Source organism: Pristiophorus japonicus, chromosome 11, assembly GCF_044704955.1.
Source record: "Pristiophorus japonicus isolate sPriJap1 chromosome 11, sPriJap1.hap1, whole genome shotgun sequence".
Classification (NCBI taxonomy): Eukaryota; Metazoa; Chordata; class Chondrichthyes; family Pristiophoridae; genus Pristiophorus; species Pristiophorus japonicus.
Window position 1 is genome coordinate 33,619,048 of NC_091987.1, and position 70,868 is coordinate 33,689,915.

The 70,868-nt window shown below is 44.5% G+C and overlaps 1 protein-coding gene across 1 annotated transcript; it reads right to left on the reverse strand.

The window, feature by feature from the left end:
- Positions 1-16,971: 16,971 nt before the first annotated feature.
- prrg1 (proline rich Gla (G-carboxyglutamic acid) 1) lies at positions 16,972-52,088 on the reverse strand. Its single transcript, XM_070892893.1, has 4 exons — positions 52,018-52,088; positions 43,479-43,527; positions 27,156-27,316; positions 16,972-20,335 (listed from the first exon to the last, which is right to left on the reverse strand). The coding sequence occupies exons 2-4, from the start codon at positions 43,486-43,488 to the stop codon at positions 19,850-19,852; spliced, it is 657 nt and encodes a 218-aa protein (XP_070748994.1). The 5' UTR covers positions 43,489-43,527; positions 52,018-52,088; the 3' UTR covers positions 16,972-19,849.
- Between the last annotated feature and the right edge of the window lie 18,780 nt (positions 52,089-70,868).

Sequence of the window (70,868 nt, forward strand, 5' to 3'; positions counted from 1 at the left end):
CCGCACACGGGAAGCGTCCCTGACTTCCCACATAGTACAGGAGGAGCATAACACGTGTCCGAGCTCTCCTGCCATGACTTAACCCTTAGATACACTTAAATTGGCAACAACAATGCTGAAGGTTACTTACTGATGTAGGAAAGAAAAAAGAAAAACTACCCACCAATCACCAGCCAATCACTTACCCCCTTGGCTGTGACGTCACTTTTCGATTTCTTTCTACTTCTTTTTTGCCTTCACTCCCAGCTGCAGCTGCACCAGCTGGTCTCTCGCCGACTCACCTATGCCCCGAACTCCTGCCTCTCCGACGACCCCGGACTCGCGCTGCTCCGAGCTCCCGCCTCCTCGACTTCAATCCTTCACACTTGCTCATTCCAACTCTTAAAAGGGAGGTTATATCAGGCTCCAGCTGCTCATTTTCACCAGTGCTGCATTTGAGGGCGAGCTGAGACCAAGTGGAAGATGTTTCTGGTATGGCTGCTGCAAATCCAGCTGGAAGGGAGAGAGCACGGCATTTTAATGATGTGGCATTGGAGGCATTGGTGGGGGCAGTTGAGAGAAGAAGGGATGCGCTCTTACCGTCACCTGGAAGGAGGCCATAGCCACAGGTCTTCAGGGCCATTTGGAGAGAAGTGGCAGTGGAGGTGTCGGCCAGTACTGAAGTGGAACGAACACTCACACAGTGCCGGAAGAAGTTCAACGACCTCAGTTGGGTGGTGAAGCTGAGTGCATGCTTTCGCACCTTCTACATACCAACCTCTGAACCTCTGACTGTGTGCACTGCACAAACCACCACTCACCCACCAAACATGTGCAGCTACTCAAACACTCATCCTGAAAACACGCCTTACCTATATTCACTGCTATTCAATGATGGCAAGCATATTTCCCACACACATAGCTGGATTCTTACTTCCACAAATGCCTTTCTTTTGCAGGTCAAGGTGACACATAATCATAGGGAGTAAGAGGACTGGTGGGGGTGAGCCTCAGCTGCAGGAGCTGTCCAACCTGGAGGAGCGAGTGCTGCAGCTCATTGGCCCGCAGGTGGTAGGCGCTGAGGCTGTCGGCAACATCGACCCTGCTGGGGGCAACAACGGTATCTTTATCCCTTCTCCTTTTCTCCCACTTCCCCCTCACACCAGAAGGCTTTATCACTTTCCAGCTCCTGATACTGACTGCCTTCCTGCTCCATTCCTGCCACCCTGCCCTCACCTTAACGTGAGTCTTATGCCATTTATTCTTTCAGATAATCAGTAAGTAGATATGGTAGTGTAGTGGTTATGTTACTGTACTAGTAATACAGACCCCTGGACTAATAATCTGTAGACATGAGTTCAAATCTGACCATGGTAGCTGGGGAATTTAAATTCACTTAATTAAATAAAAAATCTGAAATAAAAAACTAGTATCATTTATTTGGTCTGGGATGTCCTTAATACCCTTGAGAAGGTGGTGATGAGCTGCCTTCTTGAATTGCTGCAGTCCTTGGGGTAAAGGTACTCCCACAGTGCTGATAGGGAGGGAGTTCCAGGATTTTGAACCAGTGACGATGAAGGAACAGCGATATATTTCCAAGTCAGGATGGTGTGCAACTTGGAGGGGAACTTGCAGGTGATGGTGTTCCCATACGCTTGCTGCACTTGTCCTTCTAGGTGGTAGAGGTCGTGGGTTTTGGAGGTGTTGCTGAAAAAGCCGTGATGAGTTGCTGCAGTGCATCTTGTAGATGGTACACACTGCAGCCACGGCACGTCGATGATGGAGGGAGTGAATGTTGAAGGTGGTGGATGGGGTGCCAATCAAGTGGGCTGCTTTGTCCTGGATAGTATTGAGCTTTTTGAGTATTGTTGGAGCTGCACTTGCCCAGACAAGTATTCCATCACCCTCCTGACTTGTGCCTTGATGATGGTGGAAAGGCTTTGGGGAGTCAGGAGGTGAGACATTCGCCACGGAAAACCCAACCTCTGACCCGCTTTTGTTGCCACAGTAGTTTTGTGGCTGGTCCAGTTAAGTTTCTGGTCAACGGTAACCCCCAGGATGTTGATGGTGGGGGATTCAGTGATGTTAATGCTGTTGAATATCAAGGGGAGGTAGTTAGACTCTCGCTTTTTAGAGATGGTCACCAGTAATAAGAACATAAGAATTAGGAGCAGGAGTAGGCCATTCGGCCCCTCAAGACTGCTCTGCCATTCAATGAGATTTTGACTACCTCAACTCCACTTTCCTGCACGCTCCCCATATCCCTTGATTCCCTTAATATCCAAAAACCTATCGATCTCTTTCTTCAGTATACTCAAAAACTGAGCCTCCACAGCTCTCTGGGGTAGAAAATTCACCACCGTCTGAGTGAAGAAGTTTCTCCTCATCTCAGTCCTAAATGGCCAACCCCTTATTTTGAGAATGTGACCCCTGTGACTCCTCCTGCAAACATCCAGAGCAAACATCCACCCTGCATCTACCACATCAAGCCCTGTAAGAATTTTGTATGTTTCAATGAGATCACCTCTCATTCTTCTAAACTCTAGAGAATATAGGCCTAGTATATTCAATCTCTACTCATAGGTCAATCTCCCCCACCCCAGGAATCAGTCTGGTGAACCTTCATTGCACTCCCTCCAAGGCAAGCATATTCTTCCTTAGGTAAGGGGAGTGAATCTGTACACAATACTCCAGGTGTGGTCTCACCAGGGCCCTATATAATTGCAGTAAGATTTCTTTAATCTTATACTCAAATCCTCTTAAAATAAAGGCCAACATACTATTTGCATTCTTAATTGCTTGCTGTACCTGCATGTTAACTTTTAGTGATTCGTATACAAGGACACCAGATCCCTCTGAACACCAATATTTCCCAATTTCTCACCATTTAAAAAATATTCTGCTTTTCTATTTTTCCTATCAAAATGGATAACTTACATTTCTCCACATTATATTCCATTTGCAATGTTCGTGTCCACTCACTTAGCCTGTCTATATCCCCTTGAAGTCTCATTGCATCCTCCTCACAACTTAGATTCCCACCTAGCTTTGTATCACCAGCAAACTTGGATATATTACATTTGGTCCCTTCATCCAAATCATTGATATAGATTGTGAATAGCTGGGGCCCAAACACCGATCCTTGCGGCATCCCACTCATTACAACCTGCCAACCCGAAAATGACCCGTTTATTCCTACTCTTTATTTTCTGTCCATTAACCAATCCTCAATCCATGCTAGTATATTACTCCCAATCCCATGAGCCCTAATTTTGTTCTATAATCTCTCGTGTCGCACCTTATTGAATGCCTTCTGAAACTCTAAATACATCCCATCCATTGGTTCTCCCTTATCTATTTTGCTAGTTACAACCTCAAAAAACTCTTAACAGATTTGTCAAACATGATTCTTCTTTCTTGGTCCTCCTTTGCTGAATTCTAACATGCTCCCAATCCTCAAGCTTACTGCTCTTTTTGGCAACATTATAAGCCTCTTCCTTTGATCTAATACTATCTATAACTTCTCTTGTTAGCCATGGTTGGACCACTTTTCCTGTGGGGTTTTGTGCCTTAAAGGAATGTATGTTTGTTGTAAATTATGTATTAATTTTTTAAATGCTAGCCATTGTTTGTCTACCGTCATACCTTTTAATGTAGTTTCCCAATCTAGCTTCCCCTCATACCTACATAGTTTCCTTTGTTCAGATTTATTAATTAACCCTTACTCATTGCACAATACTAGATCTAAAATAGCCTGTTCTCTAGTTGGTTCCTCAACATAATGTTGTGGAATACTATCTTGTATACAGTCCATGAATTTGTCCTCCACACTATTACTGCAAATCTGGTTTGCCCAGTCAATATGTAGATTAAAGTCCCCCATGATTATTGTACAGGTGCAGCGTCCCGAATCCGGAACCCTCGGGATCGAAGCCGTTCTGGATTCAGCGGGTATTTCCGGATTTCGGAATGTCAGCAGGTGGAGGGGGGGGGGTGGGGGGGGGGCTGTTCGCCGAGGAACTGTTCGGGTCACTGGCCCTGTCGATGAAGTCGTCAGGTAGGGTCCCGCCACCGAAGAAGTGTTCGGGCGGGGCCACACCAAGAAGGAAGTGTTCATGTGGACCTGCCGAGGCAGGGTGGGCGGGTCCGGATTGCGGAACATTTTACGGATTCCAGACAACCCTGCCACCAATCGGTCCAGAGTTCGGATTCCGGAACATTCTGGATTCCGGAACTTCGGATTTTGGATGCTGCAGCTGTATTACCTTTGTTATATGCACCTCTAAATTCCTCATTTGTACTCTGCCCTACATTACCACTACTCTTTGGGGGCCCATAAATAACTTCCACCAATATTTTCTGCCCCTTGCTGTTTCTTAGCTCCACCCAAATTGATTCTATTTCTTGATTTTCCGAACTAAGATCCTTTCTCTCTACTGCCTTGATCCCATCTTTTATCAAGGCTACCTCTCCTCTTTTTCTATTTTGCCTATCTCTTCTAAAAGTAAAGTATCCTGGAATATTTCGTTCCCAACCGTGGTCACTTTGCAACCCACCTCTGTAATGGCTATTAATTTTTATCTGTGCTATTAATTATTTTGTTGCGAATGCTTTGCGCATTCAAATATAGTGCCTTTAGCTCTGACCTTTATCTATTTTTCCCTGATGTCTCTAATGGTGACCATGAAACTACCAGATTGTTGTAAAATCTCATCTGGTTCACTAATGTCCTTCAGGGGAAAGAAGTCTGCCGTCCTTGCCTGGTCTTGCCTATATGTGACGCCAGACCCACAGCAATTTTGTTGACACTTAACTGCCCTCTGAAATGACGGCTCACCACCACCTTCTCAAGGGCAATTAGGGATGGGCAATAAATGCTGGCCTTGCAGGTGACACCTACATCCCATGAATGAATAATTAAAATATTATCAGCTCGTATCTGAGCCCCCTCATAATAGTGATGTTGGAGAAGAGGAGGAGGACCCAAGCACCACATCATTGCACCTCCCACCTGCAGGCATCAGCTCAGAGACTGGCACTACGCGGTCGGTAGAGGTTAACTTAGTAGAGGGATCTGCACCAGGGACTAGCGGGCTGCAGCAAGGCCAAGGGGAAAGGGCAGCTCAGGAGCCAGGTCCCTGGAGGCAGAGTTCACGCACGAGTTTTACTACACAGGACTCAGATAAGGACTTCGCTGGGGAGGCGTTCACAAGAGCAATGGCCGACATGATAGGTGCAATGGCAAGGGTGCCCTAGAACCTCTCCGTAATGGTAAGGAGCCTGGAGGAGTCCGCCTCCAACATTGCACAGATCTGTGCACACACCATGGAGCTCATCTTTTCCAGTCTGCACATGATGGTGGACTCCCAGAGAGACCGCGCGGATCCCGATCTCATGACACATGTCATGGGCGATGTGGCAGCTTCCATTGCAGCACAGGTGGAAGCAACGCAACATCTTAGTGCTGTAATGCAGACAATGGTTGATGGCATGGAAGCTCAGACTGCTCTCATGCAGTCTCAGCTGTATGCTACACAACGTCTTAGTGCTGTCATCGCTGCTGGGTCCACCACAGTCAGCCGAAGATCTCACGGTGTCTCAGCAGGTCACCATATTTGCTCCAGCAATGGGTCAGTGGAACAAGAACCCACTGTCCTCTCTCAGGATGACAGCATTCTTGAGCCCACCACTGCCACTTCGCCTTTGCATCGTCGCTGCCTGTCATTCAGCCATCCCAGACTGCCACTGACCAGCTGGAGGTGGTGCAATCTACAGCCAAGCTTTCCAGACCCACTCCAAGGCCATCTGTAGTCCCTGGCCCTGACACTCAGCAGCCTTCCAACAGCCATGCTGCAGCCACAGGGTACACACTGTGAAGTAGCTCTCGACTAGGTAAAGGGGGTGTTAAGAGGGATATAAGGTATTGCACAAGGTGATTCTTAAATATAATTATTGTTTATTATAGTGTTGAATGTTATGAGATAATTTTTTATGAGAATGTTACATATTTGGTCATGTCTCTCATTTCAGTTTTGGGGCTGTGGTATAGAAGGGGAAATTGATGTGCTGATGGGGACATGCAGAGCAACCGGGAAGTAGGCTGGAATTCACAAACTGAAGTCTGCTGAGATGGCTATGGACCACTAGAGCAGAATGGTGATTGAGTGGCTGCCTCCTCCTCCTCATCCTCGTCCTCCTCATGAGGTGGTGAAGCCATGCCTAGTGGCAATAGCTGCATCCTCATGATGGCCAAGTTGTGCAGCATGCAGCAGACGATGAAAAGGGACACCTGTTCAGCCGAGTACTGGAGGACTCCTCCCGAGCGGTCAAGGCAGCGGAACTGTTGCTTGAGCACTCCGCTGGTCTGCGCTCAATGATGTTCCTGGTGGCAGCATGGCTCTCATTATATGAGTGCTGGGCAGGCGTGTTAAGGTTGCAGAGGGGAGTCATGAGCCAGGTGGAAAGCATATATGGCAAAGCCATATGCAGGCTCCAGCTGATTCTCTCTTGTCATGGGGAAGGAAATGTATTCTCTTTGCCTTCTGTACAAAGCATCTGTGACCTCGTGGATGCAACAATGGACGGCAAGCAGGGAGATGTTGGAATTGTTTCCTGTTGCAACTGGAATGATCCACTGGCGTAGAAATTGAGTGTGATGGTGACCTTGATTGCCACAGAGAGCCGTCCTCACCCTGGTCTGAGGCTCGAGGTCTGGTAGCAGGAGGTGGCAGAGCTCTGTGACCACATCCTTGATGAAGTGCAGCCTTTGAACACACTGTTCCCCAGTGAAATTGATGTAGGGGAGCTGCTGGCTCCCGGGGAATAGCCAGGGAGGGCAAGGTCTCCTATTGACAGCCCTGTTGACCCTCCTCCCTCTGGCCACATTTTGCTGTCTTTCTCTGTGCCTAAGTTGCCTACGATGGTGATGTCGGAGCACGAGGTCGAATGCCAACACAGCCCCCATAAAACAATATAAATGTTACAGTTTCAAATCTACCCACAATGAAAGTCACGAATCTTTAACAGCCACAACAGTCTTTCAACTGGATCTCGCTGAAATCTGTCAAAATGTATGTCTGTCTATGTGGAAGTAAGCAGCAACCATTATTGGCCAACTAAAAAATAACCCTAAGCTGGCGACTTTATATACCTCTCCTTCAGCCTGTCATGTATCCAAACGTGTTTACTGCTTGTACTATTATATATGATGTGCAACCAGAGGGCACTACTATGGGAAACTTGTACACCAGCTGTATGGTCACTAAGGTATGCCACCAGAGGGCACTGCAGTGGGAGACTTGTAGGTTACCTGTACAGATGTGCCAGGCCTAGTATAAAAGGCAGGCCACCATGTGTGATCCTCACTCTGGAGTTACATTAAATGGACTAAGGTCACTACAGTTCAAGTACAATACATTACCTCGTGGAGTCATTATCAGAGCATCTGAAGACATATCAATTGGCGACGAGATTACGGACTTTCACGCGAAAATGGCTAACCTTGGTATGTTGCAGCAGTTTGCTGATGGCGATGTTTGGGATGCCTTTGTGGAGAGGCTCGATCATTTCTTCACAGCAAACAACCTGGCAGGTGATAATCTGGCCACACTGGCTGATAAGCACAGAGCTATCCTGCTAACCCGTTGTGGGCCCACCGTCTATGGCCTCGTCAGGAACTTGCTGGCACCAGCGAAGACAACGACCAAGACGTACAAGGAGCTTGTAACTCTGATCCAAGAACAACTCAAGCCCAAAGAGAGCATTCTCACAACCCGAGATCGGTTTTATACCCACCAATGGCCCGAACGTCAGGAAATCGTGAAATATGCTCTAGACCTCAGGAGGCTGGCGGTACCATATGATTTTTGGCGACTACCTCAGCGAAGCGCTGCGGGATATCTGTCATCGGAATCGGCCATGAGGGCCTTCTTTACAGACTACTATCTGCAGCTATCACAGTCACACTGCAGAAGGCCATCACCGTAAGCCAGGCATTCATGACCGACCTGCGGCTCGAGGCGAATGATTCATCCTCAGGACTCAAACCCGGCAAGTACTGTACACAGAAGGGCGCCTTTTAGAGGCTGGACTGTAGAACGTGAATCTCCTCAGGGGAGAGAGAACAGGCCCCCGAGTACCTTAACAGAGTCCACCAAGGGGGGCTAATCGAGTAGCATCATGCTGGCGTTGTGGAGGGAATCACAGGGCTCACCAGTGCCGTTTTAAGGACTATGTGTGTAAAGGCTGCAGCACAAAGGGCCACCTCCAGCAAATGTGTAAAAGAAATATGACTCACTGTGTTGATGAAGAGTCTGCAGATGGCCATGAATCCAGCGCGGATTATGAAGCGATAGTCAGAGAGGCAGCTCAGCCCCATGATGAGGTATATGGCATGTTTACCTGCACCACAGAATTTTCCCTGTTGAGGATGGAAGTCGAGATAAACGGCGTTCCATTCTTCATGCACAAGTTACCACTGTGAATTGTTGCAGGTGATGGACCAATGCTACTCGGAAGAAGGTGGATGGAGAAGATCCATTGGAGCTGGGAAGATTTCATCCCTCCAGCGATCGACTTCCCCCGCGCTCAGAGGCAAAGCAAGCCCTCACCTGAGGTTGGATCCGGCACCAGAGAACAGACCAGCACAGCACCCGAGGCACAGACCGCTCAGCACGACTGCGTGGAGATGATCCAGCTGAGACGACCCGAACGCACCTTCCAGGCTCCAGTGGCAGGACTCCAGAGGAAGAAAATCGGATCCAAAGGCGACTTCCCAGCCTCGGTGGCAGAACCCGGGGAGAAGAGGATCACAGCAGTCGACATTGTGGATGGAAGGAAGATGGCGCCCAAACCATGAGGTGAAGCGCTGAAGAAAAAGATGGCGGCGGCCGGACCACGAGGTGCAGCGCTGATGGAGCAACACGTGGCACCAAACGGAGAAGAGGATTGGGGTAAAGATAGCAAGGCTCTCTTAAAGGAGGCCAGCAACCCACCATACTTAAAGGGACAGGCCAACATTCTCAATCAATGTAATAGCAATTGTGAGTTAAATCTAAAGCTTGTAATTGATGATCAGAATTTTATACATATAATAAGCAAAGAAAAGTCATGCGATTGCGATCGGAGCTACAGTTTATCTACAATGAGTAATGAAATGTTGTGTGGTGTAGGATTTCAACGGCATTCAGTTAATGCAGCAGACAAACACCCATCAGGGGCACACAGACCCAGCGAGTTACCCACTGCTGTAGCCCGAGTCCCTGGGACCGGAGTGATGCACCATGGAGTGTGGCTACAAGCAGCTAATATAGACAAGCTGCAGAGCAAGCGATCTCAGGAGGGCAACGGCACCGGTATCAATACCCTGCCCCTGATCAGCTCCACCACTCAGGCACCTGATGGCACCAACCGCCACGAGCCTGAAAGAGCAAACTGTGCTAAGGCGCAGTCCCCAGACCCTATTTTCACCAAGGCTACACCCGGGAACGAAGGGTCACCCACAACGGTTCTCCCAAAGGGGACTGGGACCAGCCAGGGTCCCAAACCAAATAATGCCCAGGCAAGCGAGTCAGCAGTTCCCTGCGCACTGCCAGACAACTGCTCCTCAGGGAGCAGCAGCGACCCGGGGTGCAAGGAAAGGGCAGGGAGGTCACAGGCATCTGTGAACCTGCCCGACGCTAGGAGCAACGGCAAATGTTCCGAGCGCAGGCAACTTGAGCCAACCAGGTTCCCACTGCCAGCACTGGGCACCACGCCACCACCAGACTACCTGGACACTACCCAGCAGTTCTGGTACTAGTTTGTCCTCATGCACCGGTGCTGACACCAGTATATATCAAGTATGTACCTCACCAGTCAAATGTACTTGTCTCACAACTGTACCACAAATGTAATGATGTAAATGCAATTTTTTTTTTCTGGACTTGAATGTATATGAATGTAATGAGCCACAGGCATAACCTATATGTGTGGGGGTGGGGTGGGGAAAGAGAGAATGGAGTGGTTATGGACGCACAAACAGAAACCACCAGCATCTCTACTGCCAATGAAATGCTACCCACTCACCCAAGATAGAAACGACCCTCCAAGGGTCAACCAGATAGAGCTAAGCCCAGAACACAATCTATGCATGAAGGCGATTTGCACTAAGGACTTGGGGGAGAGTGATGTCATGTATCCAAACGTGTTTACTGCTTGTACTATTACATATGATGTGCCACCAGAGGGCACAACTATGGGAAACTTGTACACCAGCTGCATGGTCACTAAGGTGTGCCACCAGAGGGCACTGCAGTGGGAGACTTGTACAGGTGTGCCAGGCCTAGTATAAAAGGCAGGCCACCATGTGTGATCCTCACTCTGGAGTTACATTAAATGGACTAAGGTCACTACAGTTCAAGTACAATACATTGCCTCATGGAGTCATTATCAGAGCATCTAAAGACATAACACAGCAGACTGAAACATGACTGTCGTTGTCAGTGCCAAGCAGGAACACTGGGCAAGAGTGAATTTACCTTCCGGGGTGGTAACGGGGCGCTGCGCGTTAGCGCTGCCCCAAAACCCCTGTCCAATTTATCAGGAGGTGCTCTTCTTGCCCTGCCAGGGCAAAATCTCATTTAGTGCCCCTAATGGGAATCACAAAGTATCCCAATTTCACCCCCAAGACCTCTTCTGCATGTGATATAATGGTTATCAGGATAACAGCTGCAGTGTTTTATTTAGCTGGTTGGCTACCAACCACTTTATTCCGATGAGAAGGAAAGGAACCCTTTGAATACATTGAAATTTTACCTGAAAAAAAGTAGCCCGAGAGAGGCTGGCATGTGTTTAATCCCCATAAAATTTTAAGTCACTATAAAATCTGAATCAACTAAAATTAACAAATTAATTGGAAGAAACAACAATTCACCCATCTTCTAATGCACTCATTCCAATAGCGAACACAACTTTGGCCCACCTGAGGGTACTTGGGTATAATTTTTTGCTTCTTCCCCAGTGCCAGGACTCCAACTGCTCCTACTCATTTGAAGAGCTCCATTTCACCGTCTTCTTTTCTCGAGGACCATTTTTTTCCCTCCACCCTTAATGCAAGTGATAACAGGAACAGTTCCTTATTACAACCTCCCTTATCTTTCATCAAGGAAATATAATTGCATTCTGACAGACAGATGGGCGGTTTCTTAGCCTGGGCGAGTGTGGTAAGTGAAAAAGCTATAGTGGCAAAAGCAACTATGGAAAGGATTTCAAAATCAAAACCATAATTTGTACTGGAATGGACAAATGATAATTGCAACTTAAATTAAAGCTATTATATAACAATAACAGCTAAATATCATCGTTAGGATAATAATTTAAATAGAGAAAATACAATAACAGGAAGAATATACATAATTGAAATAACAAATAATGGCATGAAACCAGATCAAAATAGGAGGAATCTAGACTATTAAGTAAATATTCCAGAATTTGAATGAAAATGAACTACAATTTAAACTGCAACATTAACAATACAATCAGATCTTGTATAGTTTTTCTTGTGGATACCCACCTCCAACCTGTCACACGTTGGCTATAATCTTGTTGGATCTCAGAAAAGATATTGGACCAGAATTTGCAGTGGGTATGATGGCGTACTGAGAGATGGACCGCATGTTCGGGATTTCTGCATTCGCTTATGCTAAATCCCGAACTTGTGATCTGTGCTGGCGCAGAGTTGGGCTATTTGCCCACCAATTATGTACAAAAATGTTACGATTGATGCAAACAGGCACAGGGCCTGTTTGCATCAGTGTAAGGGGATACCTCAGGCATGTTTTAACCATTTTAATCTTGGAAATCAATAACAACAATAACTTGTATTTATATAGTGTCTTTAATGTAGTGAAATGTCCCAAGGCGCTTCACAGGAGTAGTGTGAGACAAAATATGACACCGAGCCACATAAGGAGAAATTAAAGCAGGTGACCAAAAGCTTGGTCAAAGAGGTAGGTTTTAAGGAGGGTAGAGAGGTGGAGAGGTTTAGGCAGGGAATTCTGGAGCTTAGGGCCTAGGCAACAGAAGGCAGAGTCACCAATGGTGGAGTGATTATAATCAGGGATGCAGAAGAGGGCAGAATTAGAGGAGCGCAGACATCTTGGCGGCTGTGGGCCTGGAGAAGATTAGAGAGATAGTGAGAGGTCAGGCCATGGAGGGATTTGAAAACAAGGATGATAATTTTGAAACAGAGATGTTGCTTAACCGGGAGCCAATGTAGGTCAGTGAGCATAGGGGTGATGGGTGAATGGGATTTGGTACGAATTAGGATACGGGCAGCCAAGTTTTGGATCACCTCTAATTTACATAGGGTAGAATGTGGAAGGCCAGTCAGGAGAGCTTTGGAAAAGACAAGTCTAGAGGTAAAAAAGATATGGATGAGGGCTTCAGCAGCGGATGAGCTAAGGCCAGGGCGGAGACCAGCGATGTTACATATGTGGAAGTAGGCGGTCTTAATTATGCTACGGATATGTGGTCGAAAGCTCATTTCAGGGTCAAATATGGTTGTGATCGGTGTGGTTCAGCCAGAGGTTGGGGAGAGGGATGGAGTCAGTGGCTAGGGAATGGATTTTGTGGCGGGGATCGAAAACAATGGCTTTGGTCTTCAATTGAAGAAAATATCTGCTCATCCAGAACTGAATGTTGGACAAGGAGTCTGATTGTTTAATTGTATCAAGAGAGTTTTTCTTGTTTCTGCAAAGGGATTGGAGTTTTAACGACGTCGATAATTTTCACTAACAGAACTAAGATGTATGAAGTTAGTGAAATGAAGCTAAATGGGAATTAAATTCCAATCCTGTAAAGTAATTGCAATTAAATGTGATTATGGGATTCCCTTCTAAAATTATGTAAAATCTAATTCAGTTTCCTGATTGAAGACCAGGCCCACGTGATTCAGGTACGCTTCCGCACAGGCTGCACCCCTGGGATCTATGGGCCATTATGCTGCCCTCTTGTACGCAGCATCAGAGAGCAAGATCATGAAGAAGGGTCTCTTTCTCCCACCCCCCCCCCCCCCCCCCAGGTAGGTTCCTACTCTCTTTGCAGGTTGAAGGCATACTCTGGAGGTACACCACAGACGGCAATTTTTGGGCAGTTACATCACGTTTACAGCACAAACAGGCCATTCAGCCCAAGTGGACCATGCCAACATTCATGCTCCTCACGAGCCTCCTCCCATCCTATCCTTCTATTCCTTTCTCCCTCATGTGCTTCTCCTTAAATGCATCCATGTTATTCACCTCAACTACTCCATGTGGTAGCAGGTACCACATTCTAACTGCTCTCTGGGTAAAGAAGTTTCTTCTGAATTCCCTATTGGATTTTTTTTAGTGACTATCTTCGATTTACAAGCCCTAGTTTGGAAGTGGGGACATTTCCTCTAAGTCTACCCTACTAAATCCTTTCATAATCTTAGACTTTTGTCAAGTCACCACTCTGCCTTCTCTTTTCTGGAGAAAAGAGCCCCAGTCTGTACAGCTTTTTCAGATAAGTATATCCTCTCAGTTCTGGCATTAGCCTAGTGAATCTATAAAGCTTCTTCCACAACTTCAGATTGTCCCAAAGCTCTTTACAACTAATGAAATACCTTTGAAGTGCAATACTAGTCACTGTTTAGTAAGGAAACGTGGCAAACAAATTCCACACAGCAGGGTGCCATAAACAGCAAACCAGATAAATGTTTTTTTGATGATGTTGAGTGAAGGATAAATATTGGCCGGTACACCAGGATTAACTCCCCTGCTCTTCTTTGAAATCATGGTACAGGATCTTTTTCGTCCACCTGAGGGGGCAACCTGGGCCTCGGTTTAACATCTCATCTGAACACTCATAACATAAGAACATAAGAATTAGGAATAGGAGTAGGCCATCTAGCCCCTCGAGCCTGCTCCGCCATTCAATAAGATCATGGCTGATCTGGTCGTGGACTCAGCTCCACTTACCCGCCCTCTCCCCGTAACCGTTAATTCTCTTATTGGTTAAAAATTTATCTATCTTTGACTTGATAACATTCAATGAGCCAGCCTCAACTGCTTCCTTGGGCAGAGAATTCCACAGATGCACAACCCTCTGGGAGAAGAAATTCTTTCTCAACTCGGTTTTAAATTGGCTCCTCCGTATTTTCAGGCTGTGCACCCTAGTTCTAGTCTCCCCCACCAATGGAAACAACCTCTCTGCCTCTATCTTGTCGATCCCTTTCATGATTTTAAATGTTTCTATAAGATCACCCCTCATCCTTCTGAACTCCAAGGAGTAAAGACCCAGTCTACTCAATCTATCATCATGTTAACCCCCTCATTTCTCGAATCAGCCTAGTGAATCGTCTCTGTACCCCTTCCAAAGCTAGTATATCCTTCCTTAAGTAAGGTGACCAAAACTGCACGCAGTACTCCAGGTGCGGCCTTACCAATACCTTATACAGTTGCAGTAGGACCTCCCTGCTTTTGTACTCCATCCCTTTCACAATGAAGGCCAACATTCCATTTGCCTTCCTGATTACCTGCTGCACCTGCAAACTAATCTTTTGGGATTCATGCACAAGGACCCCCAGGTCCCTCTGCAACGCAGCATGTTGTAATTTCTCCCCATTCAAATAATATTCCCTTTTACTGTTTTTTTTCCCCCCAAGGTGGATGACCTCACACTTTCCGACATTGTATTCCATCTGCCAAACCTTAGCCCATTCACTTAACCTATCCAAATCTCCTTGTAGCCTCTCCGAGTCCTCTACACAACCCGCTTTCCCACTAATCTTAGTGTCATCTGCAAATTTTGTTGCACTACACTCTGTCCCCTCCTCTAGGTCATCTATGTATATTGTAAACAGTTGTGGTCCCAACACTGATCCCTGTGGCACACCACTAACCACTGATTTCCAACTAGAAAAGGACCCATTTATCACTCCCTTCAGACTGCACTAGAGTGTTGGCCTAGATTATGGGATCAAGTCTCTGGAGTGAGACTCTGAACCCACTACCTTCTGAAATGGAGGAGCGTGCTACCACTGACCCATAGTCGACAGCAATGTAGAATGAGAAGGAAAAAACAAAATGAAAGGGGCAAGGATTTTTTTTTTTAAATCCACAATACCATGCAAGATCAACAATATTGTATAATAGCGTGGGTTGTATTAGCATTCTACCACCTTGCAACTGACTTGCCACAAGCAACAACATGGGTGTTCCATTAGTTTCATATTAAAATAGTGATTAAGGTAAGTGGATCATCTTTCAATCATGAAGAAGCAACTTATTGTTTCATGTTTTCCCATTTACTTACTTTTCCTGAAGATGGTGACACTTTCAGGGATATGGCCTACTTGTACCATTATTCTTTATGTGTGCCTAACTAGTAAGTGCAAGGCAATTTACAATTTGACTTGTGTGGTGGGGGTGTGGGGGGGAGGCGGAGAGGAGGGAGAAAATCACAGCCGAGTCAGATCCTGTCTTCACTCAATGTCTGAACAGTGATACTTCAGCAGGGATCATCATCAAGAACTATTTTTCCCCCAAACTCAAAGTAAATCTCAACACCCCTTCTGGCAACCTGGCTGAGATCAGCTAACCCAGTAAGGACTGGGGATTGAACCTGGGATCTCATCAGTAGGTTTCAGCTACTCACTGTTTATTTGCCCAAGCTCTTAGGGAAAAGATCTTTTCCTTTACAGTTGCACATACATAATTGGAATTTTTTACTTCACATTCACCAAACTTAATTAGAACATGCAGCAATGCCTACTTCATAGAATGATGCAGCACAGGATAGTCTCTCGTGCACAACAAAATTGACAACTATATTATTAGGATAGCCCAAAGATGTAACAATTTAAAAGAACTGGTCTAACAATAGAGTGGGTCTTATAAAAAGGATCCATTTCAAGCTAGACTGCAAACAAGATTCTCTGCCTGACAATGACTCATGCTGCATTTTGGAAAAGTTCAACTGACATTTCAGTTTATTCTACAGGCAACTCTCGATTATCCGCACACAGATGCAACGGAAAACCGTTGGAATGGCACTTAAAATTCCATGTGCACGCGCTGCTGCAGCCACTGTCTCTCGCGGCCATCGCTGACGTCGGAGTCCTTTCGGCCTGGGACGGCAGCACTCCTCGAGGCCACCTGCATGCATGCTGGTAATGTCCATACTTAACTGCCTTGTTACTGTTTGCACAGTATTTATTCATTGAAGTTTTAACTTTGTAACGTCAACTCGTTCTAATGGAGAAATCGTTTACCCAGCATAGCCCAATCCCCGAGGGACCCGGATAATTGAGAGTTGCCTGTATAAATGATTCAGGTACTCTGCTTTCCTTCTTGACAACTGAACAGTTTGCTGAGTAAAACCTACTGCAAATAATGGGTGCTAAATACTACATGTGAAAATGCTTTTTGTTCAGTGTTCAGTATAAGTTTAAAAATGACTGCTAAATCTCCAAAATGGAAGCAAACTGCAAAAAAAAGAAACTTTAAAAATGGAAAATGTGAATCAGACATATATGGGAAATGAGCACACCGCTAGATTACCAGTTTCTTTCCAAGCCACAAAAAATGGTATCAGGGTATGTTCCAGTCACAAGAATGGAGAAGTGCTACTTATTTTCTACATAGCATGTAGTTGCAAGCATAAGAATAACAAATGGTCACAATCTCATTTATCTAGGTGGCAGTGGGGAAAAGGAAAGTCTGGATAATTTCTTGAAGTTACCAGTCAAGGCACAAAGCAGTACGTTTGCTCATGGGCATTTTAAATTGTTGTTGTCTAAAGGTGATAATTCAATACAACACTTTTGAGCAACATTGTCCTCTATGCATTCGATGTCTTGAGATCAAACATTCTTTAGAAGCTCATTTATAAGCACACAAGTGAAACTGTCGCCATTGACTTGATATTTGTGTTTTTGTAAAAAAAACATAACTCCAGCTATAATCTTCAATATTTTATTCACATTCCCCATCACAAGTATAAATATCACATGGTATCAAACAATAAGACCTCAGATGAATAGTTTTTAAAAACAAGTTTATTTTTTGTTGCACATTGGGATATAAACAGCAAGATTTTTCTAATCAGAATACTTTGTAAAAAGATTACATAGAATTATTTCTGCTCTATAAAATTAAGGCATTAAATATTTTGATTTAGTGCTTCCTTCATGTATTACAAAGCTTTTTGTTAATTAGTGCATCAACATATCACTGAAAAATGTCCAAGGTTTAGAATTGCCACATTTGAATATAATTGCATTTCTTTCAAACTCACTTTACAGTGAAGAAATTAGCATGTTATATCACTACTTCTGATTACTTGGCATGTTTTGCATGATAAATGTGAAATCACAGCTGTTTGTAATACTCAGCATCAGAATGCTTTAGTGCACGTTAATATTGAATCAGAACCCAATACAAAAATATAGTAATGCATACACCCGTTATTAAAAAAAGTCAGTGCCAACCTCCCAAAATTTTAGCATTTACATGTCTAAATAATCTAAGCTACAGATAGTGGAAATGTCATTATTCTATCACCTACAACACACTTCATAAAATGCAGTTTGAGGCATGTATGGGAGTTGAATGCGATGGCATCAATATTCAGTTAATATAGTAGTAGTGGCATATTTACAGCTATGTTTTCTCCCCCCACCCCCGAGGAAGGCATCTATTAAGTTCTGTGATTAATTGGAACCTCAAACAGAAACTTAAAATTTTTTTTTAAAGTAATGTACAAATGTAACCTTTTTGAGCTAATCAACTGTTTTTCTAAGTTACTAAGTAACGCAATGCAATCCACACAAGACTAAATTGTTTTCCAGTATAAAGGAAAACTCCAGGATAATTGTTCTACATTGATTCTATCCTTAACTATTTGCATGGGAGAAAAGAAACACTGCAGCAAAATCAGGCCTCCCAGCTGGGAGTTATTTGCTATTGCATTTGACGCTAGGCCCAGATAGTATCCTTAGTTTCTAGTGCTACTCAATATCTTAATTTGTGGAGACCTTTAACAAATTACATACAGGGTTTTATTTCATACAAATACTAAAGGAAAAAGCCATTATAGGATCATATCCATGTGCAGTTTTAATTGCTGTTTCCTGAGATATTCAATAATAATGGCACTTTTGGTTGAAGTGTATTAGTGCACACCAAACACCATCCACACTTCATGAAGATTTTCACTTTTTTTTTTATATATTCAACATATCTAAACACATCAGTTTAATATATAACCAAGATATTTAACTCACCTCCAACCTTACATTAATTTTCTGAAATTTGTACCTCTGGAAAAAAATCTCAAATACATTATTGTGTCAACAGTCCACAATGTTATTTTTCATTGTTAGCCACATCCAATCAATACACGAGAAACTATTAACATGCATTTTAGTTGAACCTGAGGAATTTTGAATATGAATAGTTGAATACTTTGTGTTTCTAATCATCTGATGAGAACTTTAACTATTGAGCCAACTAACAAAAAAAAATCAACTTGTATTGTATTTAACATGACCTTTGAAAACCCATCTGTACTTTCTATATTTAAAATGACAATCAGTCTGGTAATTAATTTCCTGTGCGTTTAGGGGCTTTCCTTAGTTTTTGTGTCAGTGTAGCCGAAAGAGAAACAAAGCTAATTCTTGATCATGGATGTCCAATTCTCTAACCATCCATTATTCATTGTATAGCTTACAAAAGTAATTAACAGCATTTTAAAATGTATGCATTTTGGAAGTTTTCTATTATACCCATTTATACTTAACAAAGTTTGAGAAATACCAAATCAGTTTATGGTGCAGTACGGTAGTTTGTATGATGCAACGATATCCACTATTGACTAAAGACAAAAAGCTATAAAAAGTACTGGCAGAAAAAATACAAAAGCAGAAAATACAAAAAAAACCTGATCACATCAGCTATCATTTTCTTGCTAGTTCTCTGTTGAATGTTGTACAAAAGCCAACTGGCAAATCAATCCTTAAAATCTGATCTTGCCCCCAAGAAGACCAATGTCAAGTTTGGGATGCATAATTTCTTAGGGAGGGGTGAAAGAAGGGACAGACATATTCCAAAAAGACACCCAATTTAGCACACTAAATTCTTTCTGGTGTAATCCAAATCTTAATTTCTACTCTGAAATACAGCAGCAGTGGGGGCCAGTTCTTAATTAATTACCAATCTGAAAACCTCCACGTCGCTGACAATGCAGAGACAAGCCATTGTCTAACAATTTTCCTCATGTAATGAACTAAGTTTGATGATAGGGTTCCTTTTTTGGCAGTATATCTAGTACATTTCTAGCTCTGGACAATTGATGAATAAAGTATAAAGTATAAACAAAATAGCAAATGTTGGATTCTATCTTTGTAGTAGAAAACATATGGGGAAAAAAAAAAAAAGTCGACAAGTCAACTAGAGTTTTTAAATTGAGTGTTTTTTTTTGTTTGTCCTAAGAAGTGACTTGAAAACTAAAAATGTTAATTCTCTGGACAAGCACTTGCATCCACCGGAAGTGTATTAAATATTTAAAAAATACAATGTAATATTTACATGTATGCTGACTACTTCATGTTATTCTCATTCCCTGCCAACAAAGTCACTAACTCCAAACCTCTCCAACCATATTTATTTTTCTTCTAAATTATCAAATTGCAATGTGTGTGTGTTTTTAAGGTCAGTAATGAAACACCACTGTAAAAACTGCAGTACACAATAAACACTGCCTACTTGTAATATAATGAAAAAGTGTCAAACATTTAATTATCGATGCAATATTAATTTAAAAAAATTTTTAAATCCCGTTCCTCTTGCAGGCAACCTCAGGTACATTTTTAGCTACGTTTTGGGGTCACAATTTCTTCATACTTTGGAGGATCCTCACTGTGTTGTGCATGATCACTAATTCTTATATTCTCCACCTGCCCAATAGCCTCATCATAGGATGGGGGTAGATCTGAATTTAAGAGTCCAGATGATCCTGCGGGGAGTCCATTCCCATTGGAGTAATCAGCAGTCATAGCCTGCGGCTGCTGTGCATGTAATCTATCAAATGGACTGACCGGATGCTCATTATAACCAAAGACAACCACTGAAACGTTACTGGTGGGCTGCCTTGTCTGGTGCTGCGTGTGGGCATAAGCATTCTGCCTGCGATTTGCCTTTCTCACCCGACACCTCCAGATAGCAAACAGTACAATAATAATCACGAGAAGGCCTGCTATTAGAGGAACCACAAGATAAACGGATTCCATATTGACACCAGAGCCACTTCCTTGATCCTCATTGTATCCTTTCATGTAATTTTTCCAGAATTCATTCTGAAAACAAAACAAATGAACTATCAATTTTAAGTTGATTTACACCTATTTAACATTGCTCAGCAAAAATAATCTTTCTACACTGCATTAGAGGTTGAACCTCCCTTAACCGGCACCACCCCTCGTCTGGCCCCATTCCCGGCCACTCCGACAGGAACAAAGTGAAGTCCTTCCTCACTGCCGACTACTGCAATCGTTGGCCTGACCCCGCCCATCAATCTCTCGGCCACACTCCCAGCCCCAAGCCAGCCAGCCCAGATATCCCCTTGCTCAGTACCTGTACCATCCAATTTAACGTGACCTCGCCACATCCGGCAAAATCCCTTATCCGGCACAGGCCAGGTCCGGAGGGTGCCAGATAAGAGAGGTTCAACTTGTATAACATAAAATCTGCACAAACACCAATAAAAATGCAACTTGAGCAAAACATTACTCTAATCAAATGCCAGTTGTTCAAAGTTATGAGTTCATAATGAGAAGGAAGTTGCAGGTGTTCCTTTTGTAAAAGACAGGAATGTAATTAAACAGCAAGTGCTTCCTGCATTTCAGACACAACTTTTGAACCAAAACTGATTTTCCCCAATAGCCAGCTGCACTGAGCCCTTGAGCAGAGTTTGGAACAGTCTTCACATGTTGAAACATCCATACAAGGACAGAAGGTACAATGAAGTTATTTGACTTTGAGGTCTATGGCCAGGATGAAGCAAGGCACTGGCTTCGAGAAATTAGAGATTGATGGGTAAAGGCCTGGATCCAATAACACTTGTTTAAGACAATGCTGGGCAGCAGTGTATACCTGTACTTAAAAAAAGTTACAATTGTAAAATGTCATTAAGTTAATGAGGACTGTTCTTTTGCGTCTTGAAGGACTGTGGAATTTAATATCTGAAAAACAAAAGTTGTAAATTTTCTCAAGGGAAGAAGAGAAAAGGGACAGAAGGGAATGATTAAAAAAAAAAGCACTGTCATACACACACACACACACACACACAGGCAATATCATTGAGGATTACGCGATCAATTATAAAGCTCAATTTAAAGGTTACCTAAATCAGAGATTAGATCATTTAAGTATTGAAATAGAAACAAAACCAGGTGACCGATGTGTAAAATACAAACAGTCAAGTTTTACTCTTTTGCTCTCAATGTTTCTCTAATCTAGAGATGAGATCACTGGCTTAAAAAGTTACTCCAGGGCATTTTAACTTGCTGCAATGCTGTTGGCAGCAGTTCCATTCAGTTTTGGTTAACATTTCTATGCCACCAGTGGGAGTGACATAACATTAATGGACAAGTAATACCAGTCACACAATAAATAATTGATTGTTGCAAAACATTCTGGCAGTCAACAAAATTTAAAAAAACTAGGATCCAGATAAAAATTGAACAGAATCAAACTCTATTGCACAGAGAGTTTCTCCCCCCTCCTGCAGTTCTTGGCATGAGAAGTGCAAGTTGCAGGTTACCAAAAATATATATGTTTGCAAATGTACAAATCAGTCACTTCATAATAAATATTTTGGGAACCCACTCAATTGATCATCATGGACCAGGCACTTTCCCCCAGTTCTTTCCCAAAGATAGTCTTGCTGTTATTGGAAAGGATTTTAGTTTCGGTGATTGGTGGGGAGGCGGTAGAAAAGAGGGAGTGCCAGCTTGAACTGGGGAGAGCAGAAGTAGCATGCCAGGATAAATTGAGGTGGGGGCAGGGGGAAAAGGAGAAGAGATAAAGAGACTGTCAGTATATATTGGCAGGGTTGTAGGGGGAAGAGAATATCTCTGAATCCAACTCTCCACCTTTTCAATTATAGTGTCTGTGAACTGGGGTACGTGGTTTGAGGTCAAAGTGACTATGGAGATATTTATGGGAGGGTGGGGGGGGGGAAAAGAGAGATGTTATCTTTGGTCTTTGGTCTGTTAAAAATCTAAATGTCACTTTGATTTTCTTTTTTTTTCGATTAAAACGTAATCAGCTGTGAAGAAAAATTGTTCAAAGTTAATCAGCATGCATAATTTTTAGTATAACAACATTTTCAGTAAAGCATGCTCTGGACCAACTAGAGATGCAGGACCATTTTGTAACTTGACCATCTGCATTTACCCCTTTACGGTTTCATCTACTTATGTTTTTTGTTCCCTCCACTAGAAGTGAAGGAATGTTGGAAATTCTTGCAGCTCAAACCCATGTAATTACTGACTGTCACATTACATAGTGCCCAACTCGAGAATGGCACCCATTATAAATCAGTCAGCTTTTTCTAGAGCTGTTGGTCAGCTTTTGCTAATTTTCTCGGCTCGCATACAAGTGAAGGCTTGCCCACAAGCATACCTCCCTCCCTCCCTCCCCGTCCATCCATCCTGTAGGGAAGTACCAGACCCCCCACAGCAGTGATCTGGAGTCAGTTTAAAAAATCATGCCAAGCCCCCCTCCCCCCCCAATTCTGTGGCAACATGGTACCTAGAGGAGGGGGATTTTAAAAGGAGAGGTATTTTAACTCTAAGATACTGGAGGGTGTTTTACACTGAAATCTTGCTCTCATTTCCTATCCCTTCTCAAATGATCATTAAACTTCTAAATATAGCACCTGCAAGTTTGGAACATAAAACAAAAATCCACCTAGCCCATAAAAACTCATTTTTTCTAGTTTCCAGCTATCCTATTTTAGCAGCTAATCAAATTTTACAGGTCTCTATAAAAGTGTTTCTATTAGCTGGCCTTGCTAATTACAAATGTGTCACTCTGGGTGCAAACATCTTTTCTCAATTTGTGCAATGTTCTTGTGGTCCTACTTTCCTAGCTAGCCTCAAAATAATATTCTAGGTTTGTTTTATTAATCAGTAATGAAGTGTCAAACTTATTGGAGGAACGGGTTGGTTGGCGATGAAATAATTTGAGTGATTAATCATTACACCAAACACCTAAATCAATAACAATTCTGGAAAATATTTTACTCCCCCATTTCATCCTCCATTCCTTTGTATTTGACTTCTCCCCTTTCACTTTCCCTTATTCTCATGACTTATTTTTCCTTAGAAGCATAGAATGGTTACAGCTCGGAAGAAGCCATTCGGCCACTCGAGCCCATGCCAGGTCTCTGCAAGAACACCTCAGCTAGACCCACACCCCCACCCTTTCCCAGTGGCCCTGCAATTTTTTTTTCTCATGTACTTATCCAATTCCCTTTTGAAAGCAGCAATTGAGTCTGTCTCCACCACACTTTCAGGCAGCGCATTCCAGATCCTAACCACTCGCTGTGTAAAAAAGTTTTTCTTGCCAATCATCTTAAATCTGTGTTCTCTGGTTCTTGCTCCTTCCGCCAATCAAATCTCCCCTCAACTTTCTCTGCTCCAAGGAGAACAACCCCAGCTTCTCCAGTCTATCTACGTAACTGAAGTCCCTCATTCCTGGAATCATTCTTGTAAATCTTTTCTGCACCCTCTAAGGCTAAAGTGCGGTGCCCAGAATTGGACACAATACTCCAGTTAAGGCCAAACTAGTGTTTTATACAGATTCATCATCATTGTACTCTATACCTCTATTCATGAAGCCCAGGATCCCGTAAACTTTTTTAAACCACTTTCTCAACCTGCCCTGTCACCGTCAATGATTTTGCACATGTACCCCCTTTAGAATTGTACCCTTTAGTTTAGATTTCCTCTCCTCATTCTTTCTACCAAAATGTATCACTTTTCATCTTTCTGCATTAAATTGCATCTGCCACGTGTCCACCCATACCACCTGTCTATGTCCTCTTGATGTCTATCACTATCCTCCTCATTATTCACTATACTTCTAAGTTTTGTGTCCTTCAAATTTTGAAATTGTGTCCTGTACACCAAAGTCCAAGTCATTAATAGACATCAAGAAAAGCAGTGGTCCTTCTTTCTCCTGTTTGCTTTAACAACAGCATGAAGGGAGCAATAGCACTGGGGTTCAGATAAGTTAGAGGCAGCAGCTTGCGTGAACCATTGTAAGGATTGCCTTGGGTAAAGTAGCTACTCTGACCCGTGAAGCTCTGAAGGTGACCCTCTTTCTTAGCAGAACCACAAGTGAGTGAAACAAACACATTAAAATCAATCACCTCCAAAAAATACCACACTGGCAGAAACAATCAATCTTTCAGGGAAGGGAGAAAAAACAAATTGAAGTCTGCTTCTGGCCCTCCGTGGGAGTGCAAAGGACTGATGAGCAGTTTTTACTTACCATGCAGTTTGGACCTGCGGTATAGTGGATTCTTGTGACATGTATTCCCCAAAGGGGGAAAGCAGTGTTACTTCTGACACACCTAACAGCATATAATCATTTTCTCGGCAGAAAATTACCATTTTTCCAGGAAAGTTTTTAAAAATCAGAGCAATTTGCCTTCAGTCAGGAGTTATTCAGTTGCTTTTTGAAATTAGGAAGGTCAGATTTGGCTCAAACTGGGGAGTGGACACTTCAGTCTATATAATTTCTAACATTTTAGATACTTTGTCCTTTTAAACTACCTTCTTTCTAAATCAAAGTCTGCATTTCTCTAAATTCTTCCTCACAGCTGATCACCGTTCCACTTTAACAATCTTGTTGCTTTCTTGTATCCTTTCTAATGCATATTTCTTTTTGCTTAGGTTACCAGAATGGAATGTAATGCTTCAACTGAGATATGATATCTATGTTGTAATGACAGCATAATTTCTGAAGACTTTTCCGTACTGGTTATATATCCTACCATTCAATTAGCTTTAACTGCTTCACCATACTGTATGAACATTGAAAGTGATCAACCTATTTTTACTTGCAGATCCCTTTCTAAGTTCATGATTTATTATTCAAAATATTTTTTGCTTTAATATTCAATTTGCATAACAAATCTAAATCCTTCAGTGGAGGATTAGCCCAGTCATGAGCTGTGATTCCTCTTATTTGGCTGCAAAAAGACTGGAGAAACTGGGGCTCTTTACATTACAACAGAAATAGTTAAAAGAAAATCAACTACAGGCCAAGATTATGAAGGATTGGATAAATTTAAATCACTAAAAGAATGGAAAAAGATTGAGAATTTTTAATGTGAAAGATTGTCAAGATATGGAATGCCCTACCAGAAATTGAAACATTTCAAGAGAATATAGGAAAAGGTATTAAGTGAATTTCTCAAGAACTGACAGGCACAATGGACCAAATGGACAAACAGTTGGAAGTGTAACCAGTGTTCAGTGTGGAAAGCTGGGTGGTTTTAGCCGATTTAAGTTCTAGCACTTCCCCTGTGCACATTTGGGTGGAGGGGAAAGGGGAGAAAAACAGATCTCCAAACCTTAACTCTTGCAAAGCCCAGTGAACTTTAGCACAGGCTGACAAGTTGGATATACCCCTATAGAGAAAGGCGTGCTCTTCATATCAGGCAAGCAGAAACGACTAATGTGAATTGTTCAGTCGTTTGGTTTGGAGGTTCTCAAGCATGGTAATGGATTCCCATGTACGTCAGGCACTCAGCTGACCAAGAAAGAAAAAGTTATGCATTACCCAAAACCTATCGACAATTATTCCCGTGCCACTCAACTACTTATCTTACCGTTTTAACACATCTACTTTAATCTAATCATTACCTCCTAACAGATCCTTTCTTCACCATCACTTCCTTAACATACTGTATGACCCTGCTCCAGCTGGTTCCCATGCTGATCTGTCTATTCCCAAGTCCAATAGGAACTATGCATCATCCCAGAATCTAAGCAGGTGAAATTGTACTCCGTTGCCACTAAACTCTCCTTTAGGTATTGAATTCTCCTCCGAACAATAGCCCTGTCTTAAACCCCAGAGCTCTGGTGACTGTAAAGAAATATCATACCATTACTGGCATTTCACTTTCCATTTCCATGTGTGGTTGGGGGGGGGGGGGGGGGGTGGTGGGGGAGGGGTATTAGTCCAAATGTATTTATTACCTTGAAATATCCTATACAAAACTTGTAAATGGCCCCACCAAATTAAACTGCAGCTAAAAAGTTAAAAAAAATACTCCCTCCCAATCTACCACCATTTGACCTGCTCACTGCAAAAGTGGTGATTTTGCACTTGTGAACAAAGAATTTACTCACTTTGACAATGATCCTTTTTAAAAAGCAACATGATAGGCATGACCTTGGCAACAATCTAAAGTAAAATCCATTTCATATTACGCATACATAAACTAGTCAATAAAGTTTAATACAGCAGTTTTATGATGAATAAATGAGTGATTGTACTTAGCATTTAAAACAAAAGCCCGTGGCACTTTTTAAAATGTATGTTTCTGGGTCAATTCTATCTTCATAAAGTGGATGAATGCCAATGCTGGAAATTGGAATGTTTTCTCGCTTTTTATACCCAAGACCAGGATTAAGCACTCCCAGAACATCCTTTGAGATTGGGATTAAAGTAATACCCTCAGCTGCATTTGCAGCTACTTTTCTTTTCCATATCATTCACCATTATGGCCCCAGACTGCCAGATTATAGAATCATATGGCACAGGCCATTTGGCCCATCGTGCCTGCTCTTTCCAGATAGCCCTGCAAATGTTCACCCTTTCAATTCCCCTTTGAATGTTATTGAATCCACTCCACCACCTTTTCAAGCAGCGCATTCCAGATTATAAAATCGCTGCATAAATGTTTATCCTCACGTTGCCTCTGGTTCTTGTGAATTATGGGTAGCTCTGGGCCTTGGACTCATACCTTATAGGAAGACAAGAAATCATTACACCTTACATGTAGCAGATGATGCGGACTTATCAGCCAACAACAGCTACTTTCAAACCCAGAAGTGAAAGGCAGTGTATCAGCCCACCCGTCACCTTTCAACTTACTGTCTTTCCATCATTTTCAAAAGCTTCTCTTGCTTCTTCATATGTACAAACTTCTTCTCGACATTCACGCTCTATGTTGCCCTGCTGCAACTCTTCAAGGAAGGTATTTTGTCTTCGATATCTTTTAAGAACAGAGTTGGCATCACCTTGCGTCAGGAACACTATAAAAAAAACATTAAGCATTTACAGCTTGGTGATATTTACGACACATGACTAAGTTTTTGGAAAAAGATAATTTATGCATTTAACAATTAAGTTAAAATGAAGCACAAATTCATTGAATTATTCCCAACCAAAAACAGAAATGTTAGAAGTTGTTCAAAATGTTAATACTTTGCTTTCTCTAGCAACATAGGAACATGAGTAGGCCATTTCACCCCTCGAGCCTGTTCCGCCATTCAATGAGATCATGGCTTATCTATGATCGAACTCCATTTACCTGCTTTTGCCCCATATCCCCTAATGCCTTTGCTTAACAAAAATCTATCAATCTCCATTTAAAATTAACAACTGACCTAGCATCAATTGTCGTTTGCAGAAGAGGTTAATAGTTATCCCATCCTTTGCGTGTAGAAGGGTATCCTAACTTCACTCCTGAATGTCCTGGCTCTTTTACGCTATATGTCGCCGAGTCCTAGATTCCCCAACCAGTGAAAATAGTTGCTCCCTATCTCCCCATCAGTTCCCCTTAACATCTTGCAAACCTCAATTAAATCACCCCTGAATTTACTAAATTTCAGTGAATACAACCCCAGTTTGTGTAATCTATTCCTTGGAGTCTAGATATTGGCTCTGAAATTCCGAGGAGGGCTTCCCACGGGTAAATCCTGAAAAAATAGAAATAAACTGCGCACTTACCTGGAGCTGTTGCGCACGCTGGGACTTCCCAGACCTCCTCTCAACGCCGCGCAGCGCGTGCACATCAGGATGTCCTCAGGAATCACGTGTGCCTGGACACCTAATCACAGGTAAGTATTTTCTCATTCATAGGCCCCAAGTTTCCACACGCGGCAAAACAGGCGCCCCTCCGAGCTGGGCGCCCGTTTTTCGCGCCGAAAACGGCGCCTGAAAAAAAACGCACTATTCTTGAGCGCTTTGCAGCTCGATGTCTGCTTGGCGCGGCGCCCAGGGGGCGGAGCCTACCATTCGCGCCGATTTTGTAAGTAGGAGGGGGCGGGTACCATTTAAATGAGTTTTTTCCGTGCCGGCAACCCTGCGCGTGCGCGTTGGAGCGTTCGCGCATAGTGAAGGAAACATTGGCACTCGGCCATTTTAAAAAGTGCTGCAGAAAAAGTGAAAATTTGTTTATTGAATCCTTGCAAAGGCTTGTATTTTAATTTTCTTGATATTTCTGTGTGTGAGGGTGAGGGAGTGCATTCTGTAATTAAAGATAGACTGTGATAAACAGGACACATGCACTTGTTTGAGACTATTCAAATTATTTGTAGCTGTTCAATTTTTAACATTTTTTAATAAAATCACATTGCCCTTCCATGATCAGCACTGAGGCTTCTTGCAGCTTTCTCCCCCTGCCGTCGGTCGGGCCTGTCGGGAACGGCTGCCTCAAGTTCTGAGGCTTTCTGCAGCCTTCTCACAGCCTCCCCCCTCCCTGCCGTCGGGAAACCGCTGCCTGAAAGGCCTGCCTGAAGCAATTTCACACAGGTAGGAACATGGTTTATTTAATCTTTTCTTTGCTTATAAATTTTTATTCAGGTTGGATTTATTTGTATTTTATTTGTACAAGTATAACTTAAGGATTTATTGTAGAATGTAATGACTTCCCTTCCCCCCCCCCCTCGTTCCGGTCGCCTAATTTGTAACCTGCGCCTGATTTTTTAATGAGTAGACAAGGTTTTTTCAAGCCTACAAAAATCTTCACTTGCTCCATTCTAAGTTAGTTTGGAGTACGTTTTCACTGTGGAAACTTTCAAATCAGGCGTCAGTGGCCGGACACGCCCCCTTTTGAAAAGAAAATTCTGTTCCAAAGTGAAACTGTTCTACCTGACTAGAACTGCAGAAAACTTAAATGTGGAGAATTCCGATTTCTAAGATACTCCGTTCTCCACTAATTGCTCCTAAAAATCAGGAGCAAATCATGTGGAAACTTGGGGCCTATATGGTAATAGGAGATTTGTACGTTACGAATCTCCTAGTACTATGAATGAGTAAAAACCCCAAAACGCACAAACACTATACAAAACATTTAAAAAAGACCTCACACAATAAGCTAATAGAAATTAAAAATGTTACATACTTTTTTTTATAAATTAGATTTGAAAAAAGTTCGGGTTAGGGTTTAAAATAAAATTTTGGCCCCAAGTTTCCACACGCTACAAAACGGGCGCCCCTCTGAGCTGGGCGCCCGTTTTTCGCGCCGAAAAAAAAACACGCGATTCTGGAGCGCCCTGCATCTCCATGGCAGCTTGGCGCGGCGCCCAGGGGGGCGGAGCCTACCACTCGCGCCGATTTTGTAAGTGGGAGGGGGTGGGTACCATTTAAATGAGTTTTTTTCCTGCCGGCAACCCTGCGCGTGCGCGTTGGAGCGTCGCGCACGCGCAGTGTGAAGGAAACATTGGCACTCGGCCATTTTTGTAGTTCGTTGTAGCCGTTTAATTTTTGAACATTTTTTAATAAAAGCACATTGCCATCAGCACTGAGGCTTCTTGCAGCAGTGAGAAGGCTGCAGGAAGCCTCAGAAAGTTGAGGCAGCCGTTTCCCGACGGCCTCCCCCACCGCCGTCGGGAAATGGTTGCTCAACTTGTGAGGCTTCCTGCAGCCTTCTCACTGTCTCCTTCCCCCCCCCCGCCCACCTTCGGGAACCGCTGCCTTCCCCCCCCCCGCTGCGGTCGGTCAGTCCCTCCCTCCCCCCCCCCCGCCCGCCGGCGGGAACGGCTGCCTCCTCCCCCCCTGCCGTCGGGAACGAACGGCTGCCTCAACTTGTGAGGCTTGCTGCAGCATTCTCCCTGGCTGAAGCACTTTCACACAGGTAGGAAGATGGTTTATTTAATCTTTTCTTTGCTTATAAATTTTTATTCAGGTTGGATTTATTTGTATAAGTATAAATAAGGATTTATTGTAGAATTTAATGAGTTCCCTTCTCCCCCCCCCCCCGGCCCCCCCCACCTCGTTCTGGACACCTAATTTGTAACCTGTGCCTGATTTTTTAATGTGTAGACAAGGTTTTTTCAGTTCTACAAAAATCTTCACTTGCTCTATTCCAAGTTAGTTTGGAGTACGTTTTCACTGTGGAAACTTTGAAATCAGGCGCCAGTGGCCGGACACGCCCCCGTTTGAAGAAAAAATTCTGTTCTGAAGTGAAACTGTTCTAACTGACTAGAACTGCAGAAAAAAAAAATGTGGAGAATTGCGATTTTTAAGATAGTCTGTTCTCCACCAGTTGCTCCTAAAAATCAGGCGCAAATCATGTGGAAACTTGGGGCCTATGAGTGGGCAGGATTTTAACATAAATGTGTTTTTTTTAATTTTTATTTTAATCATGTTTTTTCCATATTTTTAAACTCTTACGTCTGTAAAAGTAGGCTATACGCCTGCTTTTTCAGGTGCAAGATTTTAAAGGACATTTGCTGGGCAAGATATTCGTAAATATCAGAAATCTTGCACTGCAAATGTCCTCGCTCCAGAGATAGAGGATCTATCGGAAATGCCGATTTCCAGCGCATGCGCATTGAAAATCGGCTTTTCCGATGCCTTCCTGGGTCCGTAGAAACTTCGTACGGAACCGGGACATCGGAATTTCAGGGTCATTATTCTAGTAAATCTACATTGCACTCCCTCCAAAGCCAATATATCCTTCCTAAGGTGTGGTGCCAAGAACTGAACACAGTACTACTCCATGTGTTGTCTAACTAGGGCTTTGTATAGCTGCAGCATAACTTCTACCCACATATTCTAGTCCTAGTTAGCCTTTTAGAAACATAGAAACATAGAAAATAGGTGCAGGAGTAGGCCATTCGGCCCTTCGAGCCTGCACCGCCATTCAATGAGTTCATGGCTCAACATGCAACTTCAGTACCCCATCCCTGCTTTCTCGCCATACCTCTTGATCCCCCTAGTAGTAAGGACTACATCTAACTCCTTTTTGAATATATTTAGTGAATTGAATATATTTAAATTAGTTTTGTACTTGTCCATGACATTTTAATGATCTATGTACCTGGAACCCCCAAGTCTCTTTGGACCACACTGCTTTTTACAATTTAGAAAGTACTTTGATCTAGCATTTAGGTCCAAAGTGGATGACCTCACATTTGTCTTTATTGAAATCCATTTGCCACAGTTTTGCCCACTTAATCTATTAATATCTCTTTGTAGTTTTATGCCTCCAACTACACTGCTTACAATGCCATACATCTTCGTGTCATCGGCAAACTTGGATATGTGACTTTCTATTCAATCATCAAAGTCGTTACTAAATACAGTGAATAGCTGAGGCCCCACCACAGATCCTGTAGAATGCCATTAGTTACATCCTGCCAAATAAGAGTACCTGCCCAGTATCCCTACATTTCTGACGAAAGGTCAACAACCTGAAATGTTAACCCTGTTTCTCTCTCCACTGATGCTGCCTGACCTGCTGAGTATTCCCAACAGGAATATGTTTTTATTTCAGATTTATAGCATTTGCAGTATTTTGCTTTTGTATCCCTACTCTGTCTCCTGCTGCACAGCCAATCTCCTAACCAGGTCAATAATTTGCCCTCAATTCCACGAGCTTCAAGTTTAGCCATACGGCCCCTTGAGCCTGCTCCACCATTTAATATGATCATGGCTGATCCGATCATAGACTCAGGTCCACTTTCCTGCCCGCTCCCAATAACCCCTTATTGGTTAAGAAACTGTCTATCTCCGTCTTAAATTTATTCAATGTCCCGGCTTCCACAGCTCTCTGAGGCAGCGAATTCCAGATTTACAACCCTCGGAGAAGAAAAAATTCCTCCTCATCTCAGTTTTAAATGGGCGGCCACTTATTCTAAGATTATGCCCCCTATTTCGAGTCTCCCCCATCAGTGGAAACATCCTCTCTGCATCCACCTTGTCAAGCCCCCTCATAATCTCATATGTTTTGATAAGATTGTCTCTCATTCTTCTGAATTCCAATGAGTAGAGGCCCAACCTCCTCAACCTTTCCTCATAAGTCAACCCCCTCATCTCCGGAATCAACCTAGTGAACCTTCGCTGAACTGCCTCCAAAAGGAAGTATTTCCTTTCGTAAATATGGAAACCAAAACTACACGCAGTATTCCAGGTGTGGTCTCACCAATACCTTATATAACTGTAGCAAGACTTCCCTGCTTTTATACTCCAACCCCTTTGCAATAAAGGCCAAGATTCCATTGGCCTTCCTGATCACTTGCTGTAACTGCCTACTAACCTTTTGTGTTTCATGCACAAGTACCGCTGTACTGCGGCACTTTGCAATTTTTCTCCATTTAAATAATAACTTGCTCTTTGATGCCAAAGTGCACAATCTCACACTTTCCAACATTATACTCCATCTGCCAAATTTTTGCCCACTCACTTAGCCTGTATGTCTTTTTGCAGATTTTGTGTGTCCTCACATTGTTTTTCCTCCTATCTTTGTATCGTCAGCAAACTTGGCTACATTACACTCGGTCCTTTCTTCCAAGTCGTTAATATAGATTGTAAATAGTTGGGGTCCCAGCACTGATCCCTGCGGCACCCCACTAGTTATTGATTGCCAACCAGAGAATGAACCATTTATCCCGACTCTCTGTTTTCTGTTAGTTAGCCAATCCTCTATACCCAACCCAGTGAACTTTTATCTTGTGCAGTAACCTTTTATGTGGCACCTTGTCAAATGCCTTCTGGAAGTCCAAATACATCACATCCACTGGTTCCCCTTTATCCACCCTGTTCGTTACATCCTCAAAGAACTCCAGCAAATTTGTCAGGCATGACTTCCCCTTCATAAATCCATGTGACTCTGCCTGACTGAATTATGTTTTTCCAAATATCCTGCGACTGCTTCTTTAATAATGGATTCCAACATTTTCCCAACCACAGATGTTAGGCTAACTGGTCTATTGTTTCCTGCTTTGTCGGCTTCCTTTTTCTTAAAAAAAAAAGAGGCGTTCCATTTGCAGTTTTCCAATCTGCTGGGACCTCCCCAGAATCCAGGGAATTTTGGTAAATTACAACCAATGCATCCACTATCCCTGCCGCTACTTCTCTTAAGGCCCTAGGATGCATCTACAGAGGATAAGCAGCACAGAAACAGGCCATTTGGCCAAATCAGCTCATGCTGGCCTTTACACGCCACTCGAGCCTCCTTCCATCTTTACTCATCTAAATCGATCAGCATAACCCTCAATTCCTTTCTCCATCTCGCGTTGCCTTAAATGAGTCTATACTATTAGTTTCAACCGCTCTCTGTGGTAGCAAGTATCACATTCTCGACACTCTCTGGGTAAAGAAGTTCCTTCTGAATTCCCTATTTGATTTCTTGGTGGCTTGATGGCCTCTAGTTTTGCTCTTTCCTACAAGTGGAAACACTCTGGGGCCCGAAATTCAGTGCCGCTGGAAAGCTGGTGCTCTCTCCACCTTTGTGGCCATTAGCGCCGTAATTTTTTCGTGGTTGGGCCACCCCATATGAATTCCAAAAATTAATAAATGGGTTCCAGCGCTAATGAACCCTTCCAAAGTGGATTTTTCAGTGGTGTGGCTGTCTTAATTTGAGCGTTATCACCACTGAGAAATTCAGCATGCAGGTAAGGGTTTCTAATGAGTCAGCTGCGCCCTGACCTTTTTAATTTTTTCGGTCCGCCGCCCAAATCCCGCCTTTCTGGGACGGTGAATTTCGGGCCCTCTGTGTCCATCATTAAAATTAACAAAAACGTTCATAATTTTTAAAAAAGACAGCCTTCTCTTTTCAAGAGCAAAGAAACCCAGGTTGTTCATCCTTTCCAGATAGGCATGTCCTCGCATTTTTGGTATCATCCTTGTAAATCTTTTTTGCACTCTCTCCAGTGCCTCTATATCCTTTTTATATGGCGACAATAAATGTAAGTTGTAGTCCAAGTGTGGTCTAACCAAGGTTCGATTCAATCCCTCTAGAAATAAACCTTACTACTTGGTTTATTTTTTTTTATGGTCGTGTGTCGCTACTTTCAGGTGATCATGTATTTGTACTCAGATCTCTTTGCACTTCTACCCCATTTAGATTCTTATTTTCCAAGCAAAATGGGAACTCACTATTTTTCTTACCAAAATGTAATACTTCACATTTATCTCTGTTGAATTTCATTTGCCAATTATATGTCTATTCTTCAAGTTTATAAATATATGTCTTCTTGGAATTTGTTGCAGTCCTCCTCAGTATTGACTATCCCACAACACCCCCTCCCCCAATTTAGTGTCGTCTGCAAATTTAGAAATTGTGTTTTTCATTCCAAAGTCTAAATCGTTAATATAAATTGTGAACAACAGTGGTCCCAGCACTGATCCTTGTGGAACACCAATTCCTACCATCTGCCACTCTGAATAACTACCCTTTACCCCTACTCTCTGGTTACTTGAAGCCAGCTAGTTATCCATTCTTCTCCTGGTCCCCTGACTCCACATGCTCTGACCATATTCATTAATCTAATAGGTGGTATCTTTAGACGAGGGGATTAAATGTAGTATCTCCAAATTTGCGGATGACACTAAGTTGGGTGGCAGTGTGAGCAGCGAGGAGGATGCTATGAGGTTGCAGAGTGACTTGGATAGGTTAGGTGAGTGGGCAAATGCATGGCAGATGAAGTATAATGTGGATAAATGTGAGGTTATCCACTTTGGTGGTAAAAACAGAGAGACAGACTATTATCTGAATGGTGACAGATTAGGAAAAGGGGAGGTGCAACAAGACCTGGGTGTCATGGTACATCAGTCATTGAAGGTTGGCATGCAGGTACAGCAGGCGGTTAAGAAAGCAAATGGCATGTTGGCCTTCATAGCGAGGGGATTTGAGTACAGGGGCAGGGAGATGTTGCTACAGTTGTACAGGACCTTGGTGAGGCCATACCTGGAGTATTGTGTACAGTTTTGGTCTCCTAACTTGAGGAAGAACATTCTTGCTATTGAGGGAGTGCAGCGAAGATTCACCAGACTGATTCCCGGGATGGTGGGACTGACCTATCAAGAAAGACTGGATCAACTGGGCTTGTATTCACTGGAGTTCAGAAGAATGAGAGGGGACCTCATAGAAACGTTTAAAATTCTGACGGGTTTAGACAGGTTAGATGCAGGAAGAATGTTCCCAATGTTGGGGAAGTCCAGAACCAGGGGTCACAGTCTAAGGATAAGGGGTAAGCCATTTAGGACCGAGATGAGGAGAAACTTCTTCACCCAGAGAGTGGTGAACCTGTGGAATTCTCTACCACAGAAAGTAGTCGAGGCCAATTCACTAAATATATTCAAAAGGGAGTTAGATGAAGTCCTTACTACTCGGGGGATCAAGGGGTATGGCGTGAAAGTAGGAAGGGGGTACTGAAGTTTCATGTTCAGCCATGAACTCATTGAATGGCGGTGCAGGCTAGAAGGGCTGAATGGCCTGCTCCTGCACCTATTTTCTATGTTTCTATGTTTCTTAAATATAGGTATTACATTAACTATTCGCCAGTCCTCTGGAATGACACCTTGTTCGAACGAATTATTAAATATGTAGTAATGTCTCTGCTATCTTTTCCCCAGATTATTTTAAAATGCGTGGATGTAATCCATCCAGACAGGGGGTTTTATCCTCCAAGTTTGATTAATTTAATATTTCTCCTCTTATGTTAACTGCAACTATCTCATTTCTAATATCATCATGTCCACCTGGTAAATACTAAAGCAAAGTAATTATTTAATATTCCTACCATCTTGATCATTGCTTGTGATATTATCCTGTCCATCCCTTAGTGGCCCTATTCCCATCCCGATTTTACCTTCTTGTTTTAAATTTATATGCCTGTAAAATATTTCACTATTTTGTTTATGTTGCTTGATAATTTAATTTCATATAGTTCCTTTCTGATTTCTCTCCTAATCTCTTCGTATTTTCCCTCAGCATGCTCTCCCCCGTTGTCCATGTACTTAGTGTATGCCTCTTTCTTTACCCTCAATTTTTCCCTCATGTTTTTATTCATCCATGGTGTCTCACTTGCTCTTGTTTTTTTTTTTTAAGCAGAATATATTTTCTCCAGCCTTTGTTGAACACCGTTCTAAATATTTTCCACTGCTATTCTACATCACTGTTTGCCAACATTGTTGTCTATTTTATTTCCCCAAGTTCTATTCTCAGTCCCGCAAAATTAGCTCTTCTCCAATCTATTACCCTGGCCGTTGCCATATTCATGTCCTTCTCAAGTAAAGCGCATTACCTGGTCATTTATCTCATTATTGTCTCTTAGCCCTTGCTGTGCATAAATTTCCTGCTGCATTTTCCTACACAGTAGTGACTACACTTCAAAAATAATTAATTGGCTGTGAAACAATATTGAAATTTGTTATGACAGCGTGATGTTAGATGTGTGAAAGATGGGGAGAGAAGATAAGGGATTTGGGGTCGAGTTTTGGACAGGTGTTAAAACCATTATGGCAGGAAGGGGGAACAACAAACAAGATCTGGAATTACTGAGTCAAAGTCCTGAGGTAGGTTCGAACTGTACGTTGAGGTCCTAGAGTTTGTCAGCAATGGGTAAGGGGAGATGGGTTCCCAGAGAAGTTGGGGAATGTCTCCTCTACTGATCCCATATACCTACCCACCCTTGGTTTCCCTTCACAATCCATTGGTGTCAGATCCAAGAACTGCTTGGGTCTCCTATCGGACTTCCTGGTTCTGCTATCCTTCCATGTTATTGACCAGTGGCAGCTGCTGACCAGTTGGGTGGGCAAGTAGTGCTAGGAAATAAGTTGTGCAGAAGGATAATTGTGGCAACAGGAACAAGAGAATAGAGAGGCAATGGGGATGGAGTTGGTTGGAGGGAGGAGACTGGGAGAGTCTGCCAGCTGCTGGTTAAGCAAAGATTTTAACTCAATCCCCTTCCTGCTCTTGCTACCTGGGTCTTGGGCAATAGCTAAAAATGTTGATGTCCAAATTAGGGCTTAAACAACATTTTGTTTTGCAGTAATACAATTGTGGTGCGTCCTTGAATGCCAAGTTTTTACTTGACGTCATCAGCATCTCCCGAAAGTCAGAGGCTGGATTCGATATCTGTGTCTAGAGCTATGGAGGCTGAAATTCAGCCTCCCAATAAAGGCCTGTTACCGCTGGAATGTGGCGGAGTCGAATGGCAGCCAATTTTCTGTAAATCTTCTCTGTACCCTCTCCAGTGCCTCTATATCCTTTTTTATAATATATGATATAATATGAAGTAGCACCAGGATTGAATTCAGTAGGGGAAAAACACCCATAAAAACCTTTCAAATCCTAGAATTGAAACAGCTTTGCCTTTCACTATCTTGGCTATTTGAATATTTGTAACAACCTTCCTCCTCTTTCCTATTCAGCAACTTATTTGCTTCCTCTGAATGCAATATCTGTTGTTTCTTCCACCTCCCCATTTTGCCCCTTCAACTCTACCAAAGGGGCTGACTTTTAGTTCTAATGAAGGGTTACAATAACCTTTTGTCTTTACCAAATCTGACAGACCCGCTGTGTAATTCCAGGATTCTTAGGTTTTTGTTTCACACAAGAGTACCATCTTCCGCTTGCCCACTTTAGGCCCCCCCCCCCCCCCAACTATCCTTCGGCTTATTGGATGAATGGAGGATTCAACTTCTGGGGGGAGATGGGACCTGTACAAACCGGACGGGTTGCACCTCAACATCGCCGGGACCAATATCCTCGCGGGGAGATTTGCTAGTGCTGTTGGGGAGAGTTTAAACTAGCTTGGCAGGAGGAAATGGGAACCAGAGAACAAATTCAATAGGGAAGTAAAGCTGAAATTGGAAAGCAAAACTGTAGAAAGTGAATCTGTAAGACAGAGGAAACAAGGGTTAGTAAGTAGTAATCAAGGAGGTTTTCTTGTGCTAAATGGTATACACTTCAATGCAAGGAGTATAGCGAATAAGGTGGATGAGCTGAGAGCACAGGTAGACACTTGGGAGTATGACATTATAGCCATTACAGAGACATGGCTGAAAGAGGGGTAGGTTTGGCAGCTCAATATTCCTGGTTACAGGATTTTTAGACAAGACAGAGAGGGGGATAAAAGGTGGGGAGGGGTCACAGTATTGATTAAAGAAACTATTACAGCTGTGAGGAGGGATGATATGTTCGAGGGATCATCAAATGAGGCCATATGGGTCGAAGCAAAATATAAACAAAGGGGCGATCACACTGCTGGGACCCCCAAACAGTGGGTGGGAGATAGAAGAGCAAATATGTAGGCAAATTTCTATGAAGTCCAAAAACCATAGGGCAGTAATAGTAGGGGATTTCAACTATCCTAATATTGATTGGGACAAATATAGTGCGAAGAGTATAGAGGCTGTGGAATTTTTAAAATGCATTCAAGAGAAGTTTTTTAGTCAGTATCTAACAAGTCCAACACAGGAGGGGGCGGTTCTGGATTTAGCTTTGGGGAATAAAGCTGGGCAGGTGGAAGGGGCATCAGTGGGAGAGCATTTGGGTGCCAGTGACCATAATTCAGTCAGATTCAAGGTAGTTATGGATAAGGACAAGGATAAACCAGGAATAAAAGTCCCAAAATGGAGAAAAGCTAACTTTGCTAAGTTGAGAAGTGGTTTGGCCACAGTAGGCTGGAAACAGCTACTTGAAGGTAAATCAGTGTCGGAACACTGGGAGGCATTCAAGGAGGAGATCCGGAGGGCTCAGGCCAAACATGTGTCCTTAAAAAAAAAAGAGGATGGGAATAACAATTCTAGAGCCCCCTGGATGTCTATGGACTTACAATGGAGGATAAAGAAAAAAAAAAGGAAGCTCATGTCATATACTGACAGCTAAATACTGCAGAATCTCTGGAGGAATATAGAAAGTTAAGAGGTAAAATTAAAAAGGATATTAGGAATGCTGAGAGAGAGCATGATAAATTCTTGGCAAGTAAAAATCAAGGAAAACCCAAAGATGTTCTATAAATATATTAAGAGCAAGAGGATAACTAAAGAAAGGGTAGGGCCTATTAGAGATCATAGGGTAATGTGTGTGTGGAGGCGGAAGATGTTGGTATGATTCTTAATGAATACTTTGCGTCTGTTTTCACAAAGGAAAGGGGCAATGCAGACACTGCTAACGAGGAGGAGTGTGAAATTTTGGATGAAATAAACAGTGAGAGAGGAGCTACTAAAGGATTTAGCCACTTTGAAAGTAAGTGGATAAGTTGCCAGGCCCGGATGAAATGCATCCCAGGCTGTTGAGTGAAGCAAAAAAAAAGGAAATAGCAGAGGCCTTGACCATCATTTTCCAGTCTTCTTTGGATTCAGCATGGTGCCAAAGGACTGGATGTGGTACTCTTGTTTAAGAAGGGAGAAAGGGATGGGTCGTGTAATAAAGGCCGGTCAGCCTAACCTCAGTGGTGGGAAAATTATTGGAAAACATCCTGAAGAACAGAATAAATCTACATTTAGAAAAGCAAAGATTAATCAGGGACAGTCAGCACAGATTTGTTAAGGGAAGATCGTGATTGACTAATCTGACTGAATTTTGAGAGGAGGTAACCAGGAGGGTCGATGAGGGTAGTGTATATGATTATGATATATTTGGACTTTATCAAAGCTTTTGATAAGGACCCACATGGCGGACTGGTCACAAAAGGTAACAGCCCATGGGATCCAGGGAAAAGTGGCAAGTTGGATCCAAAATTGGCTTATAGGTAGGAAGCAAAGGGTAATTGGTTGATGGATATTTTTGTAACAGGGTGTTTCCAGTGGGGTTCTGCAGGGCTCAGTGCTGGGTCCCTTGCTTTTTGTGGTATACATCAATGATCTAGATTTAAATATAGCGTTATGATTAAGAAGTTTGCAGATTACACTAAAATTTGCTGTGTGGTTGATAATGAAGAGGAAAGTCATGGCCTGCAGGAAGATATCGATCTACTGGTCAGGTGGGCAGAACAATGGCAAATGGAATTTAATTCGGAGAAGTGAGAGGTAATGCATTTGGGGAGGGCCAATAAGGAAAGGGTATACACATTAAACGGAAGGCCACTTAGAAGTGCAGATGAACAAAGAGACCTTGGAATGCTTGTCCACAGATCCGTGAAAGTAGCAGGCCAGGTGGATAAGGTGGTTAAGAAGGCATACAGAATGCTTGCCTTTATTGGCCGAGGCATAGAATACAAGAGCAGGGAGGTTATGCTTAAATTGTATAATACACTGGTTAGGCCACAGCTGGAATACTGTGTGCAGTTCTGGTCGCTGTATTATAGGAAAGACGTGATTGTACTGGAGAGGATGCACTGGAGAGGGTGCAGAAGAGATTTACGAGGATGCTGCCTGGAATGGAGAATCTTAGCTATGAGAACAGATTGGATAGGCTGGGTTTGTTCTCCTTGGAACAGAGGAGGCCGAGAGACCTCATTTGAGGTGGATAGTGGATAGCAAGGGCCTATTTCCCTTGGTGGCAGGATCAATTACTAGGGTGCATAGGTTTAAGGTGGTTGGTGGAAGGTTTAGGGGGGATTTGAGGGGAAGCTTCTTCATGCAGAGGGTTGTGGGGGGTGGTCTGGAACTCACTGCCTGGAAGGGTGGTAGAGGCAGAAACCCTAACCACATTTAAAAGGTGCTTGGATGGGCACTTGAAGTGCTGTAACCTGTAGGGTTACGGATCTAGAGCTGGTAAGTGGGATTAGACTGGATAACCTCTTGTTGGCTGGCGCAGATACAAAGTACTTCAGGGAATTTAATATGGCCAGAGTGATCTCCTGGACTAGTTTTGATTGTCTGGATGGGTTGGGGAGGAATTTTCCCAGATTTTTCCCCCCCCCCCCCAATTGGCCTGGGTTTTTAAATCTGTTTTTTTCCCTCTCCCAAGAGATCGCTTGGCTCTGGATAAGATGGAGTGTAAAAATGTTGCAATACATAGGGTATCGCAGTTGTGTGGGGTGGACTGGTTAGGCCGGATGCTCTGTACCTGTCTGCCATTGATCATTCGTTTATATGTAACCTTCAGGGTGCTGACCGAGGGCCGTGTGGCTCGTTATTGGCCGGCGCGGACACACTGGGCTGAAATGGCCTTCTTCTGTGCTGTAAATTTCTGTTTCTAAAACGTGACTTTTAGAACAAATACGTGAAATTCAAACATCTGCAACTTGTATACCATACTTGGAAATGCGCAAGGGCTGACTAAACTTACTGCTGTTACGTTAAGGGTTTAATAAATGCATACTGAAGTTGGTGACAACTGACATTCAATGTTGCAAATTCAATTGATTTGAGGAGTAAATTGTAAGTAACACACACACACACACACTTCGTACCTGGCTAGGTCTATTTTCATTACATCTATTTGAAAAAGCACCTTTTAGATTAAAAAAAATGTTAAAGGCACTATATAAATGCAAGATGTTGCTGTTATTTAATTTCAGTTTTGAATATAGACATTAGCCTGTTCCTATTTTCAATCCAATGTCTTCGCAATGACTGTCTTGGAGCTAAAGAGGTCCGTACTTGAGGATTTGTTTGTTTTAAAATCTTTTATTCTCTCTAGGGGTTGGATTATCACTTTTTAGGAAGGGGATGTTTCCTATATCTTCGAGAGAGGGGTAACCATTTAGTATATTTAAATTGATTAAAGAATTACGCGACTGCTTTACACGTTCCTATTGATACAAGCAGAAGGAAAACTTAGGTGGAGTACTTTTTGTTCTGATTACTATCCCATCCTATAAACTAATACAGATTCTAAGGGGCCAAGTTGCCACATGGCCGATATTTGGTACAGTTGTAGAGCTATGTCAGATTTTTTTGTGGCCGACTGCGACAAAAAAAAGAGTTCCAAGTTTCGCCGGAATAAACTTTCATTTTGGAGTGGCGCAGATTGTCCTTGAGCTCTGTGGGTGGAGCTTAAGGTCTGCGCCGAAAAACTGAGGTTGCCAGGGTAATGAGGAACACACTGAAGGGCTGAGGCTGCAAAGTGAAACATGCAAGATGCAGCAAGACATAAGCAATTGTAGAGCCCCGGTGCTGCTGCTATCCTGGGCCAATTGGCCCCTGCCGCTCCCAGTGCCGCTGCTACTCGGGCTGAATGGTCCCCTGCTCGTATCCTGGGCCGAAAGGCCCTTCCCCCCCCCCCCATCCTGTGTTTTCTTCCCTCCCTCCAAAACCCAACTCAGCTCCGCTAAAACAATGACGTCTTCTCTATGCCAATTTTCTTAAGTTCGGGTAAGGTTTTTCAGAACGGTGTACTGCACCGTTTTTGAAAAAATCATAGTTAGCTAAACTCGCTTAAATGGCCAGAGATGGCGCTGCTGCAGCCGCCACCCCCGGTGACATAAAAAAAAAAATTGGGAACTAAAAAAAAATCATCCGTAAGTAGTTTAGGATGGCGCAGAAACTTTGGCAAAACGTGCAGATTTTAGCCTGCTCCAAAAAAAACCTGCGTAGGCCAAAAAAACGCTGCAGGATGGTGGCAAAGATTCAGCCCTATCTTGTAGCCTCATCGGTAAGAAACTGAAATTGTTTACAAATGCCAAATTGCCAATGAGTCTTTTCTTTACTCCTATAGAATGAATACACTTCGAACAAAAAAAAAACTCTCCCTAGATTTTGCTTTCCCTTAAAACAATCAAAGAGTTTGCAATATACAGACAGGATTTATTGTGTTGGATTTTAAAATGTTCTTCCCAATCTCTAAACAAGCATCAAGAAGCTTAAATGGAGTGTTGTAATTTACTTATTGCTGAAGGAAATGACTCCCAACTCGGTCATAACAGAGATTGTGAAGCCGTAATAATCAAAACAAATTACTTGCATGGCTCAAAGTTAAATCTATTACAGCAAGTTAAAAAAAAAACAAAAGCCATAGAACAAATGGATTTTAGTTTAATTTGGAGGCTGACCATAACATTGCTTTTTCCACTCAGTCAAACCCATGTTGTGGTGGGGCAAAAGAAAAGGATATTCAACTGCTGACCATAAATGTATATACAGAAGTAAAGGGAACATGTAGCAATTAAAATATTAATATTTAATCTTAATTTTGTTACCAATAGAACTTCACTGTACAGAACTAAAAAAAAATATTTTTTTACCAGATTAAAGTGGAATGTTGATATTATGTCAATTGAATTACAATTTAGGATTTTAAAAAGTCACAATACTAAAAATTAAGAAACTGAATTCAGAAGAATCAATACTTACCACTCTGCATGGCTTTTTATTTTGAATCAAAGTAAAAAATTCAGAAAGTCTGAAACCAGAAAAAAGTACATAAGTATAGCTGTACAAATAAAACTCTACTACAGGTATACCGTTTGGAATTAACCACTCCAAAATGAACAAGGTACAACACTAACGTTTTAGTTTCTAGAATTACCAGAGCAATTGATAGTGGTCGGAAGTACTACAAACCGACAAGGCCCTCCGCTGCCCATCCCTCACTGCGACTGAAACTATCAACATTATCACTACTGGCCTACTACATACGCTCCCTTCATCACTGGCAGGGCCTTCAGCCATCCTGATTATATCCTCCCTAAATCACTTAGTATTGCTACAACATCGTCCTTAAGACATGTCTCTCCGATGGCTACCTTGGCTACCTCCCCTACTGAAGTACTTTGCGACATTTTGCTACGTTAAAAGGCAAGTTATTCTCATTTATCCAAGATCTGGAATACATGTTCTATACCCATGAGCTTAAAAGAAACCATTAGAAGAGAAACAACTAAGTGCCTCCAGTATGTGGTCAATCATACAGTTCCCTTCAAAGTATTCTCCTGTATTACACAGAAACATAGAAAATAGATGCAGGAGTAGGCCATTCGGCCCTTCGAGCCTGCACCGCCATTCAATGAGTTCATGGCTGAACATGCAACTTCAGTACCCCATTCCTGCTTTCTCGCCATACCCCTTGATCCCCCTCGTAGTAAGGACTACATCTAACTCCTTTTTAGTTAGGCGAATTGGCCTCAACAACTTTCTGTGGTAGAGAATTCCACAGGTTCACCACTCTCTGGGTGAAGAAGTTTCTACTCATCTCGGTCCTAAATGGCTTACCCCTTATCCTTAGACTGTGATCCCTGGTTCTGGACTTCCCCAACATTGGGAACATTCTTCCTGCATCTAACATGTCTAACCCAGTCAGAATTTGAGGTCCCCTCTCATTCTTCTGAACTCCAGTGAATACAAGCCCAGTTGATTCAGTCTTTCTTGATGTGTCAGTCCCGCCATCCCGGGAATCAGTCTGGTCAACCTTCGCTGCACTCCCTCAATAGCAAGAATGTCCTTCAAGTTAGGAGACCAAAACTGTACACAATACTCCAGGTGTGGCCTCACCAAGGCCCTGTACAACTGTAGTAACACCTCCCTGCCCCTGTACTCAAATCCCCTTGCTATGAAGGCCAACATGCCATTTGCTTTCTTAACTGCCTGTTGCACCTGCATGCCAACCTTCAATGACTGACGCACCATGACACCCAGGTCTCGTTGCACCTCCCCTTTTCCTAATCTGTCACCATTCAGATAATAGTCTGTCTCTCTGTTTTTACCAACAAAGTGGATAACCTCACATTTATCCACATTGTACTTCATCTGCCATGCATTTGCCCACTCACGTAACCTATCCAAGTCATTCCGCAGCCTCATAACATCCTCCTCGCAGCTCACACTGCCACCCAACTTAGTGTCATCCGCAAATTTGGAGATACTACATTTAATCCCCTCGTCTAAATCATTAATGTACAATGTAAATAGCTGGGGCCCCTGCACAGAACCTTGCCCCACTAGTCACTGCCTGCCATTCTGAAAAGTACCCATTTACTCCTACTCTTTGCTTCCTGTCTGACAACCAGTTCTCAATCCAAAATTTAAATTCCCCAGCTGCTGTGGTAAGATTTGAACTCATGTCTCTGGATTAGTCCAGGTCCAGATTACTAGTCCAGTAACATTACCACTGTGCTACCGTACCCCTAATATACACAATATATTGTTCAGTGAATTCATGAAATTTAACATTTCTCTCCAAATGGAAAAAGAAAAGCAACTACATTTTTAATCTGAACCTTATACAAAACATGCCAACAAAAGGAATTTTCCCTTGCAGTAGGCAGTTTCCTTCCCTTGCGATCTCGATTCAACACTTAATTTTGAAAAAATGAGCTGGAAAGGTCATTTTAAAACAAGGATAAGAACTTGGCTCATACACAAGGTACAGAGCAATTACCTTAGATGGAGGATATTATTGCTAATCAATCAATCAGTTTGCCTTAAAAAAAACAATGGAGGTTTAAATTTACTATTTTCCTTCTCTTCGTAAAGTTCAGTCTAGCACACCTGGCCATACCTCCCTGCAGATGCACTGAATAAATGGAAGCCAGATTGACACGCTAACTAAGGAATGGAGCCAAGACTGCAGTTGGACAGGATTCCACAGCAGAAGGCTATGCCCTAATTTGAATCGTCAGCCGGATTAGAAAAGTGTTACAAGTCTGACTAAACTTTAACTGGCAGAATGTGGAACTTGCTATCACAAGGAGTAGTTGAGGCAAGTTAGCATAGATGCATTTAAGATAACGATGTAACTATTTGTACTGCACTTTTTTGACAGACAGGCAGCAAGCCCCACCCCCCATCATTCCATGCACATGGTGCCGAAAGCAGGCACCATCTGGATAGTCAATGGCGTCTGACTGAAGAAGAGGCAGCAAAGAATTAGATAAACCACTAGCATTAATACATTTTTTTTTAAAAAGCAGTCCCGCTTTCTGTGGCACTTGACCACAACAACTTGCCTTCAACGTAGAAAAACATTCGAAGGTGCTTCACACAGAGGCAGAATCAGACAAATATTTACACCGAGTCAAAGAAGGAGCTTTCAGAAGGAGTAACTAAAAGCTTGGTCGAAGATGTAGGTTTTAAGGAGGATTTTAAGGAGCAGAGATAGGTGGAGAAGCAAATAGGTTTAGAGAGGGAATACCAGAGCTAGGGCCTAGACGGCTGATGGCACGGCTACCAAGGGTGGGGTGATAGGAGTGGGAATGCACAAGGGGCCAGAGTTGGAGAGGGTTGTAGAGCTGGAAGAGGTTACAGAGATGGGACAGGGCAAGGCCATAAAAGGATTTTAAACAAGAGGATGGGAATTTTAAATTGGTGGCGCTGGGGACCGAAATTCAATGTAGGTCAGTAAGTACATGGGTGATGGGTGGGCACAATTAGATAGGGCAGTGGACTTTGGCGAACTGAAATTTATGAAGGATAGAAGATGGGAGGCCAGCCAGGAGAGCAATGGAATAGACATGGCCCTGCCTTTGTCACCTCCAGACATGAGGTTTTCAGCAGCAGATGGGCTGAGGGAGGGTCAGAGATGGGCTATTTTTAAAAAAGATGGAAATAGGGCGTTTTTGTAATGGAGACAACATGGAGACCGGAAGCTCAGCTCGGCGCCAAATAGGATGCCGAAGCTGCAAATAGTGGTTTCAACCGAGGCATTGCCTGCGGAGGGGGATGAAATAGGTGTCAGGGGTATGAAGTTTATGGCAGGAGCCCAAGATGATAGCTTTTATTTTCCTAATGTTTAACTGGAGGAAATTGCAGCTCATCTAGGCCGGGATGTCAAACAAGGAGGCTGACAACATAGTGGCATTGGAGGGGTTGAGAAAACTATTGGAGATATAGCTGGGTGTCGTCAGCATATGTCTTCGGATGATGTCGTTGAGGAGAAGTATGTAGATTAGCAACAGCGGGGAGGGGGGGGGGGGGAGGGGAAAGATGGGGGCACGTGCAGTAATGGATCAAAAGCAAAAATCTGCAGATGCTGAAAATCTAAAATCTAAACAGAAAATTCTGGAAATACTCAGCAGTTCGTTTTATGTTGTTGACCTCTCGACATAACTCTTAAAAATTAGAGATGTAAAAGGTTTTAAGCAAGTACTGAGGCAGTCAGGGAGGGGGGGGGCATTGGGGTAGGGGAGAAAGAACAAAAGGTAAGGTCTGCAATAGGGTGGAAGGCAGGAGAGATTGCATGACAAAAGGGATGATGGTGCAAGGCACAAGGGAGTGGTAAATGGGACAAGTAAAGAAATAAGATGGGTCTAGAGGAGCTGCAAACGGCAACAGCAGAATAATTATCAGCACTTGCCGTCCAATAAAAATGGGAGCATTGGTTATGATCGAAAATTGTTGAACTCAGTCGAAGGCCATGCCCAATCAAAAGATGAGGTGCTGTTCTTCACGCTTTCGTTGAGCTTCATTAGAACAGTATAGGAGGCCAGGGACAGAGATTTAAAATGGCAAGTGACTGGTTGATGGATATTTTTGTAACTGGAAAGTTGCTTCGAGTGGGGTACCACAGGGCTCAGTACTAGGTCCCTTGCTTTTTGTGGTATATATCACTGAGTTAGACTTGAATGTAGGGTGTATGATTAAGAAGTTAGCAGATGAAGAAGAAAGCTGTAGACTGCAGGAAGATATCAATGAACTGGTCAGGTGGGCAGGACAGTGGCAAATGGAATTCAATCCAGAGAAGTGTGGGGTAATACATTTGGGGAGGGCTAATAAGGCAAGGGAAAACACATTAAATGGTAGGACACTGAGAAGTGTAGAGGAACAAAAGCAGGGAGGTTATGCTTGAACTGTACAAAATACTGGTTAGGCCACAGCTAAACTATGTGCAGTTCTGGTCACCACACTACAGGAAAGATGTGATTGCACTGGAAAGGGTACAGAGGAGATTTGCGAGGATGTTGCCTGGACTGGAGAATTTTAGCTGTGAGGAAAGATTGGGTAGGCTGGGTTTGTTTTCCTTGGAACAGAAGGCTGAGGGGAGACCTTATTGAGGTGCATAAAATTATGAGGGGTCTAGATAGAGTGGATAGGAAAGACCTATTTCCCTTAGCAGAAGGATGAACAACCAGTGGGCATAGATTTAAAGTAATTGGTAGGAGGTTTAGAGGGAGATCTTTTCACCCAGAGGGTGGTGGGAATCTGGATTCTCACTGCCTGAAATGGTGGTAGAGGCAGAAATCCTTACCAAATTTAAAAGTACTTGGATGTGCACTTGAAGTGCCGTAACCTACAAGGCTACGGACGAAGAGCTGGAAAGTGGGATTATGCTGGATAGCTCGTCGGCCAGCAAAATGGCCTCCTTCCGTATTGTAAATTTCTATGATACCAGGAAATTAAACAACTCAAATTAAACTGCATTAAAATGTTAATTTTACTAAATTTTACTGTACTCCAGTGACCAAGGGCAACATGTATTTATATGGCACCTTTAACATAGTAAAACATTCCAAGGCGCTTCACAGGAGTATAAGAAAAAAAGGTAGTAAAATCTCACATAAAAATGGTCAGCATAAATGCTTATACATCAAGGAGAAGGGCCATATAATTATTGGCTGCATGTACAAGAATATTATCTAACAAATTATTGACAGCATATAGGAAGTTACTATGATTCTATAATGAGTATAATTGTATGTGACAGTACAGAAACAGGTCATTGGCCAAATCTGTGCTCGAGAACAACCTCATCTAAATACAGTCTCCTGTTTGTTCCCTATGCCATTTAATATTCCTCTATTTTCAGACAACTCATTAAATACATTTATGGAGTCTGCTTCAACAGTTTGTGGTACAGAAGGAAATATTCTAACCATCCCATGTAACAGAACATAGGAACAGGAATAGGACATTTAGCCAGAGCCTGTTCCTCCATTCAATGAGATCATAGCTGATCTGTGACCCAACGCCACATACCCGCCTTAACCCCATATCCCTCAATACCCTTGGTTAACAAAAATCTACCAATCGCAGATTAAAATTAACTGACCTAGCATCAACTGTCATTTACACAAGAAACATTCCAAACTTCTATCACCCTTGTGTGTGTAGAAGTGTTTCCTAACTTCACTCTAGAAAAGGACTGGCTCCCAATTTTTAGATTATGCCCCCTAGACCGAGACTACCCAACCAACAGAAATAGTTTCCATCCCAATCAGCTCCCCTCAATATCTTCAAAACATCTAAATTCCAGGGAGTACAACCCTAGTTTATGTAATTTCTCCTATTCGTTTAACTCTTGGGAGTCCAGGTAGCATTCTAGTAAAATCTACACTGCAATCCCTCCAAGGTCAATATATCCTTCCTAAGGTGTGGTGCCCAAAACTGCTCACAGTACCCCAGGCGAGGTCTAACCAGCACTTTGTACAGCTACAGCACAACTTCTTGCCCCTTGTATTCTAGTCATTTAGGTACAAAGGTCAGCATTCCATTAGCCTTTGATTACTTTCCGTACTTGTCCATGACATTTTAATGATCCATGTACTGCACACCCAAGTCTCTTTGGCCCTCCACTGTTTCTAGCTTTTCACTATTTAGAAAAGTATCCCGTTCTATCCTTTTTAGGTCCAAAGTGGATGACCTCACATTGACCTAGTGAAATTTGCCACAGTTTTGCCCATTTGCTTAATCTATTCATATATTTGTAATTTTATGCTTCCATCTACACTGCTTACATTGCCACCTATCTTTTTGCCAGCAATAAACGTGGATATATGGCTTTCTATTCCATCATCTAAGTAGTTAATACATATGTTGAATAGTTGAGGCCTCAACACCGATCCTTGTGGGACACCACTAGTCACATCCTGCCAATTACAAATACCTGTCCATTATCCCAACTCTCAGTCTCTTGTCACTCAGCAGATTTCCTAACCAGGTCAATAACTTGCCTTCAATTTAAGAGCTTCAACTTTATCAACAGTCTCTTATGAAGGGACTTATCAAATGCTTTTTGGAAGTCCATATAAAAAACATCTCTAATAAAGTGAAGTGTGACCTTTCAGTGGTTCAAAATGAAGTGTTTTGAAGAACTATTTTCCAACAACTTACCACCTCAATTTGAGAGATTATCTTAAAACATCTGTCCTCTTGTTGCTATCTTTCCAACCAGTTAAAATACATCACCACTATTAACCTTATCATCCCTGCTAAAATCCAACATAAATCTACACTGTACTTCTTCCATGGTTCAGGCATAACCGATCCTATAAATAATGCCCCAATATAAATCCATTGGTCGATTTACAAACACTTAGAGCAAGAAAATAAAATAATTAGCATTTACCGATTTAATACTCAAATATAAATTCCAGTGACTCCTTGACAATATTCTACATTATTGGCATTGTTCCAGTAGTACCTTTAAATTCTGTTATCCCTACCCAAATTCAAAAGATTAAAAAATGAATCACATTTGCCCAGTTTAAAGAATTAAAATTCAGTGAGAACAAGTATGACACACAACAATCACCTAATTTTAAAGTTAAAAAGTCACACTCCACTTTATTATAGATCATTTATGCTTCCAAGATTGTACACCAGATATTCTTACTCAGCAAGACACCCTTTCTTGGCAACTATTTTATTAGACTCTGCAGGCAAATGTATTGCAGCTTTGTAAATCGCCTCCTTTGGCAAAACAGTGGCACACCATGCTGCTGCACACAAATTCCATTATACATTTCTGATCTGTTTACCACCTAGTAGAGGGACCAAACACAGGTTAACTACTGCTGAAAATCTCAGCAAGTCAGGCAGCATCTGTGGAGAGAAATAGCGTTAACAAAGGGTCTCAGCAGGTCAGACAGCATCAGTGGAGAGAAACAGTTAATGTTTTGGGTCTGTGACCCTTTGTTAACTCTGTTTCTCTCCACTGATGCTGTCTGACCTGCTGAGATTACCAGCATTTTCTGTTTTTATTTCAGATTCCAGCATCCGCAATATTTTGATTTTGTAACAAGTTAATTACTTCTCCACTGGAGATGGAAAAACAAAACCAAAAGCAGACTGGTTCATCTATCCCAGATCGACAGCAGCTGTCTGAAGAGCAAACTGGCAAAGATCTGAGAAAAGCTTATAATGTGGCACAGGGGAATTAGGGAGAGAAGAATTGTGCGTCTACATACACATTCCCTGCCTCTTGTCCAAAATCAAAGCAAAATTCAATGGAAAATGCAACTTGCACTGTACCTTTAATAGAGCAAAGTAAACGGTCCCAAGGCACTGCATGGTGGGGTGAGGGGCGGGAAGAGTGAACAAATTACATCAGTCATCAGGCTTAGCCATAGCAATCCTCGTGGTAAAACAGCCTTTCAACACTCTTTGCTCAGATCGCACGTAATTAATAGGCACTTGGACATTGTACTGAATAATTGCTGCCCTGAACAAACCCCCAATACGACAACAGCACATTTGGAAGGAGAGTATACACGAAGAATGAATGCACACCCAGTACAATAACACCCAGATTAGTGCAGATCAACCCCCCCATTTAGCAATAATAACTGCTTTGAACATGTCAGTTGATCGTTGCATTTTGCTGAATACATAACACACATCAATAAATCTGAACCTAGCATTTAACAACATATGCAGCGTCAATGTTTTCGGCAGTGATTAAACCGCCCAGTTGCTTAATCCCAGCTCAAGACATTAATTTATTAAAAATAATGTTCTTGCACAGACTCAACTCACATGATCGACAAGGCAGGACTTGGCAACAGTACAGACGAAGCAGAGTGAAGGGAGCATTAGTCACCGTCAATTACAATGTATTCCAAATTTAGGTTTTTTCATATAAACAGTATTGATATTAAATTATCGGTATAGGAACAAATGCTGTTCGTTCTACGGTCCCTCACAGCAGAATATGTTCCAAAATACACTACAACAAACTTACCACCGATTATTTCTCCTCCCGCACAACTCCCACTGCCTTCGAAAGTTTCCGTCAGCGACCCAGAAAGCGCATGCGCACACCAGAGCTCTCTGCTTTGTCACAGCACGCTGTTTAAATGGACAATATGCCGGACTATAAAAGCAAAACCCTTAAAGGAACAGGCTGCACATTTTGTCAATCTCACTCATATTGTTTACTTTTTATAAACGTAACCTATTTTGATGTATGTGACGCTGATAAGCACACCCCATGTGCTTAAAGGAGCTATTTGTGATCTGTTTCATTCTTTTTGGTTATAGATCTCACTGCTGACATTCAAAGACGTTTCATACATTATATACATATAAATAAGAGTAGGATGGAATCACATTTTTTTTTCAAACTCAGGGATGTCCTTGTTGGGGACCAGAAGACTAAGGGGCTGAAACTGACCCTTTTTATAGCCCCGTTAGCACCTCCAGGTGTGGGGGGGGGGGCGCAAATGGGGCACAATGGCACTTTCAGCCAGGGGAGGGGCCGTCCCTGGGGTAATTGCCCCGGAGGTTTGGGGGGGGAGGGGGTGCTGTGCCAGTAGCTCACGCCCCGCAATTAGTGCCCTGGGCCAGTGCAAACCCGGCGATGACATGATTGGGGAGGCGATGAGTGCCCTGGGCCACCATTTTATTTTGTCGGCCGACTCTGGCGCCAGCCCGGCAATGGCAGCCTTTGCGTCGACTGTGCCGGCATCATGAAGCCCAGCACTGCGTTTCAGGTGCCAGGCTGCTGGCCCAGTCGATCGTGTCCCTGGTGGCCCAGTGGCTGGCCACTAAAGGGCCTGCAGAGTACGCAGCGGCCCTTCCCTTTAATTAAAGGGGATGGGCGTTGCAGCGCGGCGCTGAACTCAGCGCGGCGCTGCCACCCTGGGAGCACCCCTCCAAGGAAGTGGAGTGCCGGAGACAGTGTTCCGCTCCCTTTGAGGGGCGCACGGCCCAATTCCACATTGGGAACGGGACTTCTGAGCTGGGTGATAAAAGTCCCAACCCCAGAAGGTTACCGCTCTGCTAAGTCTGTAATGTACCTATGAATGACTCCATCAGGCAATGTGTTGTACTCAAACTGTAGTGGCTTTAGTCCTTTATTTGTAACTCCAGAGTAAGGCAGCCACATGGTGGTTACCCTTTTATACAGCCCCTGCCACCAGGGCAGGAAACCCCGGTCTCCACCAGTTGCACCCTCTAGTGGTGCCAGCATAGTATATACACAGTGTAAACCTTATTGATAGTACATCAGGTGAACAAGTCTCCATCTTATGCAACTATACAATGACTACACAGAGAGTATATCTATAGTCTGCATATATAACATCACTCTCCCCCAAGTCCTTTGTGCCAATTACCTTTGCACTATGTGCTCTGGCTTAGCTCTCCCCAGACTTAAGTGCCAATAGCTCTTGCACCTTAGCTGTGCTTTGGCTTGGCTCTCTCCCTGTTAACCCCCAAGTCCTTTTGCCACAACGTTGGGTAGTGGTTACCAGTTTGGATGGTTCGATGATGCAGTGGAGGATCCAGAGGGTCCTGGGTGTGATCCATGTGTGTGTTTGTCCATGACTACATACATCCATTTATTCCCCCCCACAGCGAGATCATGCAGCTGGCCCGTTACATTAACATACAGAATCAGACACAGTGCAAGTACAAAGAAAGGAAGAAAAAATACAGTTTGTATTGTGACACCTTGGCTCAGTGACTTACATTCGTTATGTTTTACGGTTGTGCGCCAGGATTGAGTAGATTGCATTCATGGTTCAGTCATGGTCAGTACTGAGGTAGCAGTACCGGTATGCGAGGACACTGGTTCCAGAGCAACTGGATGGGGTCCTAGTCGTCTGATGGCGGTGCTGCGCCCCCCGCTAGCGGGGTGGGCTTGGTTTGCTCACCTTGCCAGGAGTCAGGGCCTTTGCCGTTGCCTAGTGGTGGGCAGAGCCACAGATGTGTGTGGCCTCCCTGTCCTCCTTTGAGGGCTGCAGAATCTTCTGCCTGCTCTCTAATGGTGTTGGGAACCTGGCTGTTCCAGGTCCTGTTTGGGGAACTCGTTGGTTCTGACCTTTCGCTCCCGGACATGTCTGAGGTAGCGACTGGGTCTGGGGGCTGCGCTGTCTCCACCCGGGTGATGGGCAACGGCGGCCGACTGCGCGTATTGGCGCAGTTTTCGTTTCCAGGTCCGTGGCAAATAGTGCCATCGGGTGCCTGCAGCGTGGGATAGACCTGGGGCAGGGTATCAGGATCAGTGCCTTCACCCTCCTGAGGTCACTGGCCTATAACTTGTGGGGACAGCTGGGGCTGAGCATCAGGATCAGCGCTTTTACCCTCCCAAATTTGCTCACTTACTACTTTTGGGGACACTCTATTCCCGACATCTCGCAACAACATTTTGTTCTTTACTTTAGGAATAGTACCGACATCTCACAACAACATTTTGTTCACAATCTTAATCGGTTCGTTACATTGATTGCCATGCATAAATGTCTCTTTAAGTTCAGTTGGTTTCAGATCTCCTTTAAGAGAATCCTGCTGGCTTTACCCCAAACAAATCCTTTGTTAGACACCACGTGTTGATCCCTCAGCGTTGCACCTCGTGCTATTGCCGTGGCCATCTTTTTTATCAGCCACACTGTACCTCACTGCAGCAGGGATGCCATCTTACCTCTGTCCTCGAGGCCGACTGTCTTGATCCTTCTCTCCCGCGATTCTGCCACAAAAGCTGGAAGAATGCTTGTGAATTCGATTTTCCTCCCCAGGAGTCCTGCCACTGGAGCTGAGAAGGTACTTTTAGGTTGTTCTGGTCGGATCATTGCCACGCAGTCATGATGGATGGTCTGTGCCTCAGGTGCTGCGCTGGCCTGTTCTCTGGTGCCTGGCCCAAGTGAAGGTGAGGTTTTGCTCTGCCTCTGAGCAGGGGGACATCGATTGCTGGAGTGAAGAGGTCTTCCCATTTCCACTGGATCTTCCCCATCCACCTTCTTCTGAGTAGCATTGGACCATCACCTGCAACAATCCACAGAGGTAACTTGTGCACCATGCCATTATGGATTACACTTACATTCGCACTACCAAAGACTGGGATCAGCTCCTTGGTGTAGGTGTGCAACTTTTCCTTTACTGGAACCAGCTCGGGTCGTTTTTCGTTCCATAGCTTCTCAAAGGCATCCTGGCTCATCACTGACCGGCTCATTCCCGTGTCCACTTCCATGAAGACTGGAACGCCGTTTATCTTGACTTCCATCTTCACTGGAGGACAATCGGTGGTGCAGGTATACACTCCATATACTTCTTGGGGCTGAGCTGCCTCTCTGGCCAAATCATCATACTCCCCGCTGGATTCAAAGTCATCTACCGACTCCTCTGCTAGACGGTGAGTCATATTTCTTTTACACATACACTGGAGGTGGCCCTTCGTGTTACAGGCTTTGCATACGTACTCAGCAAACTGACCCTGGTGAGCGCTATGGTTTCCTCCGCAACGCCAGCATGGTGCTACTCGATTAGCACCCCTCGGCAGACTCTGAGTTCTGGAACCCTGAGGTCTGTGCTCTCTGCCCTGGGCAGAGCCACGTTCTACAGTCTTGCCTGTGAAAGGCACCATTCTGTTACAGTACTTGCCAGGTTTGAGTCCACAGGATGAATAATTTGCTTGGTGCTGCAGGTCGAGGTCATGAATTTCCTGACTGTTGATGGCCTTCTGCAAGTTGACTGTGGTGTTGGCAGATAATAACTTGTGAAGGAAGCCCTTGTGGCCAATTCCTAAAATGAAGATGTCTTGCAATGCTTCGTTGAGCTGCGTGCCAAAGTCACATGGTGCAGCAAGTCTCCTGAGGTCGGCAGCATATTTTGCAATCTCCTGGCCGTGAGGATGCTTTGTTTTGGTTTTAATTGGTTGCGAATTAGTTCAGTCAGCTCATCGTATGTCTTATGCTTGGCCTTCGTGGGTGCCAGCAAGTCCATGATGAGGCGGTAGACCTCGGGCCTACAACTGGTCAGCGGTATAGCCTTGCACAACTCCGCCGATGCGTCTGTCTCCCCTGCCAGGTCATTTACCATGAAATATTGCTCGAGCCTTTCCGTGAAGGCATCCTAATCATCACCCTCTGTGAAGTCTTTTAGTGTGCCAAAGGTCACCATAATCGCATGAAAGTCCATATTCTCGTCGCCAGTTGTTAAGTCTGTAATGTACCTATGAATGACTCCACGAGGCAATGTGTTGTACTCAAACTGTACTGACCTTGGTCCTTTATTCGTAACTCCAGAATGAGGCAGCCACATGGTGGCTCCCCTTTTATACAGCCCCTGCCGCCAGGGCAGGAAACCCCGGTCTCCACCAGTTGCACCCTCTTGTGGTGCCAGCATAGTATATACACAGTGTAAACCTTATTGATAGTACATCAGGTAAGCAAGTCTCCATCTTATGCAACTATACAGTGACTACACAGAGAGCACATCTACAGTCTGCATAAAAAACACGCCCCCCATTGGGGCGATGGGCAAATTTGCACCCTATACCTCCCTAAGTTTAAAGAGGCAGGGTCTGAAATTCGGTAATGCCACATTTGGGGTGCTAACTGAGGCGAGGTGGGACTTCCTGCACCCGGCGTGGAAGTCCCGCCCCAGCCACGAAATTTATGGTTACCGCCCCCGAGAGGAAGTGGAGCAGGTGGGAGAACAGGGCTCTCCCCTTCCGTTAAAGGGGAGAGCATGCTTTGAGCTCTGCACGGGGTGAACGGCAACCACTTCTCCACTAGGGACCCGTGGCAGCAGCCCAGCACAGAAGCTGAGTGCCGAGCTGCAACATGGCGGCACGGACCCCTCAGAATCGTCAACGGAAGGCCATTGACGATTGTCGGCCATTGAGACAAAATGGCGGATCGCACCGCACCTTTAATTTTCGCCCCGTGAGTGGGGAGCGGCCCGGTTTGGGACTCGCGAGGCTCGCCCGCAGCGGCTTCACGGTGCGCTACCCAATTTACACTCTGGGGCGAAAACAGGTCGCTGCGCACGGCGATGATGTAATCATCGGCGGCACAGCGGCCTGGGGCGCTACCGGCAGGAGCGGGGTGATACCGGTCTGCGCCTCCACTAACTCCTGCGCAATTTTGCTGGAGGCGGCAGAGATTCCGCGTGAGCAATCGCCCCCGGGTGCACTAACATTTGCAAATGATGCAAATTTTTCTCCCGTAAAATCTGAACTGAGAACAGCAACAACTGAGAGTGGAATCAATGATGCCAAACATAATCAATATTGTAAATTCAAAAATAACATTTGATAACATTTTGGCAATATATAGAGGTAAGAGAGAGAAAAAATAATATAATGAGGCCTATTATGCTCATAATAAAGTAATGCAAATGAGTACTGTGGACAATGAGTAAGTGTGACCTTAGCTCCTTTATTTAAACTCCAGAGTGCTGGTACAGTATGGGAGGCCTGCTTATATACAGTGCTCCCAAGGGATGCTGGGATCCCTTGGGACTCCAACAGGTAGGCCCTCTGGTGGTGGTATGATACAGGTTGCCTAGGGTTACATACATAACATCACTCTCTCCCAAAGTCAATAGTACACTTATTTACAGGGCGAGACGATCTGCGGCTTTTTGCTCCCTTGTCGATCGTCTCGGTACAAATACAGGCGTGGGTGAGTTGGTTGGTTCTTCGCTGGGCTGCTGGGCAGCTGGACAGCTGGCCTTGCCGGGCTGCTGGGGATGGTGAGTTCAGCTTTGTGGTCAACCGTGATGTCGGTTGTCACTTGTGTGTGTGTTGGAGGGTCGAAGTTGGTGGGGTCCTCTTTGGGTTACTCATGGCGGTTTGTGAATCGCAGTTTGGTTTGGTCCAAATGCTTTCTGCACATTAGTCCATTGGGCATTTTGATCTGAAACACCCTACTCCCTTCTTTGGCTATGACAGTGCCAGCAAGCCATTTGGGACCATGTCCATAGTTGAGTACAAATACAGGGTCATTGACTTCAATATCGTGTGACAAGTTTGCACGATCATTGTACATGCTTTGTTGATGCCGCCTGCCCTCAACGTGATCATGGAGATCAGGGTGGACAAGAGAGAGCCTTGTTTTGACCACCCTGTTCACGAACAGCTCGGCTGGGGGAACCCCGGTGAGCGAGTGGGGCCTGGTACGGTAGCTGAGCAGGACTCGGGACAGGCGGATCTGCAGGCAGCCTTCCGACACACGTTTCAAGCTTTGCTTGATGGTTTGTGTTATATATGTGGACTTGTACTTACTCTGTACAGCCACCAGAGGGCTCATTCCCCGAAGTCCCAAAGGATCCCATAATCCCTTGGGTGTTTAAGAAGGCTTCACAGGTTGGAGAGGCACTCTGGAGACCTGCAATAAAAGACTAAGGTCACAATTTACTTTGAGCTCACAGTGTTCAGTCTGACTCTTTCTCCATACATTACAACTGGCGACGAGATACAGATAGCAAACACAAAGATGCAGAGAACAGTGGGCATCCTGGAGAAATTTTTGGAGGGAGATGATTGGGAAACTTTTGTGGAGCGATTTGACCAATACTTTGTGGCCAACGAGCTAGATGGGGAAGAGAGCGCTGCCAAACGAAGGGCGATCCTCCTCACCGCCTGTGGGGCACCAATGTATGGCTTCATGAAGAATCTGTTCACTCCAGCGAAACCTATGGAGAAATCGTATGACGATTTGTGCACAACTGGTCCGAGAGCATTTGAACTCGAAGGAAAGCATTCTGATGGCAAGGTAGTGGGTCTACACCTACAAAAGATCTGAAGGCCAGGAAGTGGCGAGTTATGTCACCGAGCTAAGACGCCTTGCAGGACATTGCGAATTTGAAGGACATTTGGAGCACATGCTCAAAGACTTTTTCTTACTTGGCATTGGCCACGAAACCATACTTCGCAAACTTTTGACTGTAGAGACCCCAACCTTGAGTAAGGCCCAGGCGTTCATTGCCACCAGTGACAATATGAAGCAAATCTCTCAGCACACAAGTGCTGCTACAAGTACTGTGAACAAAGTGATGTTGTTTTTGAATCGTAACATAAGGGGCAGGTCACACATACCTGCAGCTACACGTCCACAGATGTCTCAGAGTACACCATCAAGGTGATGAATGCAAGGCCATTAACATCTTGTTGGCGCTGCGGGGGTGATCATCGTTTCCATTCATGCCGATTCAAAGGATACATTTGCAAAGGCTGTGGAACAATGGGACACCTCCAACGAGTGTGCAGATGAGCTGCTAAGCCTGTTAAACCTGCAAACCACCAGGTTGCAGAGGAGGATCATGAAGAAACAGAGCCTCAGATAGAGGAGGCAGAGATACATGGGGTACGCACATTCACCACGAATTGTCTCCCGATAATGCTGAATGTTGAACTAAATACAGGGTCATTGACTTCAATATCGTGTGACAAGTTTGCACGATCATTGTACATGCTTTGTTGATGCCGCCTGCCCTCAACGTGATCATGGAGATCAGGGTGGACAAGAGAGAGCCTTGTTTTGACCACCCTGTTCACGAACAGCTCGGCTGGGGGAACCCCGGTGAGCGAGTGGGGCCTGGTACGGTAGCTGAGCAGGACTCGGGACAGGCGGATCTGCAGGCAGCCTTCCGACACACGTTTCAAGCTTTGCTTGATGGTTTGTGTTATATATGTGGACTTGTACTTACTCTGTACAGCCACCAGAGGGCTCATTCCCCGAAGTCCCAAAGGATCCCATAATCCCTTGGGTGTTTAAGAAGGCTTCACAGGTTGGAGAGGCACTCTGGAGACCTGCAATAAAAGACTAAGGTCACAATTTACTTTGAGCTCACAGTGTTCAGTCTGACTCTTTCTCCATACATTACAACTGGCGACGAGATACAGATAGCAAACACAAAGATGCAGAGAACAGTGGGCATCCTGGAGAAATTTTTGGAGGGAGATGATTGGGAAACTTTTGTGGAGCGATTTGACCAATACTTTGTGGCCAACGAGCTAGATGGGGAAGAGAGCGCTGCCAAACGAAGGGCGATCCTCCTCACCGCCTGTGGGGCACCAATGTATGGCTTCATGAAGAATCTGTTCACTCCAGCGAAACCTATGGAGAAATCGTATGACGATTTGTGCACAACTGGTCCGAGAGCATTTGAACTCGAAGGAAAGCATTCTGATGGCAAGGTAGTGGGTCTACACCTACAAAAGATCTGAAGGCCAGGAAGTGGCGAGTTATGTCACCGAGCTAAGACGCCTTGCAGGACATTGCGAATTTGAAGGACATTTGGAGCACATGCTCAAAGACTTTTTCTTACTTGGCATTGGCCACGAAACCATACTTCGCAAACTTTTGACTGTAGAGACCCCAACCTTGAGTAAGGCCCAGGCGTTCATTGCCACCAGTGACAATATGAAGCAAATCTCTCAGCACACAAGTGCTGCTACAAGTACTGTGAACAAAGTGATGTTGTTTTTGAATCGTAACATAAGGGGCAGGTCACACATACCTGCAGCTACACGTCCACAGATGTCTCAGAGTACACCATCAAGGTGATGAATGCAAGGCCATTAACATCTTGTTGGCGCTGCGGGGGTGATCATCGTTTCCATTCATGCCGATTCAAAGGATACATTTGCAAAGGCTGTGGAACAATGGGACACCTCCAACGAGTGTGCAGATGAGCTGCTAAGCCTGTTAAACCTGCAAACCACCAGGTTGCAGAGGAGGATCATGAAGAAACAGAGCCTCAGATAGAGGAGGCAGAGATACATGGGGTACGCACATTCACCACGAATTGTCTCCCGATAATGCTGAATGTTGAACTAAATGGACTCCCGGTGTCAATGGTGTTGGACACGGGCACGAGCCAGTCCATCATGGGCAAAAAGACTTTCGAAAGGTTGTGGTGCAACAAGGCCTCAAGGCCAGTCTTAACTCCAGTTCGCACGAGACTAAGAACTTACACAAAAGAACTGATTCCTGTAATCAGCAGTGCTACCGTAAAGGTCTCCTACAATGGAGCGGTGCACAAGCTACCACTCTAGGTGGTACTGGGTGATGGTCCCATGCTGCTCGGCAGGAGCTGGCTGGGAAAGATACGTTGGAACTGGGATGACATCCAAGCGCTATCGCCCGCTGACGACACTTTGTGTGCCCAGGTCTTAAATAAATTTTCTTCGCTGTTTGAACCAGGCATCGGGAAATTCGAAGGAGCAAAAGTGAAGATCCACCTAATTTCGGGGGCGCGAGCCGTCCATCACAAGGCGAGAGCAGTACCGTACATGATGAGAGAAAGGGTAGAGATCGAGCTAGACCGGCTACAAAGAGAGGGCATCATCTCACCAGTAGAGTTCAGCGAATGGGCCAGTCCTATTGTCCCAGTACTCAAGGGAGACGGCACCGTCAGAATCTGTGGCGATTACTAAGTAACTATCAATCATTTTTCCCTGCAGGACCAATAATCACTACCAAAATCCGATGACCTCTTTGCAACGCTGGCGGGAGGAAAGACGTTCACGAAGCTCGATCTGACTTCAGCCTACATGACGCAGGAACTGGAGGAATCATCGAAGGCCCGCACCTGCATCAACACGCACAAAGGTCTTTTTGTTGATAACAGATGTCGGTTTGGAATCCGATCAGCGGCGGTGATATTCCAGAGAAACATGGAAAGTTTACTGAAGTCGGTCCCGCACACCGTGGACTTCCAGGACGACATCTTGGTCACAGGTTGGAACACAATCGAGCACCTACAGAACCTGGAGGAGGTTCTTAGTCGACTCAACCGCGTGGGGCTCAGGTTAAAACGCTCGAAGTGCGTTTTCCTGGCACCTGAAGTGGAGTTCGTGGGAAGGAGGATTGCAGCGGACGGCATCAGGCCCACCAATACAAAGACGGAGGCAATCGAGAACGCACCGAGGCCACAGTACGTGACGGAGCTGTGGTCGTTTCTGGGACTCTTGAACAACTTTGGTAACTACTTATCAGATCTCAGCACCCTGCTAGAACCACGACATGTCTTACTACGAAAAGAGGACGAATGGATTTGGGGCATAAGCCAAGAAAATGCCTTTGTAAAAGCGAGAAAATTGTTATGCTCAAATGTTTGGTACTTGCATGTGATGTGTCGTCATATGGCATTGGGTGTGTATTGCAACAAGCTAATGATTTCGGGAAACTGCAACTGGTTGCTTATGCATCCAGGAGTCTGTCTAAGGCCGAGAGAGTCTATAGCATGATTGAAAAATAAGCGTTAGCGTGTGTCTATGGGGTAAAGAAAATTCATCAATACCTGATGGGCTAAAATTCGAATTGGAAACTGACCATAAGCCACTTATATCCCTGTTTTCCGAGAGTAAAGGGATAAATACCAACGCATCGGCCCGCATCCAGAGATGGGCGCTCATGTTGTCGGCATACAACTACGCCATCCGTCACAGGCTAGGCACAGAAAACTGCGCCGATGCTCTCAGTAGGCTGCCATTGCCCACCACGGGGGTGGAAATGGCGCAGCCCGCAGATCGAGCCATGGTCATGGAAGCATTTGAGAGTGAGCAATCATCCACCACTGCCCGGCAGATCAAAACCTGGACAAGCCAGGACCCCTTATTATCTCTAGTCAAAAGCTGTGTGCTTCACGGGAGCTGGTCCAGTGTCCCAGTGGAAATGCAGGAAGAGATAAAGCCGTTCCAGTGGCGCAAAGGTGAAATGTCTATACAGGCAGACTGCCTTCTGTGGGGCAATCGAGTAGTGGTCCCCAAGAAGGGCAGAGACACCTTCAGCAATGACCTCCACAGTACTCACCCAGGCATCGTAATGATGAAAGTGATAGCCAGATCTCATGTGTGATGGCCCGATATCGATGCGGACTTAGAATCCTGCGTTCACAGATGTAATACATGCTCGCAGTTAAGCAATGTACCCAGGGAGGCGCCGCTAAGTTTATGGTCTTGGCCCTTCAAACCATGGTGTAGGGTACACGTCAACTATGCAGGCCTGTTCTTGGATAAAATGTTCCTTGTGGTTGTAGACACGTATTCCAAGTGGATTGAATGTGAGGTAATGTCAGTTAGCACGTCCGCTGCCACTACTGAAAGTCTGCGGGCCATGTTTGCCACTCACGGCTTACCCGATGTTCTGATGAGCGACAATGGGCCATGTTTTACCAGTGCTGAGTTCAAAGAATTCATAACCCGTAACAGGATCAAATATGTCACATCTGCCCCGTTTAAACCAGCGTCCAATGGTCATGTAGAGAGAGCAGTGCAAACTATTGTGTTCCTAACACAGATGAGACTGCACACAGGGAGGTTAAAGTAACAGTGACCTCAGCCTTTAATAAGACACTCCAGAGTGAGGAACAGGCCTTAGGGGCCGGCTTATATACAGTGCTCCCAAGATGCTGGGATCCCTTGGGACTTCATGGGATGAGCTCCCTGGTGGCGGAACATGGGAGTGCATGCTTTACAGATACACAACATCACTCCCCACCAAAAGTCAAAGTGAAAACTATTTACAAGATGAGGCGGTCGGGAGCCTTTCTTTCCCTGGTGGACCGCCTCGGTACAAATGTCTGTTCTGGTATGTTGGCTGTGCCCTCGCTGGGCTGGCGTGTTATTGGCCTTGCAGGGCTGCGAGGTGAGCCTGGCCTTGCTGGGCTGTTGGGTGTGATGGGTTCGATTTCCTGATCTGGCATGGTGTCGTTGATCCTTTGGGTGTGTGTTGTGGGCTCGAAAAAGGTGGTGTCTGCTGTGGGTTGTTCAGGGCAGTCTGTGAACTGCAGCCTCGTTTGGTCCAGGTGCTTTCTGCAAATTTGTCCATTGTCTAGTTTGACTACAAACACCCTACTCCCTTCTTTAGCTATCACCGTGCCCGCGATCCACTTGGGACCATATCCATAGATTAGCACATACACAGGGTCATTCAGATCAATTTCCCGTGACACAGTGGCGCGACCATCGTTTACATTTTGTTGCTGCCGCCTGCTCTCTACCTGATCATGCAGGTTGGGGTGAACCAGCGAGAGTCTGGTTTTAAGTGTCCTTTTCATGAGTAGCTCAGCCGGGGGCACCCCTGTGAGCGATGGGGTCTCGTGCGGTAGCTGAGCAGTACTCGGGACAGGCGTGTTTGGAGTGAGCCTTCTGTGACTCATTTAAGGCTCTGTTTGATTGTTTGTACTGCCCGCTCTGCCTGCCCATTGGAGGCTGGTTTAAACAGGGCAGAGGTGACATGTTTGATCCCATTACGGGTCATGAATTCTTTAAATTCGGCACTGGTGAAACATGGCCCGTTGTCACTGACCAGTATGTCAGGCAGGCCGTGGGTGGCAAACATGGCCCTCAGGCTTTCAATGGTGGCGGTGGCGGTGCTTCCCGACATTATTTCACATTCAATCCATTTTGAAAAAGCATCCATCACCACCAGGAACATTTTACCGAGAAACAGGCCCGCATAGTCGACATGAATCCTCGACCATGGTCTGGAGGGCCAGGACCACAAACTTAGAGGTGCCTCTCTGGGCGCGTTGCTCAACTGAGCACATACGCTGCATTGCCGTACACAGGACTCTCAGTCAGAGTCGATACCGGCCACCACACGTGGGATCTGGCTATCGATTTCACCATTACTATACTCAGGTGTGTGCTGTAGAGATCCGAGATGAACGTCTCCCTGCCCTTTTTTGGTAGCACGACATGGTTACCCCACAACAGGCAGTCTGCCTGAATGGACAGCTCGTCCTTTCGCCGTTGGAACGGCTTGATTGTCTCTTGCATTTTAACGGGGATGCTGGCCCAGTGCCCATGCAGTACACAGTTTTTTACTAGGGACAGCAGAGGATCTTGGCTGGTCCAAGTCTTAATTTGGTGGGCTGTGACAGGCGATTTATCATTTTCAAACGCTTCCATGACCATCAAGAAGTCTGCGGGCTGCGCCACCATCAACAAGTTTTCAGGCTGCGCCATTTCCACCCTCGTGGTGGGCAATGGTAGCCGACTGAGAGCATCCGCACAGTTCTTGGTGCCTGGCCTGTGGCGGATGGTATAGTTATACGCTAATAGCGCGAGTGCCCACCTTTGTATGCGGGCTGAGGCATGAGTATTTATTCAGCGCACAGGGATGTGAGGGGCTTGTGATCGGTTTCCAGCTCAAATTTGAGGCCAAACAGGTACTGATGCATTTTCTTTACCCCGAACACACATGCTAATGCCTCTTTCTCAATCATGCTGTAGGCCCTCTCGGCCTTAGACAAGCTCCTGGAAGCATAGGCGACAGGTTGCAACTTCCCCGCAACGTTAGCTTGTTGTAATACACACCCGACTCCGTACGACGACAAGTCATCTGCTAGCACAAGTCTTTTACACGGGTTATACAATATAAGCAGCTTGTTGGAGCATAAAATGTTTCTGGCTTTCTCAAAAGCAATTACTTGGTTTTTTCCCCCATACCCAGTTCTCACCTTTGCGTAATAACACATGTAGGGGCTCTAAAAGGGTGCTTAACACTAGTAGGAAGTTACTAAAATAATTGAGGAGTCGCAGGAACGACCGCAGCTCCGTGATGTTCATGAATTCCTTGAATTCAGCACTCGTGAAGCATGGCCCATTGTCTTTGACAAGGACATCAGGCAGACTGTGCATGGCAAACATGGCTCGTAGGCTTTCGATGGTGGCAGTGGACGTGCTTACAGACATTATTAATCATTTCAATCCATTTTGAATATGCATCCACAACAACCAAAAACACTTTGCGTAGAAATGGGCCCGCAAAGTCAACGTGGATCCTAGACCATGGTTTGGAGGGCCATGACCACAAACTTAGTGCATTGCTCAGTTGAGAGCAAGTGCTGCATTGGCTAAGTCTGAGTCGATGCCGGGCCACCACACATGGGATCTGGCTATAGCTTTCATCATTACTATGCCTGGGTGGGTACTGTGTAGGTCGCGTATGAATGTTTCCCTGCCTTTCTTAGGCAAAACCACGCGATTACCCCACAAAAGACAGTCCGTCTTTGCGCCGCTGGAATGGCTTGATCTCTTCATGCATCTCCGCTGGGACGCTGGAGTAGCTCCCATGGAGGACACAGTTTTTTTTACCAGGGACAGTAAAGGATCCTGGCTGGTCCTGATCTGGCATGCCGTAACGAGTGACTTTGCGTTTTCAAATGCATCCATCACCAAGAGCAAGTCTGCAGGCTGCGTCATTTCCACCCCGGTGGTGGGCAATGGTAGCCGACTGAGAGCATCAGCGCAGTTCTCTGTGCCTGGCCTGTGGCAGATTACATAGTTGTATGCAGACAGTGTGAGCGCCCATCTTTGGACGCTCACACTGTCTGCACACAACCAGGGGAAGGCAGTGTGAGCGCCCATCTTTGGATGCACACACTGTCTGCACACAACCAGGGGAAGGCAGCAGCAGCCAAGTTCATGGCACTGTGGGTGGCTCTGCTGCACAGGAGGGTAGTAAAAAGAGTGGGAGAGCTATAGCGATAGAGGATTCGATTGTAATGGGAATAGATAGACGTTTCTGCGGCCGCAACCGAGACTCCAAGATGGCATGTTGCCTCCCTGGTGCAAGGGTCAAGGATGTCTCGGAGCGGGTGCAGGACATTCTGAAAAGGGAGGGTGAACAGCCAGTTATCGTGGTGCATATAGGTACCAACGATATAGGTAAAAAACGGGATGAGGGCCTATGAGATGAAATTAAGGATAGTGTTAAAACCAAGGAAGAGGCATATGAATTGGCTAGAAAAAGCAACAAACCTGAGGACTGGGAGAAATTTAGAATTCAACAGAGGAGGACTAAGTGTTTAATTAAGAGGGGGAAAATAGAGTAGGAGAGGAAGCTTGCAGGGAACATAAAAACTGACTGCAAAAGCTTCTATAAATATGTGAAGAGAAAAAGATTAGTGAAGACAAATGTCGGTCCCTTGCAGTCGGATTCAGGTGAATTTATAATGGGGAACAAAGAAATGGCAGACCAATTGAACAAATACTTCGTTTCTGTCTTCACGAAGGAAGACACAAATAACCTTCCGAATGTACTAGGGAACAGTGGATCTAGTGAGAAGGAGGAACTGAAGGATATCCTTATTAGGCGGGAAATTGTATTAGGGAAATTGATGGGATTGAAGGCCGATAAATCCCCGGGGCCTGATAGTCTGCATTCCAGAGTACTTAAGGAAGTGGCCCTAGAAATAGTGGATGCATTGGTGATCATTTTCCAACAGTCTATCGACTCTGGATCAGTTCCTATGGACTGGAACGGTAGTTAATGTAACACCAATTTTTAAAAAAGGATTTATGAAAGGGAAATCATGCTTGATGAATCTTCTGGAATTTTTTGAGATGTAACTAGCAGAGTCGACAAGGGAAAACCAATGGATGTGGTGTATTTGGACTTTCAAAAGGCTTTTGACAAGGTCCAGCACGCGAGATTGGTGTGCAAAATCAAAGCACATGGTATTGGGGGTAATGTACTGACGTAGATAGAGAACTAGTTGGCAGACAGGAAGCAGAGAGTCGGGATAAACGAGTCCTTTTCAGAATGTCAGGCAGTGACTCATGGAGTGCCGCAGGGCTCAGTGCTGGGACCCCAGCTCTTTACAATATACATTAACGATTTAGATGAAGGAATTGAGTGTAATATCTCCAAGTTTGCAGATGACATTGAACTGGGTGGCGGTGTGAGCTGTGAGGAGGACGCTAAGAGGTTGCAGGGTAACTTGGACAGGTTAGGTGAGTGGGCAAATGCATGGCAGATGCAGTATAATGTGGATAAATGTGGGGTTATCCACTTTGGGGGCAAAAACATGATGGCAGAATATTATCTGAATGGCGGCAGATTAGGAAAAGGGTATCTGCAACCAGACCTGTGTGTCATGGTTCATCAGTCATTGAAAGTTGGCATGCAGGTACAGCAGGCTGTGAAGAAGGCAAATTGTATGTTGGCCTTCATAGCTAGGGGATTTGAGTATAGGAGCAGGGAGGTCTTACTGCAGTTGTACAGGGCCTTGGTGATGCCTCATTTGGAATATTGTGTTCAGTTTTGGTCTCCTAATCTGAGGAAGGACGTTCTTGCTGTTGAGGGAGTGCAGCAAAGGTTCACCAGACTGATTCCAGGGATGGCTGGACTGACATATGAGGAGAGACTGGATCAACTGGGCCTTTATTCACTGGAGTTTAGAAGGATGAGAGGGGATTTCATAGAAACATATAAGATTCTGATGGGACTGGACAGGTTAGATGCGGGAAGAATGTTCCCGATGTTGTGGAAGTCCAGAACCAGGGGACATAGTCTTAGGATAAGGGGTAGGCCATTTCGTACTGAGGCTGATAATGAAGAGGAAAGTCATGGGCTGCAGAAGGATATCAATCTACTGGTCAGGTGGGCAGAACAGTGGTAAATGGATTTTAATTCAGAGAAGTGTGAGGAGATGCACTTTGGGAGAGCTAATAAGGAAAAGGTGAGGAGGTGTGTTGCTGAGTCGGGAGCAGCGTCGAGGAGGTGCGTGGAGAGGCGTGAATTCCGGGGTCAGCGAGAGGCCTATAAAGGCCCAACGCGGCGGCAGTCGGGAGCAGTGTGAGGAGGTGCGTTGCTGAGTCGGGAGCAGCGTCGAGGAGGTGCGTAGCTGAGGCGTGCCGGTGCATCGACAGGGAAAAGGCAAAAAAGTAGAAAGAAACAGAAAGGTGACGTCACAGCCAAAGGGGTAAGTGATTGGCTGGTGATTGGTGAGTAGTTTTTCTTTTTTCTCTTCTATATCAGTAAGTAAACTTTAGCATTGTTGTTGCCAATTTAAGTGTATCTAAGGGTTAAGTCATGGCAGGAGAGCTCGGTCACATGTTATGCTCCTCCTGTACCATGTGGGAACTCAGGGACACTTCCGGTGTCCCTGATGACTACGTGTGCGGGAAGTGTATCCGCCTCCAGCTCCTGACAGACCGCGTTGTGGAATTGGAGCTGAGGGTGGATTCACTCTGGAGCATCCACGATGCTGTGATTGACGTGAATAGCACGTTTAGTGAGTTGGTCTTACCGCAGGTGAAGGGTCCACAGCTAGCTAGAGAATGGAAGACCAGCAAGAAGAGCAGTGCAAGGAAGGTAGTGCAGGGTCCCCTGCGGTCATCCCCCTGCAAAACAGATACACCGTTTTGAGTACTGTTGAGGGGGATGACTCATCAAGGGAGGGCAGCAGCAGCCAAGTTCATGGCACCGTGGCTGGCTCTGCTGCACAGGAGGGCAGGAAAAAGAGTGGGAGAGCGATAGTGATAGGGGATTCGATTGTAAGGGGAATAGATAGGCGTTTCTGCGGCCGCAACTGAGACTCCAGGATGGCATGTTGCCTCCCTGGTGCAAGGATGTCTCGGAGCGGGTGCAGGACATTCTGAAGGGTGAACAGCCAGTTGTCGTGGTGCACATTGGTACCAACGATAAAGGTAAAAAAAGGGATGAGGTCCTACGAGACGAATTTAAGGAGCTAGGAGCTAAATTAAAACATAGGACCTCAAAAGTAGTAATCTGAGGATTGCTACCAGTGCCACGTGCTAGTCAGAGTAGGAATCGCAGGATAGCTCAGATGAATACGTGGCTTGAGCAGTGGTGCAGCAGGGAGGGATTCAAATTCCTGGGGCATTGGAACTGGTTCTGGGGGAGGTGGGACCAGTACAAACCAGACGGTCTGCACCTAGGCAGGACCGGAACCAATGTCCTAGGGGAAGTGTTTGCTAGTGCTGTTGGGGAGGAGTTAAACTAATATGGCAGGGGGATGGGAACCAATGCAGGGAGACAGAGGGAAACAAAAAGGAGACAAAAGCAAAAGACAGAAAGGAGATGAGTAAAAGTGGAGGGCAGAGAAACCCAAGGCAAAAAACAAAAAGGGCCACTGAATGTAAAGGGGCTGCAGGAGGGGTCAAAACTAAAAATCATGGTTTAAAAACTAGTATTAAAACACTCTACCGAAACACATGCAGCATTCGAAATAAAGTAAATGAGTTGACGGCACAAATCATTACAAATGGGTATGATTTGGTGGCCATTACAGAAACGTGGTTGCTGGGTGGCCAAGACTGGGAATTAAACATACAGGGGTATCTGACGATTCGGAAAGATAGACAAGAAGGGAAAGGCGGTGGGGTAGCTCTGTTAATAAAGGATGATATCAGGGCAGTTGTGAGAGACGATATTGGCTCTAATGAACAAAATGTTGAATCATTGTGGGTGGAGATTAGAGATAGTGAGGGGAAAAAGTCACTGGTGGGCGTAGTTTATAGGCCCCCAAATAATAACTTCACGATGGCGCGGACAATAATCAGGGGAATAATGGAGGCATGTGAAAAAGGAATGGCAGTAATCATGGGGGATTTTAACCTACATATCGATTGGTCAAATCAAATCGCACAGGGTAGCCTGGAGGAGGAATTCATAGAATGCATATGGGATTGTTTCTTAGAACAGTATGTTACAGAATCTACAAGGGAGCAAGCTATCTTAGATCTGGTCCTGTGTAATGAGACAGGAATAATAAACGATCTCCTAGTAAAAGATCCTCTCGGAATGAGTGATCACAGTATGGTTGAATTTGTAATACAGATTGAGGGTGAGGAAGTAGTGTCTCAAACGAGCATACCATGCTTAAACAAAGGGGACTACAGTGGGATGAGGGCAGAGTTGGCTAAAGTAGACTGGAAACACAGACTAAACGGTGGCACAATTGAAGAACAGTGGAGGACTTTTAAGGAGCTCGTTCATCGTGCTCAACAAAAATATATTCCAGTGAAAAAGAAGGGCGGTAAGAGAAGGGATAACTAGCCGTGGATAACCAAGGAAATAAAGGAGAGTATCAAATTAAAAACCAATG

Excerpts from the sequence above, each read along its gene's own strand:
- prrg1 (XM_070892893.1), bottom strand. Across the intron at positions 20,336-27,155 it reads TTGAAAATGATGGAAAGACA|AATGAATTCTGGAAAAATTA; the intron begins GTAAGTTGAAAG and ends TTTTGTTTTCAG.